This window comes from Ochotona curzoniae, unplaced genomic scaffold, assembly GCF_017591425.1.
Source record: "Ochotona curzoniae isolate NIBS_2020 unplaced genomic scaffold, NIBS_Ocur_1.0 contig_3622, whole genome shotgun sequence".
In the NCBI taxonomy this organism is placed as follows: domain Eukaryota; kingdom Metazoa; phylum Chordata; class Mammalia; order Lagomorpha; family Ochotonidae; genus Ochotona; species Ochotona curzoniae.
In genome coordinates this window covers 29,619,634-29,691,722 of record NW_024465926.1, presented here as the reverse complement: position 1 = coordinate 29,691,722, position 72,089 = coordinate 29,619,634, and the positions used below count along the sequence as shown (strand labels likewise).

General features: G+C 43.3%; 1 protein-coding gene and 1 non-coding gene across 2 annotated transcripts; one reads left to right on the top strand and one right to left on the bottom strand.

The window, feature by feature from the left end:
* Nucleotides 1-19,188: 19,188 nt before the first annotated feature.
* LOC121158127 lies at nt 19,189-19,293 on the top strand. The gene has a single exon (XR_005884148.1). It is a non-coding gene; the product is annotated as a U6 spliceosomal RNA (small nuclear RNA).
* Nucleotides 19,294-39,348: 20,055 nt separating this feature from the next.
* Nucleotides 39,349-68,819, bottom strand: SHCBP1 (SHC binding and spindle associated 1). Its single transcript, XM_040982768.1, has 13 exons — nt 68,758-68,819; nt 64,758-64,925; nt 64,485-64,600; nt 62,289-62,497; nt 60,751-60,843; nt 56,015-56,248; nt 55,758-55,926; nt 55,360-55,480; nt 52,067-52,198; nt 48,034-48,152; nt 43,010-43,096; nt 42,514-42,655; nt 39,349-40,523 (listed from the first exon to the last, which is right to left on the bottom strand). Exons 1-13 carry the CDS (start codon nt 68,813-68,815, stop codon nt 40,198-40,200), a joined length of 1,974 nt encoding a protein of 657 aa, XP_040838702.1. The 5' UTR covers nt 68,816-68,819; the 3' UTR covers nt 39,349-40,197.
* Between the last annotated feature and the right edge of the window lie 3,270 nt (nt 68,820-72,089).

The window sequence follows — 72,089 nt, the reverse complement described above, 5'->3', positions numbered from 1 at the left end:
GAAAGCTCTGGACTCAACTCTTCTCTAACTCTGTAACATTAAGGTGTTAGAATTGATTTGTCATTAAAAGGAAAGCTACAAGTACTTTATATGCCTAGAGTTTGGGGAGGGGATGAAATCAATATAAAAGCACATAATTGGAAAAACGGTGATGAAATAAAAAGGGGTAAATTCCTTATTGATTCAAAGGGGGGAAAATGTGATTTAAAAAAAGAATCAAAACACCCTCATTTAATGCTTCACTTATGTAGAAGGCAGGGTAATGACCCTGGAAATATGTGCGTGAAAGAAACATTAACTCATGAGACCCCAAATGAGCAGGCAGGCCCTGAACACAGCTCTCACCAGCCTCTTTGCTGCACACCTAAAATTCTCAAAGAGAAAGTGGGGGGCAGATAAGAAAAGTCCTCAGGTGAAACCCAGAAGACAAAGGACTCTCCAAACCAGGAGCTGTGTTCTCTCCACATCTGTAGGAAAGTTTTGAAGAATTAAAGTTACAGAGAAAGCATTTAGGGCATCACTGGGCACTCCCACATCCTGTTTCAGAGCTTGGGTTTGAGCACCTGCTTCCAGGCTCCTGCTGATGCGCGCTTAGAAGAGTAACAGGTGATGGCTCAATGCATGAGTCTCTGTCTTCCTCACAAAAAACCTGGATTGAGTTCCTAGCTTCTGCCTTCAGCTTGACCCAACTCCAGATGTTGGGGACATTTTAGGAACGAACCAGTGAATGGAGATCTCTCTCTCTCTTTCTGCGTGTGTGTGTGTGTGTGTGTGTGTGTGTGTGTGTGTGTGTGTGTGTGTCTATCTGTCCCTACCTCCCTCTGAGACTATCTTCCAAATAAATTAAATAAGGTTAATTGTTTTCTTTAAAACAAAGATAGGCTTACTAAGACGGATACAAAACAAGTGGCAAACAGTAACAGGTGCTGGAAGGCTATGGAAATATCAGAACACTTATACATTACTAATGGAAATGTAAAATGGTATAATTGCTTTGGGAAACAGTTTGGTTACTTCCTCAAAAACCTAACCCCAGAGTTAACATATGATGGGAGCAATTCCATTCCTAGGTGTGTACCCAAGAAAACTGAAAACACTTCCATGATCATTCACAGCAGCATTTAACAATTACCAAGTAGAAACAACACAAATAGCCATGAACTGACAAATGGAGTATCAATGCAGGGTAGATCCAAACAATGGAATATTCAGTTATTGAAGGAAATAAAGCAATTATACAGGCTGCAACATGGATGAGCCTTCAAAGTACAAGAACAAGTGACAGAAGCCAGACACAAGGGCCACACATGGGATTACTACATTCAACTGAAATGTCCAGAGCAGGCAAGTTTGTAGTCGCAAACTGTAGGTTACTCATTGCCAGGGCTTCAGGAAAGAGTGAGTTAAGGGAAAATGTCTGCTAAATTGTACAGACCTTTTTGGAATGATGAACATGTTTTGGCATTGTATCTACCTGATGTGTGCACAACTCTGTGAACATAACAAAGAGCCACTAAAGTGTGTGCTTTAAAAGACTGAAATTTGGGTCTAGTGTGGTAGTCTAGTGACTAAAGTTTTCACCTTGCATGTGCCAGGATCCCATATGGGCGGCCCCATTTCCTATCCAGCTCCTTGCTTGTGACCTGGGAAAGCAGTCAAGTACAGCCCAAAGCCTTGGGACCTTGCATACAGGTGGGAGACCCAGAAGAATCTCTGGGCTCCTGGCTTCAGATTAGCTCAGCACTGGCCGTTTTGGTCACTTGGGGAGTGAATCATCGGACAGAAGATCTTCCTGTCTCTTGTCCTATCTGTATATCTGCCTTTCCAAGAAAAAAAAATAATAAATTTTTTTTTAAAAAGTGAAATTCATGATTGGTAAATCACATTTCAATTTTTAAAAAGGCAGAATATATATGATACGAGGTAGTTACCTTCTTGACAAATTTATTTTCTCATTTCAAATATAAATATCGCAGCAACCAAAAATAAGATAATCTTTTAAATAATCAGTTTAGAAAGGCCTTGAAATAAAAGTTTAGAGTTCTGAAAGTAACAAAATGTGTTAGTTTTGGAATGTTTTGTAATGCATTCTGTCTGGCTTCCAATAACTATCGACATTAGGAAATTATTATAGACTGAATGACATTCCCCACCCCCTACCATCACGCTCTACACTTGCCTTAGCAGGGCCAAACCAGATGATTTTGCAGTTTATTCATTGTTGGCTCCCACCCCTGCCACAAATGAAGCAGCCATCACTTGAACCAGCGCTCAAATAACAGATGCTAGTGTCACAAGTGGTAGCTTAGCCTACTGTGTCAAAAGGCTGGCTCCAGAACTTAGAATACATTTTTAAGAAGATTGACAATTCCACTGATGTATCTATCAAAGCTGAGCATTGAAAACACAACTGCTCCTGATTCTGCCAATGTGAGAACTATAGGACATCTACTCTCCATGGTAACTTCAAGGGAAAAAAAAAAAAAACTTTTTAAAGATTTATTTGTTCGAATGGCAGAGGAGAGAGAGAAAGAGAGACAGAGAGAAAATGATGGGTGGGTGCTGGGGCCCTAGCATCCGGACCATCTTCTACTGCTTTCCCAGGCACATGAGCTGGAATTGAATGGAAAGTGGAGCAGTAAGATTTGAATCAGCACACTTGCAAAAACGCTGGCCCTGAAGGCAATGGCTTTAACCCACTATATACCCAAGACAACCCTGGAAGGAGTTTAATATTATTTTATTTATTTAAAAGGCAGAGTGATAAGAAGAAAGAAAAAGAGCCAGAGAGTTATCAAAATAGCTGGAGCTGGTCGAGGCCAAAGCCAGCAGCCTGGAGCTCCATCCTGCTCTCAGACAAGGATGGTTTCCCTGAACCTTAGCAGGAATTCAGAGCAAGAAATGAAGCAGCCGGGACTTGAACAGGCTCACAGATGATGCCAGCTTTGTGAGTGGTGGTTTTACTACACCACAATGCCAGATCTAAGGAAAGGCATTTGGTAGAACTTCAACTGCTATAATAACTTTTGAAGACATATTTAAAATTCAGAGGTAGATATTCAATCATCTCATTTAAAAATTTAACTCAGAATTCTTGCCCCAATACAAGTGGGAAAAAAATGCTCCCAGACTGGGCCAATGGCTGAGATAAAGAAATAAACAACTCCACTTTATGTTTCTTTTGAAAATCACACCAACCACAGCACTTAACACTGAATTAAACAAAAACACATGCAACATTTATTTCCGGATTCACAGGATGACAGCGAACATGAAATGGCCGCCATTTTCTGTATCAAGGAAACGAATATGCTCAGTGACATCTACACAAATAGCTAAAGTCATGACAATCAAAGAAATTCAAAATAGTGCATTGGTTTTCATTTTTGTCAATCTGAAATGTGGAAAATGTTAAAATTACACTTCCTATAACATCATGATTGGTAATCATCAAAAGATGGAAGCTGCCCAGTGTCTACCTCTGGATGGACTGATGAACAAATAATCAAAAAGTAGATCTGTAAACTAGAGTTCGTCTATATGATGGTTACTGAACACACCTTCAAAATAATCGCATTGGACAGTAGCCTAGTGGCTAAATCTTTGGCTTGCAACTGTCAGGATCCCCTAAGGGCACCAGCTCTCATTCAGGCTGCTCTATTTCCCATCCAGCACCCTGCTTGTGGCCTGGGAAAGCAGTGGAGGGTGGCCCAAAACCTTGGGACCCTACATCTGCATAGGAGACCCAGAAGAGGCTCCTGGCCCTGGCTTCAGATCGGCTCAGCTCTGGCCTTGATGGTCACTTAGGAAATGAACCAGTAGATAGACCTTTCTGTTTCTTCTTCTCACTGTAAATCTGCCTTTCCAATAAAAACAATTAATAAATTTAAAAAAAATAATAAAGACAATCACATCATCAACTTATTTGAAAGGCAACATGGCATAGAGGGAAAGGGAGAGAAAGAGATCTTCAATCTGTTGGAATACTTCTCCAAATACCTGCAACAACCCAGGCAGGGTCAAACCAAAAGCAGGAGCCAGGAACTCCCTCTGGGTCTCGCTTGTAAGGGGCTGTTAGACTCAACCAAGATGTTAAAAGGTCTATATATTAGAAGTGGGTTGAGTAAGTCAAAAGCAACTTGAATTTAAAGAAAAAAGAAGTTTCTACAAATAACTTGGGCCACACTCCCAGACTTAGGCTGTGAGGGTCAGTGGGTCTTTTGCAGGCACTGATAAGAGCAAGAGCCCATTGTCCCCCACCCCCAGGCTCAGGCTGAAAGTAAGGGCCAGTGGCCCTGATAAGGGTAAAATAGCCCCATGGTCTGTATTTCACAGATATGTTACCTATTGCTTTGCATCTGTAACCCCTTAGCTTAGAACAGTTTTGTCTTGGCATGATGAATAGAGACTTGAGGCATTTTGTGGGCTTTTAGTTGATAGGAATATTTCATATTTGCTTTAAAATGACTGGAGTGCTTCTTGCTGGCGTGGGCTTTGCTGTAACAGCCAAACTGGCCTATAAGAATCTGGCTTGTCCTTAGCTCAGGGTCTTGCTTCATCCACCGGTCCTGCATGTCCGTGTGAGGAGCTTGACCCTGGCTAGCCAGCTCAATAAACTCTGCTTGCTGATTGCATCCACGTCTGGTTCTTTGCTACTCAACGGAAGGGCGATTTTGGACCATAACAGGGGCATAAACCCAAATACTTGAATCATCATGTGTTGCCTTCCCAGAAACCTGGATTGTTAGAGGAGTAAACAGGACTCCAACTGGCATTCCAATATGAAATGCAGACATTGCAAGTGATGGCTTAATACACTTTACCACAATATTTGCCTCTTTAGGCCCCCGTTCTAATCAAGAAAAAAATTAAAAAGCAATGAAGCTATTTTCATTTCAAAAATAATTGCACTATGTTCTTTATAATTCTGTACTGAAGTCTGCTAACTGGACACACTAGACGCTCTCATTGAACAGCTTTTGTTGTTCTGCGGCTTTAAATCCTTTTAGCTTTTTAGCATAGAGGACTTATGATCCAAGGAAATCCAAACCCTCTTAGCAATTTGGAATACTAGTAACATTCATACATGACCACAGGTATCGGTCAACCACAGCTGGCCCAGTTACACAGAATCTGCCTGCTTTCAGGTACAATAAACAGCTTGCACATTCAGTATCTATCCAGTAATTCTCCTGCTGATTACATGGAGTATGCATCATCAGGAGAAGAAATGATCCAACCAGTCAATGATTAGAAAGTTATCAGAGGGATAATATAATCCATTGGCCTGCTATTCTCAAACCGCAGGAAGGTGGCTGTTCTCTTCAGGACTCTTGAAAACAACTCTGACAAAATTATTTCGCTTGATACACACCCGGGAAACAGAACACTAACCCCTACAAGTTTTCCATTTGACACAACAGAGTTCCATACCTACATTTGTGTTTTTCCATCCCTCCTGTTCTCCCTGATTACTTCTTTAGTAGCAATTAAACAAGGGATTTTCCCCAAAATTCCATTCCAAACCAATTATACATAAAATCTGTCTGGCAATACTAAGGTGGGCAGAAAGACCGTTGAAGTGGGAGTCTGATTCCAGCTCCCACCATTGACATTATCTCACACCTGGCTTTATCACTCGTAGAAGATACTGGTGGCCTGAGGAAACCCACAAAACTCAATCTCCCAGCTCCTGATATACTAGACACAGCCCATGCACCAACTCTTCCAAGCTTTAAAAAGACAATGAAAACTCTTTTATGTAAACTCATATTTATTTCTGGGTCCCTAATCAGATTTTTTTTTAATCATTCATTTTATTTGAAAGGCAGAAACAAAGAGAAAAAAAATCTGTCCACTGGCCCAACTACTAAATGCCTGTAACAGCCAGAGCTGGACTCTATCCAGATTTTCCATGTGGGTAATGGGGTCCCAAGCCCTCAAGTACTATCTCCCAGAGTGCACAATGGCAGGAAACCAGATTAAAAGTGGAGACCTGGGACTTGAACCAAGCACTCCAATATGAGAGACAAGCATCCCAAGCAGCAACTTAAGTGCTGTGTCAAACACCTGTCCCAGCTTTAGAAAATTAGATTTTCAAAAAACACTGAGTAGGCCAGACAACCATCCATGGACCACCAGTTTGCTACAAGTAAGCATTTTTCTGTGGAGTGTGACAATGGTTGCAAGTCCTTGTGTTCCTGGCGAATCACTTCAACAGAGGGACCAATCATCGCTCAAGGACCTTTTGAGTTTGGAGTCCTTTTCCATCTTCACCTCATGACTTTCCTAACACAACTCCAGGAGACAACTCCCTCTTCAAATCAACTCTGGGGGGAGGGGGAGTAGCCCCTTCTTCAGGTCAACTCCAGGGGGCAGCCCCCTCTTCAGGTCAAGTTGCTGCCTTCTCCACAGCACTTCTATTTGCAAGTCACATTAATCACGCCCCCAAACTCAATTTTCCCCTCTAGTCAACTGGATAATAAGATTGCCGTCCTTATTCCCAGAAAGGGTTCTTTACAAAATATTAAAAGATTATCTTGATCTGGATTTTTCTCACCCCATCTTACCCACCAAGGTGGGTGCCCAGAGCAGTTGAAACCAGGCCAACTGGAGTAAAAAACGAATGCCTTCCCAAGTGGCCTGGGAACTCTGCCTCTTACCCTTCCAGAACCCTTCAGGTCCCCTCCTAAATGTCTCCATTCAGCCATTCCAGTTTCCAGGGCCCTGGGAAGTAAACACAAACCTCTCTTTAGACTAACAGGATCAGGCATGATGTCAAACACCTGTACAGTGTTTGAGAAAATTCTCAAATACATACCATCTTTCTTTTCATCCTCACAAAAACTCTTAAGAGGTCATATGCCCTTTTAATAGAGCAGCAAATGGAAACTTAGTGGAAATTTTCAACAAAAAAGAAGGGAGGTAAGATTTTTTAGAGATGGTGAATTCCAGCCAGGAGCAGCAATAGCATGACACCAATAGCGTGAGAGTACATTGGGAGAACAGTGAATTGCCCAACCATGCCTTTCTCAAAGCACTCCTGTGTCAGCCAGCTTACTATTACTCTACTGAAATGCTATAGTATTTCCATTACTACAATGAAATATCTGAGACAGCTGCTTGATAAAGAAGTTTGCTTTGCATCATAGTTCAGAAGGCCCATAGTACTAGGTGGTTTAGCCCTCTGGAAATGGCCTTCTTGCACAGACATTACATGGTAGAGATAGGGAGTGCATATTCTGTCTAAAACTGTCTCTACCCTTATGAAATCACTCATGAGAGCTCCACCCTGAGGTCTAATTCAATCCAATCACTTCCCAAAGGCCTTACCTTCAAACACCATCAGTACTGTTAACACGGAGCTTTGGGGTGAAGCCGCCTCTATGAGTTCAGGGGGACAGATCATACTTAAGCTCTACCTCAGCAATTCCTTTAGGTCCCAGGAGGCCCCCAACACCCTAGCTGCCCAGGTCCACCATGCCTGGTTTGGAATAGCTATATTCCAGAAAATAAGTTCCTAACTTGGCATCCAAAGACTTTCAAATCTGATTGAAAGATCTTCAGAGAGTGCTTAGAGAATGCAAGCCAACTCAATCAGTCACTGCTTCCACCAGCCCCACCTCATGTTAATTGCAGGATACTTCACACACACACACACACACACACACACACACACACACACGCATGCACCGTATCTGGTCCCTAAGGGCTTTTGAATTTGTGTTACCTTGCCTAGCAGTGTAGAAACCAGGTAGGGAAGAGAGAGAAAGAGGCAAGACATAGAAGAGATGTCTGCAAGAAGTGATTCGATGGGCGTGGTGAGACAGGAAGCCAGGAGCAACTGAGGATGGGGAGGTTCATTCAGAGGAAGTGTGGGAGATTTCATCCTGGTTAAAAAACATCAAGTCATTTCAGAGCTCCCTCCTCTATGCTGTTTAGACACTTAGTTTTCCCTTCATGTAGCTCTCTGACCCTGGAATCGAGACTCCCACTTAACAATCTTTCTGCCCATCTAAATCCTGCCAGACAGATTTGATGTGTGACCGGTTCAGGAGGGAATTCTCATTTAAAGGGGACACTGAGGGGAAGAATCTGAGCTGGACATAGGCTCTATGAAAGTTCTCTCATCTCTCTCTCTCTCTCTCTCTCTCTCTCTCTCTCTCATTCTCATTCTCTCACTACAACTCTGCCTCACAAATATATAAATAAATATTTTGAAAAAGAAGGTCTCATTTATTTGGCATCTTCATTTCACCATCTTATAATTTATTTTTTTTGTTTCTAATGTGCACCTATATATCAAATTTAACAGCACATTCAGCCCAGTAAATTATGCCCACCATGAAGAATTTGGTCCAAATTAACAACCTTGAAATTGACATGGACCAACAGGTAGCCAGGGAAGAAGAAGCTGAGAACTTCCAGTAGCACCTGCATACATATACACCCAAAATGTCTTATCCAGCAGGACTACAGGTTTGCCCCACCATCTCCCATAATGCAGTTGAGCTTCACTTCCCATCATGCATGAGATGCTGTGACACTTCCCTAAAGATGTCCCTTGCGTGCTCCAACCCCACATGGAGATGTCACTGAGTTAGTAAACACTGAAGGCTCCCTCTGTTCTATCTTCTTTGAAGATACGATTCACTCCATATCCAGAAAAGCCACTTCCCCATGAAGGGAGGTTGCTGCACTCACATCTGAGGGCATACTACCCCTTTCAAGTACATTTTTATACCTCTTCCTTCAATTCTTCTCTCCCATGAACCAAGACACTGAACTCAATCCCTGTGGAGTTCCCCCACAGCAAAATGATTTCATATGTAGTGAAGAACCTAGATTTTGTCTGCTTTTGTGATTCTGCCTCAATTGCTTGGCTGGGGGCTGTGTGAACTCCAGGCCTGATAGTATACGTGACACCCAGCAGGACACCTGGCAGGTCACAAAGGCAGACCACTCCTCAGGAAGGAGGTACCTGGTGTTTGATAAGATTCACCGCCCTATAGCTCATCAATTTGCACTTTTTGAAAGTTGCTTGCTTCAAACCCACCAATAGAAGCCTGCTCAATCATGACTGTATAATTAATAGCCCGAAATGTATAAGAACCCTGTACTGTTCAAAGGGGGGGGGGGCTCTCTCTCCTTTTCTTTTGCCCTCCCTGCTGATCCTGCAGCAGCCTGGTCCACGGCTGCCTCTCCTCTGCCCAGCCCTACTGGGCTGGGGGAGATGGCTGGGATACCTAGGTTAACCTGAATAAACCACCTTTATGCCTTAGCACTGACTTCAGACTTCATTATTTTCTGGGGATTTCAAAATCAAGCACAACAGTAACAATAGCTTGTCTTTCAAAATAATAATAATGAATAAAAATATTTGAACCATGAAGGTTTAATAGCCCAGGCTCACATCACCTGTCCACTACTTGGCCAGAAAGGAACAGTACTCATCCTCTAAAGACCGCATAGCCAATGAGAAAGGGAGGGAATCTTTTCCTCAGCAAAATCAAAGGCTTCCCAGGTCCTGCAAACCACCCGCAGGCAACTACACTGATTCAGGGCAGCTCACAAACTGCTACTTATTCAAAAAGGCCTGCCCAGTGTGTGATGGCATGAAGCCCAGGCGACCTTGTCCCCATCCTCTGAAATCCTTGCAGAAACAACCCATACACCAAATGCAGAGCAAACACTTAGGTGGTAAATTTGGGGCAACACTCCAAGTTCAGCACTAGACTCAAACTCAGTGATTGCCAAGTTCACAGGCAAACGACCAGCCTTTAACTCAAAAAACATTATTGAACTTTTCATAATGCACCCTCTAGGAATGATGAATTTCAAAAACTCAAGAGGCAGCCTCGCTGCAGGCACCCCCTCCCCATTCACCAAAGCCAACGCCCCCAGTGATGAGGGCGCTCCCCACCTGCCATCTGCACTGCCTAAGGGTTGGCTCCCAGGAGAGTCACTTCCCACTGTTGACAAGAGCGTGGAGGCTTAATGAGTTAACGTTTTCAAAAGCTTTCTGAGCGCTTTGATGAGAGCAGCTGCGCCACTACAAAGCAGCCTTTCATCTCCAAAGCGGAAACAGGCTCTTTTTCCACCCCTCCAGTCCTGCTCAGCCCTGCCCAGACCTCTTCCAGAAGAGGTGGAGAAGAGAGGAGGCAGTTCCCCCAGAACACAGCCAGAGAGCCTCTGAACCCCTCTTCCTTAGCCTAATGCACCTTGGCTAATGTTGCCTAGACAGCATCAGTAGTCACGCAAATGGGCCTGCTGCACCACTCTGCACCATCTGAGGGAGCTGGAGAAATCCTTCTGCTGGAAAATAAATGCAAATAGATTCTAATCAACAGAAAGAGCTCAATTAGAGCCAAGTTCAGCATGCTTCAGAGGTGCCACTATTTTCTTCCTGACTTGCCCCCACGCAGCCGTTTTCAAGGGGCCTCTGACCTTGAGCAGGAGTTGGCAATAAGAGCTGTTCCCAGCAACACTGTAGCTGGACCAGCAGACTTCCCAGCCATCTTGGTCATCTTCCAAAGCCAGAAAAGGGAAGAGGCTCTGTCTTAGCAGAGATGCCTGGATTTAGAACCACTCCTCTCCTCTTTGTTGGGGTTCTAAAAAAGCTCTATGAATACCTATGCTTGGGCTCCGGGACTGAAGGAGTTGAGCTGTAATGGTCTCCAGGCCAGGGGGACCACCTGCAGGAAGTGCCCTTTGCTCTTTCAAGTGTAGAGTTGAGGGTGCAAGGCTGGGTGGCAGGGATTTACTCTTAACAACAGTAGTGTTATAAAGTTATTAGGGATAACTAGTAAATTAGTGTCTAGAGTTGAGACTAGTAGGAGTACAAGAGTGCCGAGTAGTGATAAGGAAGTTTCTTAACTGTTAGTATAACTGCTATATTTGGCTTTTGTAATTGTTGTTTGGCTTTGCTGCATAAAGAATAGGACCAATGCCATGCCTAAAGGCGGGGAGTAGGCCTAAGTTTCACTTCACTTCAAAGTCTCATTTTCCTCTGAGTGATGGAGTGGGCAGGGGGGAATGACCTTGGAGATGGGCCAGTCAGGGGCACCTGCATGTCCGCAATGGAATGTGGTCTGCCCTAGTATGGGTTGCACGGGAATGTGGCCTACACCAGTATGAATTATACGTGACCAAGATAAGGACTCCTTGCTGGAAATGTGTTATACGTGACTAGGAGGAAATAAAAACAGTCTGCAGGAGACAGGCGGGGTCCTTGTCAAGATCCCACTACACTGGATGAGACATGGACCCTAGCTCGAGCTAGCAATAAAGTTTCTTTGCTTTTGCACTGTTGCAGGTGAAACTTGTCTGTCTGTGGTTTGGGGATCTTTTGGACCTAACACAAGCTGCAAAGGACGAATTTCTGCCCAAAAAGACCTTAGAAAATGAGGAGCTAAGAGTATGATACTTGAAAAAGAAGGGTCGGCACAAGGCCAGCACTGTTTTCTGATATCAGATCTTGTTCCAAACTCCTTGCCAGCTCTGCCATCTCAGAAAGCTTCCCTAGCCATCCTGCAGGTAGCTACCATTCTTTCCTGTGGTTTGTAAAGGAAACAAATCCCAAAAACATCGCAAAGCCTTTGGGAGGAAATCCTTAGCATAGCTCCAGGTACATTGTAAGTGCCCAGGAAACACTGGATGAGTGGTACTGTGGCTTCTGCTGCTACAAGTAATACAGAAGGGCTGTAAAATAGTGGCAGGGACTCAGAGAGAGAGAACTAATGGCCAGAGATTGAAGGAAAATCTACCTATATCCCCCTGTGGGATTTGACAAGACACTGCTGTGGGACATCAAAACCTTTAATATGAGCAGGTAAATTTAACTTTGAGAAGCCCTGAGTGAGGTAATTTTACCCATATACTTTTGCTATCAAAACCTACTTATGGAACTGACACAATGACATACAGGATAATCTTCTGTCTATGGCACCAGCATCCCATATGGCACTAATTGGTGTCCCTGCTGCTCCACTTCTGAGCCAGCTCCCTGCTTATGGCCTGCTTACAGTAAAGTAGTGGAGGATGGCACAGGTTTTTGGGCTCCTGCACCTATGTTGGAGACCCAGAAGAAGTTCCTAGCTCCTCATTCCTGGCTTCTCACTCCTGGCTCAAATCAGCTCAGCTCCAGCAGTTGAGGCCATTTGGAAACTGAACCAGCAGATTCTCTTCTCTGTAACAAACTTTCTTTTTCTTTTTTATTCTTTTTTTTTTTTTTTTACTTTTTTTTTTTCTTTATTTTTGACAATCTTTACATAGTTAACTAGGGCAAAAAGATTAAAAGGCCACAGGAAAGTAGGTAAAACTATTATTTCCACATTTTTTTCTATATCTGAGGTGAACGGGGAGGTAAAGGGAGAAGCCCCACCCAGTCTCCCACCCACCTCAGGACGCTGATGTGGGGCACGCTCCAAGGGTCTTGCTCAAGTGGTTTTGATAGTTGAAAAGTTAGGAATTCATGCTAATCTCACCATTCCAAGCACGATGAGGTTGCTGAAGAATCCACTGATTGACATAGTCCATCTTAGAGTCTCTGTTAGTTATTTAAAACAGTGGTAGAGTTCTAGCTCTAGTTCATAAGATATTACGATATTATTACGTGCAGCTAATTCCCACAACCTGGTTCTGTACCGTGAGCTGAAAACACAAGACACAACGAGGTATCTTAGGAGATTTATTCCAGCGGGGCAGGAATGGGTTGGAGGTGGTGGAGAGGCGAAAAGAGGAAGGTGGGGGCGGGGAGCGGGAAGAGGCTGGAAGGAGGAGAGAGAGAAGAGCAGAGAGAGAGAGAGAGCCGCTCCTGGGGGCCTTTTTGTCTGCAAGGTGTGGGGGGGGGGGATTGGGAGGGATTGAGGACAGGCCCCAGGGGATTGGCAACTGCAGGTGAATGCCTAGAGATGATTGGTGAGTGGGCAGGGTAGGGAATGGGGCTGGAAGATTGGGGGTGGGATTTTCAGGTGGAATGCCAGGTTACATCTGATTGGTGGATGGCTGGACTGGCGTGAATTTCATGAGCTGTAAGGAAGAAGAAATGGCGCAGGGTCCAGGGTGGGATATTCGAATAACTCCTTACAGTCTCCATTTGCCCTGGTTTTCACTGCCAACATATGGCTGGGGTAGTTGATTGACTTGTTCTGTCCTCTGTCTTTTCATGGTTAGGGTTCTGAGTCAGGCAGTTCGATTGGGGAGATCCCCCAAAAAAACTTTGTCTGAAGTGATCTCAGACCAGATTCTTATGTGTACTTGGCAAGTATAGGGCCCAGTACAGTTCATCGCCCCAATCAGCTGGTGGTTGCAATTGCTGGGTCGGTTTCATTTCCAGCCATGTCTTCCACTGGAACCAATGGGTGTTGCAGTCCAATTTGATTATACCCACCACACACTCAGCCTTCACATAAGCCAGTGAGAACTGCAGCCTAGTCAGAGCGAACCACAATAACCTCACGAGGCCTGCCCTCTGTCCTGGTTCCCGTGCTTGCCAGTATGTGCCACAGACTTATCCAGTCTGTCCCACAACCCATTCAGCTCTCATACATGTCAATGGGCATTGAAGCCTAGTGCAATCTAACCAGCTCAACTATCTAGCCCACACAGATGTTTTTGGGTGCCTTTCTGTCAAGCCACCCCAGCACCTGTCCTGGTTTTCGTTCTCTCCAGTGGGAGTGGTAACCTTAGAGGGGGAAGCCCACTATTTCCCTTCTAGGTCACTCCCACTCCCAAATTATGCACTCTCCAGGTGGTTGTGGCATTCAATTTGACAGATTTAGCCTCCAGTGCCAGCCTCTGAGAGCTGACGCCATGGTAAAACCCAATCATCACTCACCCACTCCAATTTCTGCTTGCACCAGTCGAAACAGTCAGCCAAACCTGGCTTCTTCCTGATTTGGCTCACATGAGGCCCATGGGTGTTGTAACCTTGCCTGACCTGGTCTGCCCCCATCCCAACCCACACTCTCCAGTGGGAGCAGCTGTCCAGGAGGGGAGCCGGCTCCGCCCCCTCCTTTCCTGGTTCTGACCTGTTTTGGTTGGGTCTGTGGCCACATCCAGTACAGGTAACCTCACCTTGGCATTCCGTAATGAATACTGGTTTTTTGTCACGACCAAACCTGGCTCAACCCACACTGTTCTGGTGCTCAGATTCGCCAGTGGGTGATGCGAACTGGTTCAGCCTGGTCTGCTCCCAACCCATGCCAAATGTATGCTAGTGGATAACTTTCCACAGCCTGTTCTGGGCTGTTTCCTTTCATGCCTCTTGCGCTTACCTACAGGGACTGTGTCCTGCCAGAGGAGTTGCCCAGGCTCCTTCATCAGAACCTCTCCCAATGCCAGACTTCACACATACCAGTGGATCCATGAGCCAGCCCTATTCAGTTTACCTCCTGTCCTAGTAGGAACAGTGGCATTTCCTGACTGGCCTTCAACCCAATCTGGTTCTTATTGTTGGATATTTCAGCCCAGCCAAGGCTCGTCCATACCCAGGCACAGTTCACACATGACTCAGCAGCGGTTGAAACCTAGCCTAGTCCACCCTGCATCTGGTCCTCCAGAGCACCAGATGGTGTTGGAGTCTAGCCCGGCTTGGCGTGTCCAGTCCCAGTCCACACTTGTGCCAAGGGAGACTACAGCCATATCCAGATCAGAACACAGCCCCAATTCCAGCCCATGCGCTCCTCAGTGGGAACCTCAACCCAGCTACGGTATCCCATTAACTCTCCAACTGGGCCTGTTCCCAACCATTGATCATGCATGCCATTGGTTGCTCTGACTCAGCTTGGCATAGCCCCTCACCTGTCCTAGCCCTGCCTAGATGCTGTGGCTTAGTGTCCCTGGCTCATACAATATAGTGGGCTCAAGAGCCTAGCTCAGCATGACCTGTGCCCCATCCTGATTTCTAATTTTGCTTGTGAGCTAAGGTTTGCTCAGTCCCGCCTGGTCCACCCTGTCCCATTACCAATCCACACATTAGCCAGCCATTGGAATACTTTGCCCAGCTTGTCCCTCCCCCAGGTCTGGACCTTTCCCCCGCCTCCCATGGTGGATTACTCTACCTTGTTGCTGTATTACAGTTCAAATTCAGTCAAGATTCTTTCATTGCAAGCATATACCACGCATAGAATCCAGCATCTTATCATCCAGATAAATTCAACAGTTTCTTGGGGAGACCATCTCTAGTCTGAAGGCAGAGCCAGCAGAATATCATCCCGATCAATTTAAAGCCACAACATAACATCAACAACAATTTGCACAACATTATGGAATTAATTGACATAGTTTTGACTAAACAATATGTTAAAAAATGCAAGTTCTTAACCACATCCTGTGACTAATTCATTGACATTTCAATTTTAGTTTATATATGACCAGCTTCTATACACCTTAAAATGGCTATAGGGTACTATTGAATAAAACTTGTTTGCCTCAGCTTTCTCAGGGGAAAAAAAGTGTATTTATTTGAAAGGTGGAGTTACAGAGGGATGTGGGGGGAGAGAGAGAGAGAGAGAGAGAATGAGAGAGAGAGAAATTGGGAGAGAGAGCAAGAGAGACATAACTTATCTGAGGGTTGGTTCATGGTCCAACCTCTCCACTTCCAATCCAGCTTCCTACTAATGAACCTGGGAAAGTATTGGAAGATGGCCCAAGCACTTGGGCCCCTTCCATTCAGTTGGAAGAACCACCCTCCACAAAAAAGAAAGCTTTAGGGACCTGGTGAGTAGCCTAATGGCCAAAGCCCTTGCCTAGTACATGCCAGGATCCTATATGGGCAACAGTTCTAATCCGGCAGCCCCATTTCCCATCCAGCTCCCTGCTTGTGGCCTGGGAAAGCAATCGAGGAAGGCACAAAGCCTTGGGACCAGGCACTTGCGTGAGAGACCCAGAAGAGCTCCTGGTTCCTGGCTTTGGATCGGCACAGCTCCAGCCATTGTGGCCACTTACTGAATATTACTAAATAAATCTCTTATTAAAAAATTTACTTTAAAAAACAGTGCCCCCATGAGTTAGCGCACTTTGTCCCCAGCTCAAGATATAAATAGGGGCATTGTTAGTTTCTTCCAAACTTGAATTGCCTTTTTGCAGACATGCCTGATTCAAGTAGAAGACCAAAAAGGGGTTAAGAGTTCAATGCACTACAGGTTTTATCTCTAAGACTCACTGGCCCAATTTCATACACGAAGCGGCTAATAACTGACTCATAAGCCTTAGCTCTATATTTGCGTGAAAGAGCATAAATTAGGCTCTTAGCTCAGCTTCTGGAACATCATCAATGGCAGGCAACATTTACTGAGGACGTAACATCATCATCATTAGTAACTAACTAATGGACAATAATGGGGCAACTAATGCCCAGAAAGGGGAGGAGAAGAAACTGAATAGAATTAATCAAGAAGGGAGCCAATAATGTAACATTACAGGTTGCTCTGGATTGGAGAACACTGGCACCACGGCCTCCTCTATTGTGATCAACGCACAGAAGGGCACGCAGCCCCAGGATTTCTGTTCTCTGGTAGGCAGAGGTGAAGACATCTTCCCAAAATAATGCAGCCAAGCAGATCTTCTGCCCCAAATTCAGGAGGCCAACTGACTTCCTGCTAAGAATTGTGAGCTCCCTTCTTTGTAATCCGCCCTGAAAGTCAGCTTTGTAACCACCAGCCCTGAAAGCACACTCAGCAGGTGGCCACACTCGGAAAAGCTGACAGATTTACACAGGGGACCCTTATACTGGCCGCCAGCACTCTGCCACACTTTAAGTGTTAGACAGAGTGCCGAGACCTGCCTCACTTCCTCTAGTATCACATCCACTTTGCTACACTTGAAGCTGAGCGCTCTAGGACAAGGTCATGGGACCGTAGCATAAGAAAACTGATGATTTTTGAGGACGGGTTAAATGGTAATGAAGGAGCATGTCATCTTGCTGGATAATGGATTCTATTTTTAAAGCATTAGAACTGAGCAAACTGAGAGATGAGGGGAAAACAGTGAAGGAAAGATGAAAACTGTAAACAGCACAGAGAATCTGAAAGCCGGCAGAGAGGAACCAAGCAAGGCCACTGCTGCCATCCGCTACCACTGCTCACGGTTTCATCCTTGGCTTCACAGCAAGGGTACACCATCTTCGAAAAAGAGTTAAGCAGAAGATGCCACCCTCCTGCCACCATTAAAGTTGGGCAGGCCCATCTTCAGTTCTGCAGGCCTCACTGACTCTAAGTCAAATGTAGAGGGGCTAGCATTAGGAGTTGCACATAAAACCTCTGCCTGCAATGTCACCATCCCATACGAGCGGCAATTCACATCCCAGCTGCTCCTCTTTCCATCCAACTTCCTGCTAATATCCTGCCACCCACATGATGGACCACAATGAAGTTCCTGTCTTCAGGCTGGCCAGCACTTGCCATTGCAACCATCTGAGGAGAGAAAGATTGGATGGACAATTCTCTCTCTTTCTCCCTTTTTCCCTCTCACTGACTTTCAAATACATGAATAAATCTTTTTTTTAAAAGAATCAAGTCTAGAAGACTGACCAGGGTCAGAGCAACTATACTGCTCCAAGAAAGGAAGCCACGCTACTCTCTGAGACCCCAAAGCGTCCAGGCCATGAGGCTGTGAAACTGCTAAATGCCACCCGTCTTAGTGGGAAGCAAGTAGTCCCATTAGTACCAGATGCCCCCAGAAACATAACAAAGGTATGTCTGAGTTCTGCAGCTGTGGGAGTTCTGGCTCGGCCATGGGGATGTGCTCGCTCACCTGCCATCTAGCGAAGTTTTCCTTGACTTCTTGGGGCTATTTGCCAGCAGCAGCCCCTACATGATGTCAGCAAAACAGATCTGAGGACCAGCTCTTTGTTCAGGGTGCTGAGTCACCAGGGCACAAGCCCCAGTGTCAGCCATGGGTGCTCTGCAATCTCTGTGTCCAGCAATTCTGGAAATGAAATGTTACTTCTGGCGACTCAAACCCAACTCACATTCGCCTGCGGGATCTTGAGGCCACTAACTTCATTCTGCGTCAGGTTGATGGCTGCTGATCCACAAGTCCCAGCAGTGCTGCCACTCAGCCCGTGGGACCTGGGTAAGGACCTCCCGTGCATCCTGCAGCTTTAAGACTGTGATTACCCGTATCACCTTCCTCAGATTCATGGAAATAAACCCTACATGCCAGGGCACAATCCCCAATGTAACCCTTGCATTCACCTTGTGGAATGCGGACACATTTCCCTTAATTAACTTGCCCCAGTATTGACAATTAGGCTGCTGATGATATAAAGCCCAGCATTCATCATGCCCACACGACGGGACTTGGAGAATGCCCCATCCACTTCATACACTCCATGGGAATGGCTGTTGGGTCCAGCATCATGCAAACTTGCCTGGTGGGATGAGGGAGCCAGCCCCTTTTGTTTCATGGCGTCATAAACATGGCCACGCCATCACAAACCTAGTGTGATGACTACCCAACTCTCTCCAAGAACTGCTACAGACTATACAGCTGTGGGGCTTGCAGACACAGCTGAAACTGTAGCTGAAGACCTCACTCCGGTTAATACTATATGTTTTCTAATATCTGGCAGCTAATATTGAATACAAAGCATATGGGAATGATATGCTCACTTTGGGATATGATTATTGTTTTTCACCTGTGTTTATGCTCCCCTGGAACTGTGGTCTTTCCACTTTTTACTTGTTGACTATTGTGATGGATAATGAATTAAGCCTGCAAATGTAGAGTGTATTAAAATCATGTCTTTTCAGAAACTGATGGATAGACGGGAGAAAGGAGGGTGACGGCGGAGCAAGAGAACAAGGGAACTCTGACTACTACCTCTGCAATGCATAAAATCTGTTCTCTGTATTAATACAAACGAAATGAAAAGCAAAAGAAAGAAAAAACAAGACTCTTAATATCAAATATAAATAATACAATTGGGCATATAATTTCACAGTAATAAATTATTAATGTCACCACAAAAAATCAGAACTGAACCATGCAATGGAGCAAATAGACTAAATAGATGTTCGTAAAACATTCCACCCAACAGCTATTGAATATACATCCTTCTCATCAGTACATAGGATATTTTCCAAGACAAGACAATATATTAGGCTAGAAATCCAGTCTGAATCGATTTAGAAAGATTGAAATTATAACATGTATCTTCTCAGACCACAAAGAATAAAACTAGAGTGCTCACTTCAGCAGCACAATATTAAAATTGAAACAACACAGAGAGGAATAGCATGCCCCCTGCACGAGGATGACATGCAAATTCATGAAGCTTCCCATATATTAAACAAGAAGAAATAAAACTAGAGATCAAACAGTAAGGACAGTAAAAAATTTACATTGAAATCAAACATGCAAATGAGCAACCAATGGATCACTGAAGAAATTTCAAAGGCAATTTTAGAATTTCTTGAAGCAAATGAAAATGAAATATAATAAAACCTGTGGAATGACTTTTCCAAGAAATCTTCACCAATGCCTATGTCTTGTGGAGTGCTTCCTAGGTTTTCATCTGACAGAATGGTGGTTTCTGGATGCAAATTTGCATCCATAATTCATTTAGAGCTGATTTTTGTATAGGTGAAAGGTGAGGGTCTTGCTTCTTATTTCTGCAGGCTCTTAGCCAATTGTCCCAAAAGCTTTTGTTAAAAAGACTAACCGTTTTCCCTAGATTATTTCCAATTCTATTGTCAAAGGTTAGTTGGCTGTAACATGTGTGGGCTCACTTCTGGGTTTCTGTTCTGTTCCATTAATCTTCTATTTCTGGACCAGTACCAGACTGTTTTGATGACCAGTACCAGTATGTCTTGAGGTCTGGAATTGTGATTCCTATGGCTTTATTTTTATTCTTCAGGGTAGCTTTGACTATTCGTGGTCTCATGTTTCCAGGTGAATTTTTCTGTTATCTTCCTATTTATAAGAATACTATTGTTGGGAATTTGATTGATATTGTATCTCTATATTGCTTTCATTATTTCATTATTGCATTAATTCATTATTGCTTTCATTATTGCAACATGATGATTGCATTGATTTGGCTGCTCCAGAAACATGGCAAATTCCTCCATCTTTTAATGTCTTCTATTTATTTAATCCTTTGTAATTTTCATCATAGAGGTCTTGCCATCTTTGGCTAAGTTTATTTCAAAATATTTAAGATTATTCTCTACTTATAAGGAAGACTTAGGCCATGGGGTACCTGCTGTCACAGTGTGGCTATGGTCAAGGAGGAATGGACAGGTCACATCCTGCTTTGCTGGGAAGCATGCGTGAAGGCCCAGCGTGGTGGCCTAGTAACTGAAGTCCGTCTTGCACGTGCTGGGATCCCGTGTGGGCCCTGCTTCCCAGCCAGCTCTCTGCATATGGCCTGGGAAAACAGTAGAGGATGGCACAAAGCCTTGGCACTCTGCACCCAAGTGGGAGACCCAAAACAAGCTACTGGCTTCTGCCTTCAGATCAGAGCTCAGCTCCAGCTGTTTCGTCCATTTAGGTAGTGAACCAACAACAGATGGAAGATCTTCCTTTCTGTGTACCTGACTTTCCAAAAATAAAAAATAAAATAAAGGTGACTATACTTTACAAGTTTTTTCTCAGCCATAAAAGTCACCAAAAGCACAGGCATTTAAGGCCAACAACTGTACAGCAAAGGAAATGATCACAAAGTGAAGAAGCAACCAACAGAATGGGAGAAAATCATTGCACACCACACAACCAACAGGGGACTAATATCCAAGATTTACAAAGAGCTTCAGAAACTCAACAACAGCAAAACAAACACTGTGAAGAAATGGGTGAAAGAAATGAGCAGGCATTTTTCAAAAGAACAAACTCAGATGACTGATAGACATATGGAAAAATATTCAGGCTCCCTAAGCAGTCAGAGAAATTCACCTAACTATAGTAAGATCGGCCTACATTCAGAAATATGGTGTGGACATGGGGAGAAAGGTACCCTACACTGTTGGGTGCTTACTCCACTGTTGGTGGGAGTGAAGGTTAGTACAACCATTGTGGAAGTCAGGGTCAAGAGTGCTAAGACAACTGAAAATCAATCTACCATATGACCCAGGAACCCCACTCCTGGGAATATATCCAAAGGAAATGAAATCTGCACATGAGAAAGTAACCTCTAATCCTATATTTAGAGCAGCACAAGCTATAATAATGAAGATGTAGAAACAACACAGATGCCCATCAAAGGAGGAATGGATAAGGAAACTGTGGTCCATTTACCCTAGGGACTACTACTCAGCCATTTAAAAGAATGAAATTCTACCATTTGCAACAAAATGGCCCCAATTAAGGACCATTATGTTCAGTGAAATAAGCCAATCCGAAAAGGACAGATATCATATGTTCTCTCTGATATATGGCAGCCTTCATGAAAAATACATGATCAATAGCTATACAGGTAAACATACTCATATACTCATATATTCACCTAGAGGAACTGTGTAATGGAGACTAGCAAACCATGAAGTGAAGATACACTGCAGCATTCATCTCCGCTCCTGAATAAAAGATGGACTCCCAATGACACTGGTTACTGTATCTCGACAAAGGAGGCTAGACCTTCTATCAGCACCTGTACCTTCAATGTCAGGATCCACTTAAATAGCAGAATGATGGACTTGTGACTATTGCTGAAGGGCTATACAATTGTAATAATGAGGGGCAAGAGGGAATGGGAAGGATGGTTGGAAAATCCCAGAGCCTATGGAACTGTATCATGAAAAATTTAAAAAAAAAAAAACCTTGAATCTATGAGATATAGCAAAAGTACTATTAAGAGTGAATTTCATAGTAATAAGAGCCCACATTTAAAATATATTCCTCATGAAGCAATCAAAAATATGTATCTCAAAGATTTAAAAACAAAAACAACTCAAATCCAAAATTAGAAGGGGATGAAAAATAACTAGAATATGAACAGAATTTAGCTGTTGAAATGAAAAACTGGTATTCTGAGAGTAAAGTCGGCAAACCTTTAACCAGGCTAACAAAGGAAAATCTCAAAATTAGAGATGAAAAAGTGTACATTACACCAAATACCACTGAAATCATGCATCATAAGGAAATACTACAAACAACTATATGCTAACAAATTAGAAAGCCTAGAAGAAATGGATACATTCTTGGATTCAAATAACCCATGGATTAAATAAAGAACATTAAAGAAATCTAAGCAGACCTATAACAAGTAAAGAGATCAATGTAATAATTAAAAGTCTCCCATGAAAGAGAGGTGCAGACCTGATCGTTTCACAGCTAAATTCCACAAGACATTTAAAGAGGCACTAACTCCAATATTTTTCAGGCCAACCTGAAATATTAAAAAGGCTGGATCTATGCAAAAATATTTTTAATAGAGTCAGCATTAGTTTGATACCAAATCATACAGTGCACAAACCAAAAACCGGAGACCAATATACTTAATGAATATAGATGCAAAAATTCTTCAGAAAATATTAGCAAACCAAATCCAACACTACATCAAAAAGATCACAGATCACAGCCAAGCGGGATTTACCTCAAGGATGCAAAAGTAGTTCAACATTTGCAAATCAATAATCATCGTAAATCATATCCATAGAGTGAAGAACAAAAACATGCAACCCGTGAAAGCATTTGGTAAGATTCAACATCTTCTGGTGATTAAAACTATTCAATAAATTAGTATATAATGAATATATCTAAAAATAATGAATGACAAACCAACATTGTCATATTGAATGGCTCCTCAGTTCTGGAACAAGATGTTCACTTGCACCACTCTTAACATATAGTATTGGAAGCATTAGCAAGAGCAATTAAAGAAGAAAAAGGAAAGAGAAGAGAAAGAAGAGAAGAGAAGAGAAGAGAAGAGAAGAGAAGAGAAGAGAAGAGAAGAGAAGAGAAGAGAAGAGAGAGCATCAAAATTGGAAAGGATGTCAAAAGACCCATGTCTGCAGATGGCATGATGTTCTACATGGATAAACCTACATCTACCACCAGAAAGCAGTTAATTGATAAACCAATTTTCTAAAGTTTCATGTTAGAAAATCAACATATAACAAGAAAGCAGTTTACATACTAATAACCACCTAGCTAAAAAGAACTTATATTCACAATAACCACAAAAGTATCAACTATTTAGAAACAAATTTTACTAAAGAAATAAAATATCTCTACAATAAAATTATAAAATATTGATGCACTAAATCAGGATGCAAGTAAGTAGAAAGATATTCCTCATTCATGGATTGGAGTTATTGTCATTACAATGTCCTTACTAACTAAGGCAATCTTCAGTCAATGCAATCCCTATCAAAACACCAGTGATAGTCTCTTCATTTTAATTTATTTTTCATAATGTTTACATAGTTGATTAGAGTGGGAAGGGTCAAGGATTAGAGGAAAGTGGGTGAGACCATTGTTTCCAAATTTTCTTTTTCTTCTTCCTGTATCTGCAGGAAAGAGGAGATAAGGGGAGAAGGTATACCCAGCCTTCAATCTGCTTCACTACCTGGGAGTGGGGAATAGCCACTCCCTAATGTGGCACATGTTCTGAGAGTTCTGCTCAAGTGGTTTTGATAGTTACGAAATACCATTGATCTCATCACTCCAAGGATGATGAAATCCTTCCAAGGTCCACTGGCTGACATATTCCACCTTAGTTTCCAGTCACCCAGATGTTTGCTGTTAACGACTGTCTAGGGTAGTTGGCCAATTTGTTCTGCCCTCCTTCCTCTGCTATGGTACCAAATGTTCTCTGCAGACACCAATGGACTGCCATATCATTCATGCATGTCGGGGTATGCCATCCACTACTCTGTCTGAGCAGGTCCAGTTCTGACACATGCATTCCATGACCAAACCACAGCTCCTGCACTTCTCCCCATGGTTGGAGCTCTGAATCCAGAGGTTCAGTCGGGGGGACTCTCCATAGAAACCTCATCTAAGATGTGTGCTTGCCAGTACGGGGTCTGGCTTCTCTCTGTCACCCTCATCAGCCTATACCCACACTGGTAGTTGCAATTGCTGAGTCAATTCTGTTTCCAGCCCCACCTCTTATGTAAACCAATGGATGCTGCAACCTAGCCCAAACCTGCCCACCACACACTCAGCCCTCATCTACACCAGCAGGAGCTGAAGCCTAGTCAGAGCCACCCCCAATAACTCCCACTAGGCCTGCCCCCAGGCCCTGGCTCTTGTGCTTGCCAGTTCGTGTAGAAGACTGATCAGTTTGCCCCACATTCCATTTAGCTCTCCTACACAACAATGGACATTGAAGCCTAGCTCAACCCAACCAACCCCACTATTCAGCCTGACCCAGCCTGGTCTTCCCCAAGGTTCCAGCTCATGTTGGTGGGTGCTGCTGCCAAGCTGAGTCCAGCCAGCTTCCAGTGCAGCCCTAATGTGAATTGGCTGGGGTTGCTGCCAGACCGGGCCTGTCCTGCACCCTGTCCTGGTTCTCGCATCTGCCAGTGCATGTTATGAACTGGCCCAGCTTGTCCTGCCCACAAATCTGATCCTATATGTGCTGGTAGGAACCATAACATGGCCTGGTTTGGGCTGCTCCCAACCTTAGTTCTTGTGCTCACCTGCAGGAACTGCAACCTGACAAAGGAGTTCCTCAAGCTTTTTTTATCAGGTCTCTTCCCAGTGGCAGATTTCATGCACACTGGTGGGTCCTTGGCCCAGACTGACTTAGTCCACTTTCTGTCCTGGCAGGAAGAATGGTCTTGCCCAACCAGCCCACACCCATTCTGGTTCTTACCATTGGGTCCTATAACCTAGGCCACACCTGGTCCACACCTAGACACAACTCTTCTGTGTTTCAGCAGGTCCTCAATCTTAGCCCAATCCTTCCTATACCCACCCTGGCTCTCATGAGTACCAGTAGGTGCTGGAGTCTAGCCCAGTTTGGTGTTCCCAAGTTCCAGTTCTTATCCATGCTGAGGTACGCTGCAGTCATGTCCAGCCCAGATCTCTGCCCCCATTCCAGCTCTTGTGTTCACCAATGGGAACCACAATCTAGCCAGAGAGTTCCTTTAGCCTCCCCCCTCAACTAGCCCTATTCCCTGCCACAGATCTTGCACATTCCAGTGGTTGCTTTGACCCAGTTCAGTACAGCCTGTCCCCTATCTTGGCCTTTGCCATCTGATGTTGCAGCCTGGCCTGGTCCAGCAGATCCCAAGTTCCAACAGCCTGGCAGTACTGCAGGCTAGCCCTCCCCAGTCCAATCCCATCCCTGGCTCATGCAAACTGTTGTCACAGGATCCCATGGTCATGCTTTAGCTCAGTCCATCACCACTCCCAGCTCTTAAGCTAACCAGCAGAAATTGCAGTTCCACAGGGGTGAGCCTACATATTCCCCACAGAATCTGCCCCGAGACCTTGTTCTCTCACATACTGGTTCGTGTCATGGCCCAACTGAACATTACCCGTCCTCTGTTCTGACTCTCATTGGCAAGTACTGTGATCTAGTCTCTGCCAGGTAGGTCCCCAACCCTAACTTTAGTGTGCACCAGTGAGTAGTGGTCAACTGTGATACATGCTAACTAGCCCAGCTCAGGTCTCCTGTGTGGGCTGTTGCATCAGTCTGACCCATAAAGGTCTTCTAGCATCTCCTCTCCAAACCACTCATTTAGCCCTTTCTCTTACCTGCAAGTACAGTGGCCTTGTCCATGGAAGGCCCTCAGAAGTCATTTCTCTCCTGTGACATACTCCCTCAGCAGTCCTCCCTCTCACACATCCCCTTGTCCCCTTCCCTGGTCAATCCACAGCTGGAGCCCAGTGTTCCCTTGGGGTGGTGTGCTGGCCTGGAGCTCTGGCTCCCCACCGGAGTCCAAAGCTCCTGGCACATGTGTTGGCCTGGGACCTTACCCTTCCACACACCCAAGACCCAGGCCCATTCAAAGCTCCCAAGCCCAGTCTACCAGCACACCAGGTCAGCATCCTAACCTGGGGCTCTCCCCTCCTCACTACTCCACCCTGCCCGGGGACCAAGCACATGGGGAAATCCCCAGCCTCTCTCTACCTGCCTGGCAGGAGCCCACAGGTTGCCATGACATCCCCCAGGCTCCCTGCAAGCCCACACGCCAGACCCTCACAGGGTGCACCACCTGACCTCCTGATCCAGGTTGTTCCTCAGCACCAATGGTGGTGGGCCAGCCGAGTGCCCCAATGACAGTCTTTATAGAATTAGAAAAAAAAAAATACTAAAATTCCATATGGAACAAAAAAAGACCTAGAATAATCAAGGCAATTTGGAGCAAATAAAGAATGATTTGGAGACATCACAATGCCTGATTTCAAAGTAGACAACAAAGAAATAATAATTAGAATAGCACAGTACTGTCATAAAAATCAACATACAAATCAAATAGCATGGAATAATCCACATACCTATAACAAACTGAGTTTTGACAAAGGTGCCAAGAGCATACATTGAGAAAGGAGAGTCCTTCTGTAAATGGTGCTGGCAAAACTGGACATACATACAGAAAATAATAAAATTATTATAATTATTATTATTATTAGAATCCCTACATTCCACCATATACAAAAATCATCCTAGGGGTCTAGCATGGTAGCCTAATGGCCAAAGTCTTGACTTTGTATGTGTCAGGATCCCATATGGGCTCCAGTTCACGTCCTAGCTGTCCCACTTCCCATCCAGCTCCCTGCCTGTGGCCTGGGAAAGCAGTCAAGGATGGATCAAATGCTTAGGATCCTACTTTGATGTAGGAGCTCCAGAAGAAGCTCCTGGCTCCGGATCAACTCAGCACCAGCTGTTGCAACCACTTGGTGAGTGAACCAGTAAGTGGAAGATCTTTCTCTCTGTCTCTCTTCTCTCTGTGAATCTGACTTTTTAATAAATAAATAAATAAATAAATTTTTAAGAAATCACCCCAAAATATGGGTCAAAGACCTAAATGTAAAGCTTGAAAGTATAAAATTGCTGGAAGAAAACAGGGAAAGTACTTCAAAGCATTTGTACGGGTAGTGATTTCTTGCATAAGACCTCAAAAGTACAAGCAACAAAAAGCAGAGCCAGACAAATGGGATTACATGAAACAGAGTGACAGAAAGAGAAGGAGGGTCAGAGAAAGATATCTTCCATCTGCTGGTTCACTTCCCAAATTGCTGCGCAGGCCTAGGCCAGGCCAGGCCACTGCCAACAACCAATAACTCCATCCTGCTTTCCCACATGGGTGGCAGGGGCCCAAGCAATTGGGTCATCTTCTGCTGCTTTTCTAGGAGCATTAGTAGTGAGCTGGATTGGAAGTGGACTCAGGACTTGAGTCAACGTTAAGTGTTGATGATGCTTAATCATTTCCCTGCTGGCTCCCTGCCTGTGGCCTTGTCAAGCAGTTGAGGATGGTCCGAAGCCTTAGGACCCTCTTTGGTAGACCTAGAAGAAGCTTCTGGCTCCTGGCTTCAAATCGACTCAGCTCCAGTCATTGAGGCCACTTTGGGAGTGAATCAGTGGACAGAAAATCCTTTTCTCTGTCTCGCTTTCTCTCTGTAAATCTGACTTTCCAATAAAAATAAATAAATACATCTTTTTAAAAAATAATCCAAAATAAACAGCATAACTTCAGTATCATCATCCTATGTTCAGTGCTTTAAGCCTGGCATTCCAAACTGTCCATAACTCAATCACAAATCAACTTTCTCTTGCTGCTCTACTGCACCACCCACACCGCAGCCAGAAGTCCCTCCCAGTAAGCTCCCGTTTAAACAGCAGAACAGTGCTTCCAAAAGTCCTCTAACATTTTTCACTCATCTCCTTAGCTCCTAAAAAAAATGTGATTAAATTTAAAAAATATTGTTGAATTTCTTCCAACCTTTAAGGAGTCAACAATGTACCTCGTATATCAATCCTACAACAGCGGCCTAGCATCCCATCCCCCCCCCAGCTCCATCCCTCAGAACCCTAAATGGGTGGCTGAAACTCCAGATAGTCCTGAACACTGAGTTCATTACTTTCTCCTAATAAATACATACCTATGATAAAATCTAATTGATAAGGAAGGCATTATAATAAAATACAGGAGCTCCAATATAATACAATAAAAGTTACTTAAAACTTACGAATCATATTTCTGAAACTTTCCATTTTTTAACCATGGTTAACCTTAGGTAACAAACCACAGAGGAAAAAAAAACACTGCAGTTAGGAAAAACTGCTGTATATTTAGTGTTTCTAACGTTAACCACAAAGCCTCTTCACAGATAACATCTGAAGGAATACTGTTCCTTGAAATACTTTTTGAGAAATACTTGCACAATGATCAAGAGAAATCCCCTTACTTTTTCTGGCCTTCTCTATAAAGTGGCCCATCCCTAAGCCTCATAGGCTCATTGTGGGAATGATGATTCGCACAGTAGAGGGCACATGAGCTCAACCAATGTCAGCTTTAAAATGTTGTGGAGAAATGTTACATGCAATTTAGCGCACCAATGCTTAGTAAACAACTCAAGAGGGACCAGCGCTGGTCCCATATGGGCGCCACTTCATGTCCTGGTTCCCCTACTTCCAATCCAGCTTGGGAAAAATTTCAGAAGATGGCCCAAGTGCTTGGGTCCCCTGCCACCCACCTGGGAGATTTGGAAGAAGCTCCTGACACCTGGCTTCAGTCTGGACCAACACTGTCATTGAAGCCATCTGGAAAGTAAAGCAGCAAATGCAAGGTCTCTCTCTCACTTTCTCTCTCTCTCTCTGTAACTCTGAATTTAAAAATAAATAGGGCCCGGCACGATGGCGCGCAGTGGTTAAGGTCCTTGCCTTGCACGCCTGGGATCCCATATGGGTACCAGTTCTAATCCCAGCAGCTCCACTTCCCATCCAGCTCCCTGCCTGTGGCCTGGCAAAGCAGTCAAAGACAGCTCAAAGTTTTTGGGACCCTGCATCCGCGTGCGAGACCCGGAAGAGGCTCCTGGCTCCTGGCTTCAGATTGGCTCAGCTCCAGCCATTGCGGCCGCCTGGGGAGTGAATCATCAGACAGAAGATCTTCCTCCCTGTCTCTCCTCTCTGTATAGCTGCCTTTCCAATAAATAAAATAGTTCTTAAAAATAAATAAATAAGTCTGTAACATTAAACTAATCTATTTGTATATGTATGTATATGCAAATACATATAACTACACACATACCCTTGTAACTACCATTCCAAGGAACAGAGTCACTCCAGTACATCAGAAGTCTCTACCCAGCCTCTTTCACCGAGTAATCCCAAGTATTACCACTGTCATTTAAATTGTTTGCCTATTTTTTTGTAATTTTTTTCTTATTTGTGAGGCAGAGACACAGCTATAGAGAGCTCCCATGTGCTAGTTTACCCCCCAAATGCCCACAACCAGAGCCGGAAATTCAGTACAAGCCTCCCACACGGTCGGCTCAGACCAGTGGAGTGAGCCATCGCCTGCTGCCCCCAGGGAGTTAGCAGGAAGCCGGAATCTGGAGCTGGGACTTGAACCAAGGTCCTCCAATAAAGAACACAGGTATCTCAACCAGTGTCTTAACTGCTAGCCCAAATGCTACCTGGTTTGCCTAATTTTAACTTCCTATAAATGGAATCATATAGATTCTGATCTTTGATACACCTGGCTTCTTTCACTCAACCATTTGAGAAATTCATCCATATTGCTTTATTGAATAGTCCAGTCTGCCAATATGCTACAATGATATACACAATTACGTACGATCTATACACAAAATACACACAAATATGGGTCTGGCATGGTAGCCTAGTGGCTAAAGTCCTCTCCTCGCATGTTCCAGGATCCAATATGGGCGCTTGTTCACGTTCTGGCTGCTCCACTTTCCCATCCAGCTCCCTGCTTGCGGCCTGAGAAAGCAGTCAAGGACGGCCCAGAGTCTTGGGATCCCGCACCTGCATGGGAGATCTGAAAGAAGCTCCTGGCTTCAGATCGGCTCAGTTCTGGCCATTACAACCACTTGGGGAGTGAATCAGCAGACAGAAGACCTTTCTGTTTGTGTCTCCTTCTCTCTGTATAGCTGACTTTCCAATAAAAAGAAATAAATCTTGAAAATATACATGTACGCAAATATGTACCCATGCTGCTCTGAGGACATTTGTGTTGTAGAATAATCAAGAACGATGTTGCTAAAAACACATGCTTTTGTGATATAATTGAAGTGTAATTTCTGAGTCGTGGGTGGGTGTATGTTTAGTGGAGAGGCAATTATTTCTACCAATAGCTAGAATGAGCCTCCCTTACAGGCACACTCCAGTCACTGCCAACCCTTCCTCAGCCACTGTAACCTGAGAAATCTTACTGTTTGCCCAGGACGGGAGGGTTCCTGGACATGCTGCCTTCAGTGTTAACGTGAACAAAGGACCAGGATGCGTTCACTCTAACACTCAGCCCTCACTTCCTCGCTACAGCTTCATTGCTTATCTGACACCTAATGTAAGATACATGGACCCTGGGCCTGGCGGCGTGACCTAGCAGCTAAAGTCCTCGCCTTGAACGCGCCACTATTCCATATGGGCAACAGTTCTAATCCCAGCAGCTCCACTTCCCATCCAGCTCCCTGCTTGTGGCCTGGGAAAGCAGTGGAGGATGGCCCAATGCTTTGGGACCCTGAACCCGCGTGGGAGACCCAGAAGAGGTTCCTGGTTCCTGGCTTTGGATAGGTGCAGTACCGGCCGTTGCGCTCACTTGGGGAGTGAATCATCGGACAGGAAGATCTTCTTCTCTGTCTCTCCTCCTCTCTGTATATCTGACTTTGTAATAAAAATAAATAAATCTTTAAAAAAAAAAAGATATATGGACCCTTTCTGTAGGTGTCTCCCGCCTTGAAACAGGAGGTTCTTTTCAAGCAGCATGATCAAGCACATCTTTTACTTCCCATAATGCACAGGAGAACACCTTAAATATGTATTCTCCAAGTATGTCAAATACCCCAGCATTGCTAGAGGGGGATTTGATTAAGACTCAGACGTTAAAGAATCCAGCTGAAGTTATCCTAAGTATATATCAAAGCTGTATTATTTTCATTTTGTAAACAACAACAACAAAAATTCATAAACAGGTTATTCACATGTTCAAGGTCACCTGATTAAAAGGTGGTAGAAATCAGGAAAAAAAAAATATTTTCACACAGCTCTAGATATTCAGTTCTGAACTTTCCTCAACCACCACTGGATAATTAGGTGACAATTGTGAGGAAGTTAGAGCCTTGATAATAATCAGACGTCATTGCTTCCTGAAGAACACAGAAAGTACGGCTAAGAAATGATTCAGGGTAAAACCCGTTTTTTCGGCAGACAGTATTAAGGCACCCCTCCCACTGCAAACCCCTCTTTACCTCAGCGATCAGCACCAACAGTACATCAGGAACCCCTGGGTGGTTTCAAAAACTGTGTGTGCCTGGGCTGACTCCAAAGCAGAATCTTGGGTTGGGAAGGGAACGAGAACTAAGCTCAAGTGCATCGATTTCTAATGTTCAGACGAGTGCTGGAAAACATCATCTGCTATCCTAACCCAGCATGGCTTTTTACAACTCATGGGAAAGGAGACTAAAGCGGCAAAAATAAGGGCCCCATAAGGATGGTTTCCAAATGAGCGACTCTACCAGCAACCAATCCCATAAGTGATGAACTTCAGTAATTCTGTTCTAGGAAAATTATCCTTAGATTCTGGAAGAAAAACTGCTGGGGAAACAAGATATTCACACATTTCCAAGATTCTAAAATTGAATCTTTTTGAGAGCCTTTCTACACTCCTGCCATTTTCTACATCCTCTATTTCTTCACAAATTAGATGTGGAAAGAGACTCAATCTCGTTTCAAGCCTCCTCGGTGTAACAAATGTTATAGAAAAATACCTAGAGACCGACATTCAAATTTAGGGGAAAATAATTCAGCTTGATATTGTCAATATTGGCTTTAACGCCCTCAGATCTTTTCCATAGACATTATGCAGCTAATTTCACCATCTAAACCCTTGTCTCGCATTTCTAAGTCCCATCAGCTTCCTATCCAAACAAGCTCTTAGGAAACAGTGTTGTTCACGGTCCCAGCGTAACACCATCGAGCAAGGCAGTAATTGCATTCCACAGATCCTGGTGGAAGCCTCCCTGTCAATTGCTGAATAGTCAATTACATTCCAGATATACTTGTACACAGACTTTAAAAAAGAATTACAGCCACCAATTCTGCTTTCCAAATTAAAGGACAACATCTATGTAATATAGAATTACAGTGACTTGGCTTAACAAAGTGATTATTTAAAAAAAAAAAAAAAACAGAAAATTGGATTCACAAGAAAACTCTGGACCAAGAAAATGTGACTTTGCAAAAACAATGAGTGGGAAATCTTATTAGCCTTTATAAACCCGTAAGATTGAAAGACCCCGGGGAGCTCTGTAAGCTCTAACCTAATATCAATCCTACGTTGAAAAGCCAAAATGTTAATTTCCTCCAGCAGTGGAGAGGATTTGTCTCACTGGCAAATTTTAGATATAAACACTAAGTCGAAAATAATTCTCCAATGACTCTGAGCGTTTTGCCAATGACAACAGGTTTGAAATGCATTTTAGAAGTGATGACAGGGAATTACACAGATTTCTAGCACTGTAAAGCTTCATATGACTTCAGAACATGTTGAATGGTCTGCTCGTCTCCCGGCAGCTCCGAGAGCGCTGAAGGAAAGCTAAGTGCAGCAGGGCACTGGGAAGGCAGCAGTAGCTGCATCAACAGTGATATGCCTAACACCTTCGCAAAGGTTCTTAGGGATCTAAAATACACGAGTCTGTGAGTTCCTGACAGCCTTGATGGGAAATATCACCTGCTATTATCTGAGAAGCTCTGCCTCTAGCTTAGGGGCCAATTATAAATCGGTGTTACCTCATTTTGCAAGAACATTCGTGAGCAACTACAATGTATCCTGCTTCCCCCCTCAACACACAAAAATGCACAGATTCTAATTTGTTTTTAATTGCTTGCTAATTGCTCTGCTTCTATTCATGATGGCCTTTAAAGAGCGATTACATATCAAGATCACTGCCAGTATTTCAGTGAGAAAGTCACCAGCTCACCCGCTCTGAAAGCAGCACAAGCTGAACTCTAGCAGCTCGGCACATGCATAGCATGCTCACGCATGCTTTTTTTTTTTTTTTTTAAGATTTTTTTAAATTGGAAAGTCAGCTATACAGAGATGAGGAGAGAGAGAGAGAGAGGAAGATCTGTCCAATGATTCACTCCCCAAAAGACTGCAACAGCCGGAGCTGAGCTCCCATCCAAAGCCAAGAGCCAGCAGCTTCTGGGTCTCTCACGCGGGTGCAGGGACCCAAAGCTTTGGGCCATGTTCAGGCTGCTCTCCTAGGCTACAGAGAGCTGGCTGGGAAGCAGGGGCCCATATGGGATCCGGCACAAGCAAGGCGAGGGCTTCAGCCGCTAGGCCGCCACGCAGGGCCCTCACTCATGCTTCCTAGTAAAGCATTGTGATTTGCCTATCCCTCTTTGACCACACCTACACTGAGATGAGGTGCAGCCAGCAGATAACAAGCACCCCATGGCAGCAGGCAGGCTTGCGGGGTAAATAGACCGTGTGGACAGCAGTGCCCCACCCTTCCGACCTCCTCCCAACCCAGTCAAGTTCATTGGATGTGCTGAAAGGAGGTTCTGCTACCCCACGCTCCTTCCTCCTACTGTGCTACTGAAGTTAATTAACTAGGCGGAAACTTTGGGCTCCAGCAGCACCCTTCCTGTCCCCTGCCACTTAGTTTACTGAATGATTTGAACTGCTTCTGGAAACTTAGTACTGCAGGGCGCTCACGCTGACTGGAGGGTGAGAGCTTGAGAACCTCTGACTTCAGCCACGCAGAACAGTGGCTCCTGGAGCGCAGCAGGAATTGCTATGGCCAAGCTTGGACAATAAAGACTTCTCCTTACAACTCTACACTTGCACTGCCTGATCACTCTCTCAGCAACAGCACCAGATATAATTCTTTTTTAAATATAGATTTATTTATTTAAACCTTAGAGTTACAAAGAGACAGACTCACAAAGAGAAATCTTCCATCTGCTGGTTCACTCTCCCATGGCTGCAACAGCAGGGCAGGACTAGGCCAGGCTGAAGGCAAATGTCAGGAACTTCTTCTGGGTCTCCCACATGAGTGCCAGGGTCCCAAACATCTGGACCATCTTTCACTGCTTTTCCCAAGCCATTAGCAGGGACCTGGATTGGAAGTGGAGCAGCCTTGACACAAACTAGCACTCACACGAAAACAGCTTGTAGGAAGCAGCTGAGCTGATTGGAAGCCAGGAGCCCCGAGGTCCTTCTGTGGGAGGAATTAGAGGAGGGTAGTAGGTAGTTAGGGCATTCTGGGTCCCCAAGTCATTTTTTTCTCAAATATAAAGGGGTGTTTTCCCCCACCATGTCTTGGATTCACCAGAGCATGTCTCTCCCAAGACAAGAGCATATCTTATCAGGAACATACTTCCCCAAAAGACAAGGGCAACATTAACATATCTATTCCCCTCCAGAAGCCTCAGCCCAATTCTGTCTCCAGCCTTTGCCAAGGGGGAGGACTTCAGACTGGCCTCTTTATCATTAGAAAGGGACAGAGGAAGTTGGCCTTTTGTCCCAGGGCCAGGTACCATGGAAACCAGGAATTTTCTTTGTTTATGGAGAAACATCTTTGAGGGGAACCTTTCAAAAATGCATTCCCCACCATTAATATGGGTCTTTATTACTTTTCCTCTTGCCACAATGGCAGAGGACTAGGGTCTCTTTTTCCACATTTCCTCCTGCCACTACGGCAGGGGGTAAAGGTCCTTCCTGTCTCAGAGCCCCCTCCTGTCACTAGGATGGGAGCCTCTCTTCTCAACTGTTCTAATGAATCTTGCTTTAAAACTGTGTCAGCACAAAAATTCTTTCCTGCGAGACAAGAATTGAGGTTGCTGCCGTACTCTGGGTCAAAAACCCTGCAACACTTCTGAGACTACACATGGTGAACAGACCCAAGGACTTAAACCATCCTCTGCTGCTTTCCCAGGCCATAAGCAGGGAGGTATTCAGAAGTAGAGCAAGTAGAAATCAAACCAGTGCTCATATGGAATCCCAATTTTACAGATGGTGGCTTAACCTGATATGCCGTGACACCAGCCCCTAAAATTCTTTAAAATAAGGGAGAGGAGTCTAAATTAGCCCTAAACTAAAATTGCTCTGGATATACCCAAAGTGTAAAAGCAAGCATTGAAAGGATTCTACTAACTCCAAATAATTGCATTCCATTAAAAAAAAAATACCTCTTAAAGGAATGAAACGAATTACTGCAGTAAAATAAAATTCATAATGTCTAGAGATAATTCTAATAATAAAATACAACACAGCCAACCAAAGAAAGAGATGGTGGCTAGTGCTGTGGCATAGCATGCTAAGCCTCCACCTGCAGTATTGGCATCCCATATGGGCGCCTGATTGCTCCACTTCCAATCTAGCTCGCTGCTTATGTTCTGGAAAGGTGATGTAGGATGGTCCAAGTGCTTGGGCCCTACATGGGAGACCTGGAAAAAGCTCCTGGATTTGGATTGGCCAAGCTCTAGAAATTGTAGCCATTTGCAGAGTAAATAAATGAATGGAAGACCTTTCTCTTTCTCTCTTCTTTCTGTAACTCAACCTTTCAAATAAATAAATATTAAAAAAAAAACATGGATCTGTGTTTCAAATATAGTTTCCACAACATTTAAGGGAAAATAACAACAGCAACTCTCAGAGCATCAGAGCATCATACTCTGCCTTTTGTGTTGCTGTGAAAGACATCATTTTTCTTTAATAGCAAAAACTGAAGAGAGAATGTTCACTTTAACACAAGAATTTCTTAAATGTATATATTCAAATAGGTTTTTTTTCAATCAGAGCACTATAAAATGCTGTGAAATTAAATACTGTGCCTAAAACTTACATCAAGCACTAATCAACAAATTGATCTACAAAAGCCTGTGGGATATATTTTCTTAAAACATAAATAGCAAATTGAATTATAAACGTAAGTGTGTTTACTCCCAGGTGCTCATCAGTGTTGTATAGATAACTTCCTTCAGTCTCTTTCCAGAAAACCAAGTCTACAAAGTAGGTATTACACCATCCTCCTACAACTCCAACAAAACTCTGGGTGGTTTTTAAAATACACTGTGGAAGAAAGATACGCATTTAAGACATATATAAATAAATTCATTTGAGAGGCGGAGGAGAGGAGTGAGCGCCCTCCCATCTGTGAGTTCACCTTCCAAATACCCACAATGGCCAGGGCCGGGTTGGGGTCAGGGCTGAAATTTGGGAACTCAATCTGCATCTCCGACATCATCCCATAATCACCACCTGCTGCCTCACAGAATCTACACTGGCAGGAGCCACAGCTGGATATCAAGTCCAGGTGCAGAGAAGTGATGCAGAGTCTTAAACATCATGCTAAACAGCTGCCCAGGAAGATGCTTCGAAATTAACTAAAAATAGAAAAAAAAAAATCAAGACATAGAATTTTGCTACCTACCATAAATTCAAGGTCACACCAAGGACAGAACACTTGGTAACAATAAAGGGAAAACTGGGGTGAGAGGGAAGGAAGGACCGAAGGAAGGGAGGGAGAAAAAATGTGGAAGACTGTCCTTTCCCACGTGAGTGTCTGGATCTTATATGACAATTAATACCTCTACAGGGCTCTCTCTATAACTCCATATACTGTCAGCTAAGGTATATCAATCTTCATGACTGACGTAAACATGAACTTTAAACATATCTAAATCAGACAAAAACATTTTAGTCCCCAGTTGTAGGCAACTGTCCAGGTTGCCTTGGACCTAGGCAAGTGTTACACTGCTGGGAGAAAAAAGCAGGCAACAGCTGGCAGGCACTCTGGTCCTGATTAATGCCAAGTCTGTGTTAACTATGCCAGTGTGCCAGTGCAGTTGAAGTGGCTGGTGCCACTGTAGGTGCACACCAGCCAGGGCCACCTCATCACCATCACTGTGAACACATGTGAGTAGACGAATGGGGACACTGAGGGCCTGGTTGGCAAATATCAGATAGTTTCTAGGGGGTTCCATATACTGGGCCACTGAATTTGCAGGTGGTCCAGGAGGCTGAGATGGGGTGGATCAGAAGTAGGAATCCAGTGGGCCTCCTGGGTCAGGCCAAGGCAACCATCCACGCACATAAGAGCTGGACTGTGGGCAGACCAGGCCAGGACACACAACCAGCACATGTGACAGCCATGTTTGGGGGGCAGTATCAGTAAGTTCTTGGGGGTTACACCTGGAGGCAGGCCACAACACTGGGCTGGGCCACATCACTCATTGGCATGTTCAAGAACTGGGGCTGAGAGCAAGCCTGCTAGATCTTTGGCAACACCCCTGTTAGACCACATCATCCACCAGTACACATGAGAACCAGGTCTGGGGAAGACTGTGCTGGGCTGCAGCATCTGCAGGTACATACAAGAACTTGGGGCAGGAGCAAACAAAACAGGGACAGTCCCAACTAAGCCAAAATACACAATGGTGCACACGAAAACCAGGGCTGGAGGTAAATGGGCCAGGCTAGGCCACAATACCTGCCAGTACACATGAAAAATCAGAGCTGAGGGTGGGCCAGGTAGGGATTCTTCAGGTCACTCTGACTAGACCACAGCACTCACCAATGAGTACAAGAGCTGAGCCTAGGGTTGGGCTGGGCTGGGCTGGGCTGGGCTGCAGCCCCCACCAGTTCACCTGAGAGCCAGGGCTGGGGTAGGGCTGAGCAGGCAGTTACATCTACTGGCACATGTGTTGGCTGGTGCAGGGGACAGCCTGAGTCTGACCATGCACCAGATAACTCACAAGAGCAAGATTTGAGGACCTCACAAGATGATACTTCTTAGGGGGCTCCCCAGCCTGAGCACTGCAACTGGATCCCTAACCTCAGGGAAGATCGCAGACATGTGTTCCTAACCTGGAGCATATGTTGCAGAGTGGGACACCTCAGTTACTGACCTTCATGCAAGAATGGAGACCATACCCAGATGAACACGAAGGATAGGAGAGCCAGCTCATCTAAGCCAGTAGGAGACTCCATCAAAAGATGGAAAGGAAGACAGGTTGAACAACACTCCAGGCCAGGATCTACAGCAAGCACCTCGATCTGCAGGCTCACGGAGGTGGCCCAGGGGCCTTAGAATTTCTCACCTCAGATGTTAACTCTCAGAATCATCAAGACCACTCAAATAACATCCTTGAACATTCTTCCCTACATTGGGGCCTCAAATGATCCTCTCCATCCATGCGGGTGGTATAACAGCAGAGAATGCTATACTTTCTCCTCTTTCTCATAGGTGGGAAAACTGAAACGTTTATCTCACTCACCTTTGCCACCGCCCCCACCCCATCCTAATAGAAATCAGAGACCCACATGGGTCTGTAACTCCCATAAGCCTTGTAATATTTTTACAAAATAATAAATAAAAAAGCACATTAGGCCTAGTCACTAAAAATTGACCATATGAATAAAATTCTAAGCTTAGATTTAAACTAAAACAGAAATACAGTGAAATCTGAAAAAAAAATCTACAAAAAGAAGCAATTTTATTATTCCATAAACACTAGAAAATTATAAAATCTAAATAGTAGGATAAAGTGGGAATTTATTCAGAAAATAATTTGATAAGAATATTTTACAATCAGTATTTGAAATTTTTGGAGAATTAATCACCATTATTTTTTAAACCTTTTCATAACAAAATCAAAAGAAAAAATGTAAAAGAAAAATATCTTCCAAGGTCAAACAATAAACCTAACATAAATTCTCCATATGTAGTATTGTCTGAAAAAACAAGCAATTAGTTATTAAAATTAAGAGACAAATATAGCACCTGGCACAGTAGCCTAGAGGCTAAAGTCCTTGCCTTACATGTGCCGGGATCCCATATGGGCACCAGTTCTAATCCTGGCCCCTCCACTTCCCATCCAGCTCCCTGCTTGTGGCCTTGGAAAGCAGTTGAGGACAGCCCAAGGCTTTGGGACCCTGCACCCACGTGGGAGACTCGAAAGAAGCTCCTGGCTGCTGGATTCAGATCAGCCCCATTTCAGCTGTTGCAGGTGCTTGGGAAGTGAATCATCGGACAGCAGATCTTCCTCTCTGTCTCTCCTCCTCTCTGTATATCTGACTTTCCAATAAAAATAAATAAATCTTTCAAAATATACATACAGAATGAAACTTAGGGAAGAAATGTAGCATCCTTTCAAAAACACTACGAGGATGCGAAAAATTTATATGCTATATATCTTCCACCAGCACCCTGTCCCAAGTAAGCGTGAAAAAAAACAAGATTCAATGTTATTTTATCATCATAATTTTTAATCAGTAGGCACATTAATACATACATATTTTTAAATAAATATTTTTAAAAGCTGTGCTTTAAAATACACAAGTGATACAAAGAACATGTAGGCAATGCAGGCTGTATAGGCAATCATTCTATCTAAGAAATACGATCAGAATACTGTTATGGTGAATAAAAAAACTTTCTTTTTAATCATTCACAATCAGCAATAGTGAAAACACTCTCCATACATACGGGTCCTCAACAGCACTTCACTTTGGTTTCAAACCTGTTATGCTATCTGTTACGGTTTGGATGATTGCATAGTTCAACATAAAATGCACCCTACTCAGATTCTCAATAATAAGTCTGATTAGGTAGATAACTTCCCAATCATAAAAGCTTTTATTTTAAGACAAGTATTATGCAAATACAGAATGGAAATCAGATCTGCAGTAATTGGGATTGGAGAAAAAAACAGTTCTAAGAACACTGACACGGGACAGCTATTGCACTTCCGTGTACCTGGCTGTATTCCCTGCTTTTCTTCCTGCTCTATGGAGTGCTGGGGTGAAGCATATACACACCAGAAAGTTACTACCAGTCTTCATATGAGAGAACCGTATTTTAAGAAAGCAAGACTTTCTAGATGAGAAATCACCAAGTATTTTTCAATTTTATGTTTTTACAACTTTTCCTTTAAAGAGGGAGTATTTTACGTACAATATTTGCAGACAGAAATCAATCTACATTCCACTAAAATCCAAAACATATCAGTATAAAATACAGACACAAAGCAAACTACAAGAGCAGCAGTGATCATTAGGGCGGTTGTGCAAATTCAGTATTTTGCTATATATTATTTCATTGCAGTCAAAAAAGAAATGTGCCAAAACTCCCCTTCCCATTCCATCTGAACTGGTTCCCCATAATTCCAACAAACATCTCCTGCGACATTAAGTTGTCATCAGCTTGTGTGATCCCTAGTTCACTCAACCTCTTTTTCTTCATCTGGCCCTTCTGTGTGGAGGCAGCTACCAGTTCATTTACAATTTCATAGTTCCCTTCGACTTGCTCAGAGAGGTCAGATCTTGCACTATGCTCCATCTTACCACTTGCACATTCAATCAACTCTTCCAGATCCACTCCTTCAGCTGCATCTGCCTCTCCACTTGTCTGAATTTTAAGTACTTTACACTCTGAGGAAAAAGACAGATTACATTAAATATACAAGCTAACCCAAGTAAAACAAGTGTATGTCTACATAACTGTTAGAGCTCTTTCAGTTTGTTCTGTTAAGAATTTTTGTTGTTCTTTTAAGATTTATTTTGCTTTTTTTAAAAACAGAATTGCAGAGAGGGAGGGAGGGACAGAGAGAAAGAGAGATCTTCCATATGTTCATTTATTCCTCAAATGGACACAGTGCCAGGACCGGGCCAGGGTGAAGCCAGGAGCTTGAATCTATAGAGCTCTCCTATGTGTGCAGGAGGTGCCCAAGCACTTGGACCATCTTACGTCGCTTTCCCAGGTGCCTTAGCAGGGAGCTGGATCAGAAGTGGGGCAATCAGGGCTAGAATTGGCACTCATACGGGATGTCAACATCCCAGACAGCATAACCCACTGTGTGCCAACACCAGTCCCACATGTTAACTTCTTCCCGTCAACTGACTGGCTTGTACAAACTCTTTGCCATGAGCATTTTCAACTGACTCTTTGTGCCAAGGTCTTCTGATCCTCATATACATCATTGATCTTGGATTTTTTTTCTCTTCCCTCTTCTTAAAATTTCACTCAACAGATATTTCCTGGATATTTAATAGCTGCTAAGCACTACTGTCATAGGAGCTAGGATTCAAGGATTAACTGAAATCAACAGTGTTACTTTCTTAAAGAAACTCCCAATCGTCCAGCAAACTCAGCATAGCCCTCATGATCCCCTCCACCCTTGCCCTGTCTTATGTCAATGGTTGATAAATGGCAAAAGAATCTTACACGGTAATTTTGTAATGTAATTAACATTTCTCAAGTTGGTTGCAGGTGAGGAAGTTAGAAACATTCAAAGCATGGGAGACTGGCCTTGAAGAAGGTATTCTTTGCTGAGAAGGGATGTAGGGGCAAAGACCAGAGGGACTTCTGGTAGCTGGACACACTCTCCAGCCAAGAGCCAGCAAGACCCCAGTCCTACATGAATGACCTGGATGACCTAGTAAGTGGAAGTATGTCCGCACAAAAGCTTTCAGATAAGAACCCTGCCTCCATTTCACCCGTGTGAGAGCTGTCAGAAGAATTCATAGAGGTATAACTGGAGTGACCCTGAAGGAAGACAAAGACTGCTCTTTAACCTGTTTTAGAAATCAGCATTGCGGCACAGTGGGTTAAACCATGCCATGTTCAACACCAGGATCCCATGAGTGCAAATCACAACTGTTCTACTTTCAATCCAGCTCCCCGCTAATGAATCTGGGAAGTCAGCAGAGAATGTCCCAGGTGCTTGAACCCTCCAACAACATGGGAGATACAGCTGGAGTTCCCAGATCCCTAGCCTCAGCTGGTGCAGCCACTGTAAACCAGCAGATGGAAGATAAGTAAATATATACTTACACTTATATTTGCATATCATATACACACACACATTCTCAGTAACCCTACCTTAAAAAAAGAAAAAAAAAAAACAGCAAAACTGCTTTAAACTTTCCTCAGCCACGTTAATCCTTCTCTGCCACTAAAACTTAACAGTGACTTGCATCATGTCTTGAAATTCATGAATTTCCATTGGCTATCACCTTTGTTGACAAGAAAGGTAGGTGTCAGGGAAGTACTTCTACCAATGCAAAACAGAGGCAAACTCCACTGTCCCTTCCGTAAACGCAGCCTCCCACCTGGCACTGCCTCCATCTTTCCCCAGTGCTACCGAGAGCCACCACCGCTACCATACACTCATCCTTACTCTACTGATTTATGAAGGCCAAGCAGAAGGACGCCACAGAACAGAAACCAAGCATCAAGGTTCTGAATGAATAGTTGAACTAATTGACCTTGAAATGGCTCACCATTACCTCCATACCCAGGTATATGGTGGTCACCTTTTTTTTTTTAAGGAGAAGAGGAAGAGTCAGATCTTAATCAGAGTTTAATTCTGGAATAAATTAAGCCTATTGTTATATCTTAAAACTATTAAACACAGCATACCTTCAGTTCCATCCTCAGCTTCTTCTTGCAGGTCAGAGAAAATAGTAGGTTTCACCAAGACTACACCATAACCTTCATTATTATGTATGACATTATTTACCATGGATATTTTAGGAATGTCATAATGTTCATCCAAGAAGTCCTGTAACATTGAAAACTAATGTTTTAAGGAATGTCACATTCAACACTGTCGGCTTTTCAGATTCCCTTTTTCACACTACTCTATACACAAGGTAGAAAGTTATGCCTCTTAATACTTTGCAGCATATTCGGAGCCTGCGTGACACAGCATGCCCGTCATTTCTGCAGATCTAAAGGCAGCAAAACATTCTTCCAGGAGGCTTTCAAACATCAACTACTGACATTGTTAAAACTTATATACTGATTTTGCTCTTCAAAATGAGAAAACAAATTAGAACAATATAAGATTTACCAGAACATAGTTTTTTGAGGAACCAATCTAACCTTCAGAAGGCACGTGTGAGTCAGTTCTCACCTTAATGAGGATCCCTTCCTTGCAATGATGGATCCCATTGTCACTCAGAGTACACTTACTCCCAGGATATATTTCTATACCAGCACCCTGTAAGTTAGAATTTGAGGTGATGAGAAACAGCTTTTGAAAGGCAAATCTAAGAGGTTTATTACAATCATTTCATAGCTTTGACACAGTATAATCATAAAGTACAAAGTTACACAGGTTATCTTTCTTAGCTATTTATAATCCACATTTCCATTTGCTCCATTTTCAACAGGTTCAAAAGTCACACACTGCAGGACAGGGTGCAAGTTGTGTCAGATTGGAATGCAACACTCCCTGAAAAGTACAAGATCTGAGACTAGGACTGGGTCTAGTAGGGAAACTGGGGGCACTCTTCTGTGGGCTGCAGTTCCTGCTGGTGGGTTTGAGAGCATAGCTGGGAGCATTCCAGGCTGGACAAGGCAGCAGTACCCATCGCTATTCATGTGGATGGGATCATGGGGTGGGGTAAGCTGAGCTAAGCTGCAACACCCATAGTTGTATATGAAAGCCTGACTAGGATACGACACAGACCAATCTGGTGCACATAGTGGCACGTGTAGGAACCAGCGCTGGGGGCAGGACTGGAGGGAGCTATTAGGGGGTCTCTCAAACTAGGTTACAGTTCCCGCTGGTGTACACAAAGGCCAGGTCTGTGGCACACTGGGTTGGGCTGAGCCGCAGCACCCAGCAATTTGCACAGAACAAGGGGCTGGGGATGGAAATGACCAGGCAACTATAACCACCAGTGTGTGCACAGGTTGATGCAGGTGATGGACTTCACAGGACCCTGCTCTAGCTGGTACATGCAAGAGTCAGATCTGAGGTCACCCCAGATGAGTCTTCTTAGGGGACTCCCCAGCTGAATCACTGGACTCAAAACTCTAGCCACAGGGAAGATCATAGGATTTGTGGTAAAACCTTGGAATGCATGTGTTGGGACTGGGCCTCCTTGATTATTCATGCTTGTGCATAAGAAGGGCACGATGGCCAGCCCAGGTAGGCCTGCAGAGGGTGTCAAGTGCTATGTAGGAACAGATTGGACAACTCTCCTGGCCACGCTTTGGCAGCAAGTGTCTGGGTAAGTAGATGAACTAGCATGGACTCTGTCAGCCAATGGACCTAGGGAGGATTTTCTCAATCTCAGAGTAACAAAACCAACAGCATCCTGAAACTATCAAAACCACTCAAGCAATGTCCTTGGAACATTCTTCTCCATGCCGGCTTTCTAAGATGACATCAAGTAGACTGACGTAGTTTGGCGACTGGGAGCAGCATCCTCCTCCTCCTTTCCTCCCCCTTCCCACAGATACAGGAGAAAAGGAAAATTGGAAACATTTGCCCCACCCACCTTCCTCCATACCTCGACCCTCCCCACCCTAATTCATGGTTTTCATGGGTGCATGACAAGATGGCTGAATCCTTATCAATATATGTAAACATCAAAAATTAAAAATTAAACACATACACATGCCTGTGCATGCATTCCCCAACTATGTAAACAACATAAATCTAAAAAAAAGAAATTTGTCTTTACGTGATTCTTTTAGGAAAATAACATAGCATTCTTATACAAACCTAGATGTTATGAGCCTACTACACTTCCAAGCTTGGGACACCTACAGCCCACAGATCCTAGTGTCTGGGTTCAAGTCTCAACTCTGCTTCTCATTCCAGCTTCCTAAGAATGTGCACCCTGGGTGCAATGGTGATGGCTCACATACTTGGGTCCTAGCCACAAACATATGAGACCAAGAGTTCCAGGCTCCTGGTTGACCATTTGGAGAATAAAACAGATGGAAAATATCACCTCATTTCTCTCTGTCTCTTCCTCTCTCCATCTCTCCCTCTCTCTCTTTTTGGCTCTCCTCTCTTTGCACTCTGCCTTTCAAATAATCTTGTGAAACAAAAGCAAAGAACTTATAAAAAATACAAATAACTGTAAAAACAAAACATATAGAAACAAATTTAACAAAGGATATTAAAGAAAAAGCTCATTCACAAGAACCGTAAAAACAAAATACCTAGAAATAAATTTAACCAAAGATCTTTACAATGAAAATCACACACAAAAAAAAATCTGCAATAAACTAAATAAGACACAAAGGAGAGAATTCCATGTTCACAAATTATAAGATTATTAAAAATGTCCATACTATGCAAAACAATTTGCAGATTGAACACAAGCCCCATTAGATATGAATGACTGTAGCATGTGGCAGGCATTTGGTCTAGCATTTGAGACATCACTTAGAATGCCCACATCTTACACAATAGTACCTAGATTCAATTCCCAGCTCCACTTCCACTTTCTGCTCCTGTAGCTCCAACTTCCTGCTAGTGAACACCCAGGGAGAAAGCAGTGGTGGCCCAAGCACTCGGGTTGCTACAATCCAAATGGGAGACTGAGTTTCTGATTTCCAGGCTGGCTCTGGCCCAGCCCCAACCTTTATATGAATTTGGTGAGTAAGCCAGAAAGTAGTAGTTCTCCCAGTAAGGCAGTCTCTCTCTTTTTGTCTAAGGTTTTAAAAAAATGAATACTATTCTCCACAGAAGAAAAACCAACCAAAAACTTATATGAAAACCCCAAAGATCTGAAATAGTCAAAGCAATCTTGAATAAACTGGAAAAATCACAATATCAGATTTCAAGATATACTACAGAGCAACTATAACCAAAACAGCAATGGTACTGACATAAAAACAGACACATAGAACAAAATCAAAACTCTAGAAATAAACCTATGAATCAACAGCCAAATTATCTTTCACAAAAATGCTAAAATCACAGCTTACAGAAAGGATAGTCTCTTCAATAAATGGTGCTAAAAAACAAATGAAATCTAGCTAATCATAAGCAAAAGACTTCTACTTTTTTCTACCTCTCACCCTACATAAAAATAAACTCAAATGGATCATGGGTCTAAATCTCAGGCTGAAACTATACAATTACAATAATAAATAATGAAGTGGAAACACTTCAAGACATTGGTACAGAAAAAGATTCTCTCTTTTTTGTTGTTTTAAAGATTTATTTATTTTTATTGGAAAGGAAGATTTACAGAGAGTAGGAAAAACAGAGATTTTCAATCCACTGGTTCACTCCCCAGATGGCTGCAACTGCTAGAGCTGAGCCAGTCTGAAGCCAGGAACCAGGAGCTTCTTCTGTCTCCCATACGGGTGCAAGGTCACAAAGCACCAGGCCGTAAGCAGGGAGCTGGATGGGAAGTGGAGCAGCCAGGACATGAACCCATATGGAGTGCCAGCACTTGCAGACAAAGGATTAACCAATTGACCCACTGCACTGGCCCATAGGCAACAGCTTCTTTGCTAAGATCCCAAAAGTAAAGGAAACAAAAACAAAAAGAAGTAGAATTGTGTCGAACTAAGAAGCTTCTGTGCAAGAAAACAAGCAAGAATAAAAGACATAATCAACAAAATGGGAGAAAATATTTGCAAACTCTTCATCTGAGGAAGGATTAATATCCATAATATATAAGGAATTTCACCATAAAGAAAAAAATCCTATCAAGAAATGCACAGAGGGGCCTGGCATGGTAGCCTAGAGACTGAACGCCTCACCTTAAACACTCCAGGATCTCATATGGGCGCTGGTTCTAATTCCAGCAGCCCCATTTCCCATCCAGCTCCCTGCTTGTGGCCTGGGAAAGCAGTTGAGGACGGCCCAAAACCTTGGGACCCTGCACCCATGTGGGAGACCCAGAAGAAGCTCCAAGCTCCTGGCTTCAGACTGGCTCAGCTCCAGCTGTTGTGGCCACTTGAGAAATGAATCAACAGATGAAAGATCTTCCTCTCTGTCTCTCCTCTTCTCTGCGTATCTGACTTTCCAATAAAAATTAAATAAATCTTAAAAAAAAAAGACACGTACAAAGGGTCTGAATAGACACTTTGCTAAAGAAGAACTATAAATGGCCAACCAATACATTAAAAATGCTCACTGGCCACCAGGGAAATGCAAACGAAAACCTCAGTGAGACATCACTTCAGTCCAGTTAGGATAGCTGTTAAAACAGCAACAACAACAACAAAAAACAAATGCTGATGGGGACCGGCAGAAAAGGAAATCCTTCTAAACTGTTGCCAGCCATTACAGAGAACAGTTTTGGAGGTTCCTCAAAAAAATTAAAAACAGATCTACTACATGGCCCAGCTGTGCTTTTGAACATATATATACCAGGCAAATGAAATCGCCATTTGAAAGAGATATCTGTCTTCTCATGTTTGCCGCAGCACTGTTCACAATAATTATGATACAGAAAAGGAAAAAAGAAAGAAAATGTAGTGCATGTATACTATGGAATATTCTGCCATAAAAATGAATGGAATCTTGCAGAAAACGGATGGAATTGATGATCATTATATTAAGGAAAATAAGTCAGGCACAGAAAGACAAATATAGCATATTCTCTTTCAAATGCGAATTCATTGTATAATTATTACACAGTTAGTGCACACACATCTGATCTGAAATTAAAACACTGATTGCTAAAGGTTGGAAAGGGTAGGAAAGAAGGAGGTTGGATAATGCATACCAAAACAAAATAGGATAAACATCTGGGGTCTGGTGTGTGGCAGCACAGTGGCATGACAATACATTATATTCTGAATAAAGAACTGGAAAAGCAGAGCCGGTGGGCTCCAAACAGCAAGAAAAGGTAAGAAATTGAACAAGAAAATGACATGGTATGACCGATCCATGCTGTATAAGCGTGTGGAACATTTCACAGTACCCCTTGGAAATGTATAAGTATTACATGTTAAACCAGATTTTAAGAAGTTCACCAAAGAGTTAACTGTGAGATTTATAACTCTTCTTTCTCAGATCTACTTTGTAAATGTTACAATGCTCTTACGTTTAATCGCTAAATAAAAGAACCCAGTACAACTGACAGACCTAGTAGTCTGAACTCCTTTCAAGAAACAGGAGCACACCTTCAGATTTTTTTCCCATGTGCATCCCCCAAAACAACATCACCATACCTTTGCACCATATAAATCTGAATTCTTCATTAAAAGTTCTGCTGATGTTCGCACTGTGACTCCTGTAGTTTCACATTGCAGTACACAGTTTTCCAAAGTAGTCTTGCCACGGTGAATAACTGATGAAAACATTCAAACTGCTTTAAGAGGTATTGTGCCTTTTCCAGTATTAGTGCTAGCTTAAAACTGACGTTAGACAGTCTGTTTCTCAAAAGATACCATTTAAACTTTGTTACCTGATATGGAAATAATAGTCTTATCCACTTTCCTATAGCCCTTGAACCTTTTTACCCTAATTAACTATGTAACGATTATCAACAATATAATAAAAAAAGAAAAAGAAAATAAATAAACTTTGTTACCTGGATTACAAATTCATAAAATATGGAGCAATGACTATTTTCAATTATTTTATAAAATCTAAAAACAGCAGTCTTGGGGCAGGCATTTGGGATAGCAGCTAAGACATCAGTGGAGAGGCTGGCATTGTGGCATAGCAAGTTAAACCTCTATCTGTAACACCAACATCCCATACAGGTGGCAGTTTGAGTCCTAGCTGTTCCACTTTCTATCCAGACCCCTGCACACCTGTGGGAGATTCAGAAGCTCTAGGCTCCTGGCTTCAGCCTGGCCCAGTTCTAGTCACTGCAGCCATTTGAGGAATTAAACAGCAGCTGGAAGCTCTCTCTCTAATTCTTCGTTTCAAATAAATTTTTTAAAAATCATTACACAGAGAAGAATCAAGATGGCGAAATAGGGTAAGAACACATTTAAATGGACGGAGAAACATTTAATCAGGATGAAGCAGAGAGGACACATTCCAGGAAATAGGAGAGGATAGAACAACAGCAGAGGGGTACCTGGAGACTGACAGACACAGGAAAGCAGCAGACACAACAGTGTGGTGTTGCAGTGACTGATACTACAGTGGCATTCAGCTAATGGCCATCTGAACTCCACCAGCAACCGGAACTCCACCAGCAACCAGGTGGGAAGGGACTTTCACTGGAGCTTGGGAGGTGAACCCAAAGAACTGTCCATCCTGCTTGTCCGTTTGATTTGACCAGGAGCGGAGAAAGAGCAGCAGATCCCAGATGGGCAATGCGGGAACAAGGTAGATTTCACAGCCCAGTCAGCCCCCTAGTGCCAAATTGGGCGCCATTTTGTATAAGCAGGCAAAGGCGAAGGAAAGGACTGAGCATACACTGAGCTGGGAGTGAACTCATTTCTGACTCAGTGAACTGCATCAATGTGGCATTCGACAGCTTCCACCCAAGACAGGTGTGGGTAGCCCTCAGACCTGATGGCCAGCAGATCAAGAATTCTAGCAATGATACATCAGGTGCCATTTTGTACAACGTGGCAAGGACTTTTAGGACTGCAGGGGACAGCAGTGAACCGCACATGTGTTGAGCTCGCGAGAACTCACTGAGTTCTGTGACTTGTACTGGTCCCGCAGCAAAAAAAATACCAACTGTATGGCATCATGCGTGTCAAAATAGGTCCGTGTAGCACCCAGAACTAATGCCCAACAGGTTCTGGTAAGACCAGCACCACCAACAACCTAGCTACATAGGACACTTGGTGTCTCCCTCATCCTGGGACCTGCTCCAACTGGAAGTGGGAGAAAGGTTGCAGAGACAACTGTGCAGCCTCAGCACAGTATCACAGGAAGTGGAGAGTGGTGAGCCAGGAGTTGGGGCTACAGAGTTCTTTGAGGAAATCTAACATAAGAACCCAGACGTCAAACTCACTGGAGGTAGTGGCACAATTGCCTGCAAGCAAAGAATTGTGTTCCAACTGCAATAAGTAAAATCGAACTGTAGACCTGTAGGTGACAGAGCTTAGAAGCCTGCCCCAAGGAGAAGACCCTGCTAACCAGAAATACAATGGCCAAGAGCAAAAGAAGAGACAAAGGCACAAAGAATATTACTGACACTCCCCTGCAAAGGAGCAAAACTCTTTGCCAACCTCAGAGTTAACTGAGGAAGACATCAAGAAAATGGGGGACACAGAATTCAGAAAACTCATTTTAAAGCTTCTGATCAACAATGAGAAGCACATACAAGAATTCAAAGAATTTAAGGAATATTTTACACAAGCAATAGCAGCAATAAAATAAATCAAAGCTGATATATCAGAAATTAAGAACACAGTAGAACAAATTAAAAGTACAGTGAAGAGTCTCCAAAATAGAATGAAGCAAGCAGAGGAAAGAATCTCAGACTTGGCAGATATTTCCTGTCATCAGGGGGAAGTAAACAGAAAGCTGGAAGCAGAGCTGGATCAGGCCAGAAAAGTATTCAAGAATTGAAAGAGGCCAAATATAAGAGTTATGGGAGTTCCAGAAGGTGAAGAAAGAGAAACTGATTTTACAAACATATTTAATGAAATAATCAAGGAAAATTTCCCTATTCTAGAGAAAGAATTGGGAAACAACATCCAGGAGGGGCACAGAACTCCCAACAGGTTTGATCAAAAGCAATCTTCACCACGACTTATGATCATCAAGCTCTCTTCAATTGAACATAAGGAAAAGATCCTTAAATATGCACATGAAAAAAATCAATTGACATCGAAAGGAATGCCAATTAAACTCACAAGAGATCTCTCACGGGAAATTCTACAAGCAAGAAGAGAATGGAGTGACATATTCCAGATTCTAGAAGAAAAAAATTGTCAGCCTAGGATAACATACCCAGCAAAGCTTTCTTTAGTCTTCGAAAATGAAATAAAATTCTTCCACAGTAAAGAAAAGCTAAAAGAATTTGCCTCTTCCAAACCTCCCCTACAAAGGATACTTCAAGATGTTCTCTTGACAGAGAAGAGGAATAGCACCAATCAAAACCAAAGGCAAACAGGAAGAACATCCCAGTAAAATGACACAGAAGACTAAACAAATGAACAATCCATTCCTAAAATGACAGGACCAAATTACCACCCATATATATTAACCCTAAATGTAAATGGCTTAAGCTCAAACATCATAGATTAGTAGACTGGATTAAAAAACAAAACCCATCTATTTGTTGTCTAGAAGAGACACAATTCATCCACAAAAATCAGCAGAAACTATACCGCATGAGTTTCAATGTTTTCTGTTAGTTTCATCTCTTCAAAACACTTTCTTCAGATTAAATTAATCAATGACTCAGATCATACAGTAGCATCATTTTCTGCAAGAAGGTTAATTTCATTTCTTCAGCTACATGTTACTCATTTAAGTAGCATGTTATTTAACTTCATGGTGTTGTTAATTTCTTTTTTCTTCCTAATGTTGATTTTGTTTTGTGGCTTTTCATTTAAGGGGATGTTTTGTAGACTGTCATATCTAGTAACATGTTATTTAACTTCATGGCATTGTAAATTTCTACTTTTCTTTCTATTTTTGACTTTGTATTATGACTTTTCATTTGAGGGGATGTACAGTAGCTGTGAAATGGAGACTAACATATCTAGATGTGAGGATACAATGTAGTATGCATTTCTACTTCCAGACAAAGATGGACTTACAATGAAACTGTGTACTATATCTTGACAATAGGATGCTGGACTCTACCATTGTCCATGCCTGCAATGATGGACATATGACTGTGTGTATGAAGAATTATACTTTAGAAATGATATAAATGATATAGAGGAACTAGTTGGGCGAGGGAATTGGGCTGCAATAAGGGAAACAGCAGTAACCTATGGAACTGTATCAAAAAATGATAATAATAAATCAAAACTAAAAAAAGAAAAAGTCATTATGCATAGAAAAACTACAAATATGTATCAGTGTATAATCAGAATAATAATTCTGTCATTCAAGATACTCAGTGAGGTTCACATATATGCATATATGTACATTAACACGTTTTCAAGAGACTAAACTATTTTTCACTTTGAGCTAAGCTTCCCAAATCATTACATTGTATACACTAATAACCAGCCTTCCATATATTCAAGTGTTGATTTCATTAAATTCTGTCTTCCATACAAAGCAAAGTTTTCCCTCAAAGCCCAGAATACCCCACACTCAGATACTTACTTAGGATTCCTTCTACAGCATCATGCTGAACAAATTTTATGTTTGAGATTTTAATATCTACACCTGTACAATCCACAAAAGTATCTCCTTTGCCTCTATTTTCTATCACAATTTCATCTGGTAGACCATAACCTAAGGAAAAGAGCAAGAACACTTAACATGGGCCAAAGACAAGGCATAAACAAAAACGCTATAACACTTTTCTCTAGTTCAAGTGATTCAAATGATAATTTGAGAGGAATCAATCCAGTTGCAATTAAATTAAAGTGGCTTTTCATACATCTTGTTTAACTTAATTTACCCAGCTTTAATAACTCGCCAGTGTTAGGTCTTTGACCCACATCTCCTACCACAGTAGCTGGCTTTGAGCCCTGGCAACAGCTCCAGGTTCCAAGTCCCTGCCAGCGCAGACCCTGAAAGCTTAGAGCTCCAGTAGCTGAGTCCCTGCCGCCCACATGGGAGACCTACATCAAGTTTCTGGCTCTGGTCCCATCCCTGCTGCGGCCGTTTTAGGCATTTGGGAAATGAATTAGTAAACAGGAACTCCATCTCTCAATGTCCCTCTACCTTCCTCAAAAATATGTTTTTTCAAAAGCACAACTCACAGGGCTGCTCTTGTGGCACACATGAAGCTGACACCTGTGGCGCCAGCATCCCATTTGAGGGTATTGATTTAAGACCCAGCCGCTGTGCTTCCAATCCAGTTCCTTGCTAATGTGACTGGGAAGGTAGCAGAAGATAGCCCAAGAACTTTGGTTCCTGCAATTCATGTAGGAAACCTGGACGGAGTGAACTTTCTATCTCCCTCTCTGCCTTTCAAATAAATACAATAAATCTTTAACAAAAATAACATTTCCCTAGCTGGTTCTTATATCAGGAAACAGCCTATCAACCATCCCAGACCAGCTCAGTACTAAATCAACCTACAAAACTCCTAAAAAAAGACGTAAATCATCCTAAGGACCTAGTTTAAAAGGCATGAAACAGAAGCCGGTTCAAGTCCTTGCCTTGCACACATCAGTATCCCATGTGGGTGCTGGTTCTAATGCCTGCAGCCCCGCTTCCCAGCCTGCTCCCTGCTTGTGGCCTGGGAAATCAGTCGAGGATTCTGCACCGCATGGGAGACCCGAAGGAAGCTCCTGGTTTCAGATCAGCTCAGTTCTGGCCGTTGCAGCCACTTAGGGAGTAAATCAGTGGACAGAAGATCTTCCTCTTTGCCTCTCATTCTCTCTGTGTATTTGACTTTCCAATAAAAATAAAATAAATCTTAAAAAAAAAAAAAGGCTTGAAATTTTCTTCTTCTAGAATTCTATGACTTTAGCGTAAATTACATTTGAGTAAACCTAAGCATTTCTCAAGATTATCTACTTTTAGTATCACCTTAAGTGACACACTAATTTCAAAGAGTTTCAGCTACTGGAAGAAACAATCCACCTTGTTAACCAAAGAAAAACAATGGGTTTCTGATCATCCTAATAACAACAATAACGCTAGCTGAGAGTCTCAGGGCTTATCAAAAACAATTGGATATTCCAATTGGAATATAGGAAACTTGCCTAACTTCTTCATACAATAGGAACTGCACAGATCAATTTATAAGAAATAACTCTCATTGTCTCAAGAGAGTAAATGTGTAAACAAAAGAAGTAACTGAACTAAACAGGCAGAGTCACTGAGTACAGACAAACATTGGGAAGCACTAGCGAATGGACTAAACCAGGAATGGACTCTAGCTTATTAAATCACAGACAAGATGAGTGCTTTAGCATCCAGTTCTTTGTATGTGTCTGATATGTGTCTGCTTCTACTTGACAGATTTTACTTTATCACTGAATTTTCTTAGCAGAAAAGTTTTTTTAAAACTTTAAATAACTGCATCCTGAGGAAAAGAACTAAGGTTGTTACATAAACATATTACATACTCTTAGCAGTTTAAAACATAAAACCATCGTTAAAATAAATGTATTTTTAAAACACAAAATACCTGCTGCATATACTGGTAATATCATGTAAACTGCAGGTACTCACTATGTGTTAAGTGTTTGCTATAGATCAGTATCAGATAAGCTTTAATTTTACTCCATAGATTTACACTAGAGACATCATTTGATTCCAATTCTCAGAAATGCCCTGTTAGTAAATTTATAGTCACTTTTACACATAACTCTCAGAATTCTGTGTGGTTATTTATAATACCCTGGCAATTACACTATAATTTCCTCTCCAATCTAGGAAGAATTCTTATCAACTATACAATCTACAATATCAATGTTATTTTCACTATGCCAAAAAATAAAATGTTTTTATTGCAGTAATTTATATCACAGATGTGTTATTTATATACATCTATCCATTATAAATCAAATATGGAGGAAGAATAAGAGCAAAAATTACACGCATAAAACATAAAAGGGGGTAAGACAATGTACTGGCGAACAGCAGGAAATTAAACTCCCAGCCTTGCTTCCATTAAGAAGTTTTGACAAGATAAAGATAAAGAACGCAGCTTCAGCAGTCTGTGAACAGCTGCACAAGTCCCCAAACGATATACAATTTTTTGCATTACAACTTTTATTGCTAACTTAAAGCTGTTCTGACAAACAGTTGAACAGGTGCATCTAAATTTGACATATTATGGAAATACACAGGACCAAGATTAACAATTGTAAGGTAAATTACATTCAGACATTACTCCAAAGGAAGAATAAGCTTATAACTACTAAAAAGTTACTTTAGTAGAATTCTACTTTTAGTAGAATTTTTAAATACTGATGTCATCAAAACCATACTTTGGTCAAGATATAAAGTGCAGCATTTGTGGCATTCAGCAAGCTTTCAAAGAATTGAAACAATTTCTAGTATGGTTTTTAATTTGAACATTTTACTCTATTTCTTACAAGAACGTGCTAAATTTGAAATGAAACAAGTTACATTCCCACAGTTATACAATAAAGTAAGCATTAAACAGAAAAACACTAAACCATGAAAAAGTATTGCTAGAAATCATTTTGTCATAGTAACTGGATTTCCTTTTCATAAACCACCAATAGTCCAGAGGTATGAGTCTTCATAATGATCTTTTTTTTTTGCGTGTGCCTGTGAGCACTTCTCCAACAAATATACTGTCATAAACAGCCACAACTCAAGTGGCTCAACAAAGGGTCAAATGGGTCAACCCCCGGCATGCTCCAGGCAATTTATTGGAAATAATTCGTGAAGTGTCAACAGAATCCAAGATTTACTGGTTACAGGTACCATGGATGAGATTTTGGTGTGAGCTCTTCCGTACTCACCTTCCAACTCAATGGAGTCAGCAATGCAGAACGTGCCATGTACCACGTAATGACCAGGACACACAATAACAGTGTCGCCTTCATAGCAGGCATTTATAGCAGACAGTGGATCACTATGGAACTAGAAAACAACAACATATGGCAAATGTATAGCCCCCTCAAAGCAACTTGAGTGTTACCCCAAGCGCCTTCGTGTCTCACTTTGAAAACAGAGCCCTAACTACAGAATTAAGTATCCCCTTTGTTGGTGCACTGAGGCAATTCCTGACATGTAACACTCTCCCTGCTCCCCACACAGAAAACCAGCAGTAGGAAGCTTCTAGAAACAACTGTGCTGTTCATGAGAACATGCAGGGAATCCAGAGAAGTCACCTGGAGAGTAAGAAACTTTTTTTTACCTGAATTTCTGTTTCTTCCTTAGAAGGTTCCTCACCGAACCTGTCCCTGAGCAGGGACCGTAACAGACCAATCATCATGGTGGAAGAGACCACGTGGGTGACCTTCTGACCACTGGAACGGAAGCCCTTGGCTTGGATGTTAGATCTCTTCTGATAACCAAACACATATCTTAAAAAAACCAAACACACCTTTCAGTTCTCGCTAAGAGAGTGGCGAAGCCGAGGCCAACCGCTAAGAGCAACAAAGACACACATACCTCAACAAGGGATTCTCAATAAGCTTTAGCTTCTGTTTCAACTGTTCGATCTCTGAATACAATTTTAACCCCTCCACGATGGAGATATTTTCCTGCTCCGAATCAGAGTTACAGTTTGACAAACTGCTTCTCAGATTCAAAAACGTCCTGTAGCTCTCCTCACACTGAGACAACAGATTCCGGTAGTCAACTATGAGTCCTGAAGGAACTCGATCTTCAAGAATGTCATAATACCTGAAAGTTGAAAAGCCAAGTGAAATCCACTGCCTTCCGGGCACATTTCCCGTGGAGTCTTCAACAGAGTCAGGCAGCGTGTTACAGCAGATAACCCAAGACGCTGAGTCTTTCTGAACAGCACTCAGCTCTAAGTTTGGAGCACCACTTCATTGAGTTCACTAATTCTTCTCCTTATGAAGAGTTCAAATCCCGGCTGTTCCACTTGCAATCCAGCTCTCTGTTAACAAGCCTGGAAGAAGAGGGGAGGAAGGCCCAAGTGTTTGGGCTCCTGCACCCAGAAGAAGCTCCAGGCACTTGACTTAGGACTAGCAAAAGAATAACTGTTGCAGCCATTTCGGAGTGAACCAGTGGGTAGAAGATCTCTCTCTGTCTCTCCTTCTCTTTCTGAAAAAGGTGCTTTTTAAATAAAACTTAACGAATTAATTAATTGGTTTAAAAATATTGACTAATCATACTGACTTGCCTTGGGCCAGAGTTTTGGAATGCTGGCTGGAGAGCTTTTAACTACAAATACTTAGGTTCTTCATCCAGACCAATTAAACTGCTCTCTGGAAGTAAATAGATTTTTTAAGTCCCCTGGAGATGCTTATATGTATGAATAAAAGTTAAGAATAATTGCCTGAAGGGGCCTGGCACAATGGCTCAGTGGCTAATCCTTGCAAGCGCTAGGATCCCATATGGGTGGTTTGTGTCCTGGCTGCTCCACTTCCCAGCCAGCTCCCTGCTTGTAGCCTGACAAAGCAGCAGAGCACAGCCCAAAGTCCTGGGACTCTGAACCCACGTAGGAGACCCAGAAGAGGCTGCAGGTTCCTGGCTCCTGGCTTCGGATCAGCTTAGCTCTGGCTGTTGTAGCCCTTTGGGGAGTAAACCAGCAGATGGTAGATTTTTCTCTCTGTTTCTCATTCTCTCTGTAAATCAGCCTTTCCAATAAAAACAAAAAAAATATTAAAAAAAAAAAAAAAAAGAACAATTGCCTGGGTGGGCACTGTGGCACACTAGGGTAGGTGACCACTTGGGATCCCCACATATCTTATCATGGTGCTGGTTCAAGTCCCAGCTACTCCACTTCCAATGTAGCTTCCTGCTAATGTACCTGGGAGGGCAGCAGGTAATGGTTGAAGGATTTGGGCCACTCACACGGGAGACCTGGATGGAGTGCCAGGCTCCTGGCTTCAGCCTGGTCCAGCCCTGGCTATTGCAAACTAGGAAACAGAAGTTTTCTTTCTCTCTGCCTATCTCTCTTTCTCTCTCTCATTATCTCTTCTTCCCGCCTTCCCTCATTCTATCTTTCAAGTACATGAAAAATAAATAAGCATTAAAAAAACCTTGCCCTCAATGTCTTTTCCTGATCATCTGAAGAAAATGGAAGGAGACAAAAAAAAAAAAAAAGAGTAATATCCTAAACAAATTTACATCAAATTATGGTGGACACTCAAAATGCTATTTAAAACTATTTTTAAAAAATAAGATTTTTCTGCTTTTCAAATAAATGAACTGGATGAAGCTTACAGAATAAGAATTTCATCTGCTTTGCTTAATCCACAGTCATTGAAAGATATTCTGGAAATCCATTTTGCAAATAAGAAACTGAAGACCAAACCACTGACTTTGTGATTGGATCTAATGAGTTACAAACATTAAGAAAGTTATTTCTCAATGCTTCCTAGCATTTCAGATACCCAAGCCTACCAGCTGCTTCTTTTCACTGTATCCTGGAGTGGCCTGGAATCCATGAGTAAATATCCGCATTTCAGATCCCTAAACTCTGAAGCAATAGATTTTGAATTAGAAAACACTCACCACTTAGTGCAAAGTTAAAAGTTTGATTTGATCCCTTTTAAATCCTGCCTGTGGGCCCAGCGCGATAACATAGTGCTTAAAGTCCTCACCTTGCAGGCGCCGGGATCCCACATGGTCGTCAGTTCTAATCCTGGTGGCCCCACTTCCCATTCCAGCTCCCTGATAGTGGCCTGGGAAAGCAGCTGAACATGACTCAAAGCCTTGGGACCCTGCTCCCACGTGGGAGACCCGGAAGTGCTCCTGGCTTCGGTTTGGCTCAGCTCCAGCCATTACGCTCACTTGGGGAGTGAACCATTGGACGGATGGAAGATCTTCCTCTCTGTCTCTCCTCCTCTCTGTATAGCCGCCTTTCCAATAAAATAAATCTTTAAAAAAAAAAATTCTGCCTGTGAAAAAATCTACTCCTAGCTTTTTAGCATCAGGATTTTTCTTTGCCTACAGTTGATAACACCCAGTTTCCCCACCAAGTACCATGATTTCCTCTCCACAACTGAAAGCAGACCCTCCCTTACGCCTTCCCATCTGTGCGAGGTAAGTATGTAAATCACTTCCTCTTCCGAGGACATGTCAAATCAGAACTATCAAATCAGAACATAATTTTTCTCCAGGTAAAGACCAAAATCTGCCAGATACAAGACACTTACGTATCACTGCATTTCACTTAAATAAAACCAAAGACTGCTGTAAAAAGCAAATATATCAAACATAAAAAAAAAAAAAATTCAGGCTTTTTGAAATCTGGCATTTTATTGAATATGGGAAAATAGGATATACACTAAATAGGAATGAACTAAATAGGAAAGACTAAATAAGAATTACAGCCAAATTTAATAAGAGTTGAAATAAGATATGTATAATTCTGAACCAGACAGAGCCATTCATCAGGCTTTCACATTTTTACTATTTACTATTGAAACCAAGAGAAACTTCCTAAATCAGCCCTAGTTCCACAAAAATGCAAAGCTGTACTCTCTTCAATAATCAAACAAACGTCCTTCACAAGGGAAAAAGAATAGCTTCTACACTTTTTTGGTGTACAAGTTCTAATTTTATTCTTCTGCCTATTAAATTACTGTGCATGAATATAAGAAACAATTGCTAGTCTTAGAGCACCATCTAGTGGACAAATATTACCTATACTAAGAATGGTAGAGATTATTGGGATGGCACAGTTAATTTTACTATTTTTGTATGGTTTTTCCCTGTCAAGATATGATAAGTTAAGAGAATGTACTTTTGTACCGTGAAAACTGCAATTTACCACCAATACTAACTATTTAGTCTTTTCCATCTATTTGTCAAATAAGACTTAAGGCAGGATACCCTGTGATAAATCCATCAGTCTAGTGTATTTTACTACAGAAACTGAGTTAAAACATATTCTTTGAAAAGTACTCCTCAAAAATAGAAAGCAAGAAAAGCTGATAATAGGCCCAGAGCATGGCTCAGTGGCTACATCCTCGCCTTGCAGCCACCAGGATCCTGTATGGGCGCCGGTTCGCATGCCGGCTGCTTCACTTCCCATCCAGCTCCCTGCTGGGTGTAGAGGGATGGCCCAAAGGCTTGGGCCCCTGCACCCATGTGGGAGACCCCAGAAGAAGCTTCTGGCTTCAGACTGGCTCTGCTCCGAACATTCCAGCCACTTTTGGAGTGATCCACCAGACAGAAGATCTTTCTCTCTCTCTCCTCCATAAATCTACCTTTTTTTAAAAAAAAAGATTTATTTATTCTTATTGGAAAGTCAGATATACAGAGAGGAGAAGAGACAGAGAGGAAGATCTTCTGTCCAATGATTCAATCCCCAAGTGACCAAAACGGCCAGTACAGCACCGATCCATAGCCAGGAGCCAGGAACTTCTTCCAGGTCTCCCACAGAGGTGCAGGGTCCCAAGGCTTTGGGCCGTCCTGGACTGCTTTCCCAGACCACAAGCAGGAAACTGCATGGGAAATGGAGCTGCTGGGATTAGAACTGGTGCCTATATGGGATCCCAGTGCATGCAAGGCATGGACTTTAGCTGCTAGGCCACTGCACTGGGCCCAAAAATAAATCTTAACAAAAAATAAAGTCTTCTGTAATTCAAATAATTTCAACGTTTAAAAAAAAATTGTTTGGGACCCAGGGTGGTAGCTTGGCGGCTAAAGTTCTCACCTTGCAAGTGCTTCCTGCTTGTGGCCTGGGAAAGCAGTACAGTATGACTCAAACCTTTAGGACCCTGAACCCACACGAGAGACCCAGAACACGTTCCTGGCTTTGGATCGGCACAGCTCCAGTTGTGGTCACTTGGGGAGTGAATCATCAGACAAAGATCTCTGTCTGTCTCTCCTCCTCTCTGCATATCTAACTTTCCAATAAAAATAAAATAAATCTTAAAAAAAAGAAAAAAAACAACTGTTTGAGTTTAACAAAGAACTTTAAAACACATTAGCTCTACCGAATTTCATTCAGATTTATAGAACATTGAGCTATTAACTTGGCTGTCCTTCAACTCCCAGGTATTAAATTCAGTTTATAAATACTAAACTCGGGCTTTCTTGTACTTTGACAAGTTTCATTTAATAATATGTCAAGGGGTTGTACTGTTTGCAAATCATTCTGCTTCTGTGGGCTCCGGAAATGCGCACATACATACATCACACAGGTGAAATTAAAAGCAAGTTTAACTTTTTCCAACATGTGCAAGGCTGGCAATAATACTTACAATCTCAATCGAGGTTCGACGCATCTAACAAAATAGTCATACTCATCTTCCTCTTCTTCATCCCAACTCCTCCAAATGTTTTGGTAGAAAAACCTGGAAAGGAGTTCAGTGTCATTCAAAGGCAACCACTGGCCCAGAGCACTGGAGTTCTGAAGAGGGTAAGGTGTGAATCGAAGCAATTCTATCAACTATAGCAAACAGTGGTTATTTCATGGGAGTTCAGCTCCCACCTTTAGCGCTCCCCAAAGACTGTGTCTACTGTGCGCACCAGTCATAACCCACATTCCACTGAGCACCTGGTCCTCCAATACTTATTAAGCCAGCAAGCAACGCCAACTCTCCTAGTTTGCCCTTCTCTGAGCACTGACCAGAAGCTGAGCCCTCAAAGCCAAGAGCAAATTCAGCCAGGCCCCTCTAATATTGGCAACCCCAGACACAGTTGTCTTTCCACCACACCCATAACGTCAGACTCCTAATTTCCTAAACATATGAGTCACTCCTTCACCTTCAAACGCTTCAACTGATGGGCTTCTTTAAAATCAAAGAACATAAAGGGGTTATTGTGGTTCTGGACAGGCACAGGTAAGCATGCTTGCAAACAGTTAGCAATTGTCCACAAGAAGTCTGAAGGGGGGTTTGATGTATCCTGCTTCTTTGGAGAATATTCAAATTCACCTCAGCAAAACCAGGTTAGCTAGTGGTAAAGAAACTGAAAGTACTGCTAAAACTACACCACGTCCAGCAACATCAAGATGATGCTCATGACATTATCCGTGTTTCCAGTTCCCAGGTGAATAGAAGATGATTATTAAATAGCTAACACCAAGCCTCCTTTAGGGTGGAAACTTATATGAAAAAAGAAGACCCAAAAGCACTATCTATAGCAGCAGCTATCTGATAAAAATGATTTATTGGAAAATATTTTAAAATCTATATATGTAGTAATCTAGGTCTGATGTACTTTGCTTCTGATGTTAGGGACAAAACATAAACCTGTGCAAGGGGAAATCAACTAGGCCCCCAAAAGGCTGAAAGCAAGAAGACACTCCCTGAGGATCCAAGCAGACTGGAAGTCATCTTCTTTGACCAGACACATCTTTGAAAAAGTATCTATTATTCTTATAAGTGCATGAAGCATGATCCACAACTCTCTTCTTTTTCTTTCCCTTCCTCTTTTCTTCTGCCCCCTTACATTTAAATATGTCAATCCAGCATCCACAACTTTTAAGGCAGTTGCTAAATATATACAAACCAAGCTAAGAATTGCAATCTTTCTTTCAACACTGGGGAACTGGATGAAGAATAAAACAGAATTCTCTGCACTATTTTTCCAACTCTCCTGCAAAAGTGGAATTATCACAAATAAGCATTTTTAAAAGTTTTCCCCCACTTAAAAATATTCTTTGAATATTCTAAAGTCCTGCGGTAATCAAGTTCACAGTTTCAAGTTTCAATCCAGGTATGACTCGGAACAGAATCACTTCATTTCATCCAGAATTTCTGACCATGAGGTTATTTTTATCAGCTCTTCTTCCTACCTGACATGTTCAATTGCAAGTGCTGTCTGGTCAAATACTCCAGAATCATCGAATACGACCCAGAGCTCCTGCAGGGGCAGCCGGTGCTCCTTGAGGTCAAGCAGTTCCCTCATGCACTCCGAGGTGAAGGTGTTCATGTGAGAGTCGCAGAGATACGGCTCGGCAAGCTTCACCACCGCCTTCAAGGCTACGAAGTCCACAGCTGTGACCTGAAGTTGTTCAATGGAAGTTACCACGTGGAAATCAAAATAAATACATAGATACACAATACCATTGGGAGCCTGTGGTTTTTTTAAAGTTTGAAATGAGGACAGTGAGTCTTCCTCCAGAATATAAAGAATAAAAGAAGCCTGACACTAACACTGTAAATAAGAAGACAGGATGCGGCAGAGAATAACGAGCAGGAGGGGAAGGGTGACCATGTTTTGCTGGGTTGGCCAAGAAAAGTCACGCCCTGAGCTGAGCAGGATAATAAAACGAAAGCTCCAGGGGCAGAAGGAAGAAGGTGCTGGAGCAGAAAGCCAGGGCTCCTGGCTGGACCGGAAACGAGAACAGGGAAAGGGGAGGGGCAGGGTGGGAGGACGGGGAGGAGCAGGGAGGAGCAAGAGAGGTGAGGAGGCGGGACAGGATATTGGATGGATATTGGATGTTACATGTTCTTGAACAGTCAGAGGCCACAAGGCCAACATTTAAGACCACTGGTAAATGGAATATATTAGAAAATCAAGCAGAAAATTGGCACACTTCTATTTCTCTTTCCAGGTTTACTTATTTTGTTTTTAAGATTTATTTCTTTATTTGAAAGTCAGAGCAAGCAAGTAGTAGAAACAAAAGAAGGGCTGAAGCCAGGAGGTAGAAACTACATCCTGGTCACTGACTTCTGCCAATGGAGTTTGAAGTTCCTGCCTGCAGTCTGGCCCAGTTCTGGCTGTTGTAGCCATTTGGATAGTAAACCAGCAAATGAAAGACCTCTCTCGGTGTGTCTCTCATTCTCGCACTCACTCATCTACCTCTGTTGAAATAAATCTCAAAAAAATAAAGTAAGTTCAGGACCAGCACTGTGCCGTGACATGTTAAGCCACAGCTTGCAATGCTAACACCGCATATGAGCCCTAGTCTGAGTCCCAGTTGCTCCATTTCCAACCCAGCTCCCTGTTACAGCACCTAAGAAGGCAGCAGAGGATAGTCCAAGGACCCTAATGCTTTCCCCGCTGCATCTCAGGAAAGACCTAGAAGAAACTCCTGGCTCCTGGCTGTCATCTGGTCAGCCCAGGACATTGGAGTTCTCTGGGGAGTGAACTGGTGTATGGATAGTCATGATCTCTCTCTCTCTCCACTTCTCTCTGTAACTCTGCCTTTCAGATAAACAAATAAATCTTAAAAAAAAAAAAAAAAAAAAAAAAAGACTTACATTGTTTTTAGAGGACTAGTTGGGGACAGGCAGCACTAGCTGCACCAGATAGACTTGAACTTCAACCAAAGACTCACATATCCAAAATTGTAAAAACCCACAAGGAGCAGTTGCAACCGCAGCCCTGCGCGCCATAACCAGCCCGGAACATGTGATGTCATTTTCTAAAGGAGCTGCAACAACAACTTCATTCACACTCCCTGGTTTAAGGTGCTAGCTTAACGGGGCTTTTTGTGGTCCAGTTAACAAACACTGACAAAAACTCACAGCTGTAATTACAGTTTAAATGCAATGAAAAGAACCCAGCCAGTTGAAAAATAAGATTGTTTTTACTTTCTGCAATGGAGCATGCTACCAAGAGATTACTGCATATCTACAAGTTTGCTAGGCAAAAAAAAAAAAAAAACATCGGCTAGTTGTAAAAGTGCCTGTTTGGTTTAAACCATGCAATGGACTACAGCTAAGAAGGTAAAAACTTAATTGAAACTCCAGGGACTTCGTAATTAGGACCCTATGTTTCAACTGATATAAAATATCGCCTCCACTTAACAGGCTTATAATGTGCCCCCCCTTTTCAAAGGACACTGACACCCCACTGTAATGTGGGTTTCTTCTCCTCGCTTGTCTTTAGCATTTGCAGAATACCACAGCAATCAGATGTGAAAAACATGCTCTTTTTAATCAGCTCATAAACTTGAGTTAAAAATAAGCACTTTGGCTATAGCAGTCTGAAGCTAAGTGCTTATAGCTAGAGACAAATGTCTTAACAACAGACTTAAATTTACCTCCACAAGCACCTTGAACACATTCGTGTGCCAGATTGCTCTCCATCCAGATGGTTCCAGGGCCTTCTCCAAGAACTCGGCTGTGAATTCCCTCACCTCCGAGGCCTTGCAGTCAGCTACAAATGAACACAACGAGAGCTGAGACGCACAGAGAGGAGTTCATGTGTCCATTTAAATGGACGTTCTCAGAAGGAAAAACTGGCAAGCCGAGAGCCTGAGGCAGTCTTCATGTGAAATTAAAAAGACAAAACGAGCAAAAAAGAACCTACTTACCCAAAATGTAATCTTGGTAGGCACTGAATCGCTCATAGAACAAAAGCTGAGCTGTTTGGAAAATTTCTGGGAAAATAGTTTTTCCTTCTGGTACAAAACTTTTTAAACGAGAGCATGGCTTCTCCTGACAGCTATAGCTACTGCATGAATCTTCAGCCGGAAACAAACCTAAAAGAAAAACAAGGATGAGCAGGCCCGATCACCCCAGAACCTGCAGTGGAGGTGAAGTGCAGGCCCGACCACCCCAGGACCTGCAGTGGAGGTGGAGTGCAGGCCCGACCACCCCAGGACCTGCAGTGGAGGTGGAGTGCAGGCCCGACCACCCCAGGACCTGCAGTGAAGTGCTGCTATTTGGACATCCTTGCCTTGAAACTCCAAACAAAACACACACAAGGTTTGGGCTGTGAATGCTCTACTTAGCTCTACCACTGTCACAAAAAAACAGCTTTTCAAACATAAAAATATCTCAAAATCCCAGTTATTTTTTAAGATAATTTTCCATGAATACAAAGAGAACAGATTACATGCAACTCATAGATACAGTTCTAAGAATAAAATATTTCTGTCCCTTCCTCCTTCCTTCTTTTAATTTCTGTGACATTTTTGACTTACTTTCTAATTATGAACTTAATCCTCCAAGAAATAGTTACATTTGATCATAGCCAAAAGGCCAAGAATCCATTTTTGGTTTTTTGCTCCATATATTGGCCACCATCAATCAGAGAAAAACATGATATTTATCTTTTTTGGATCTGGTTTCATTCACTAAGCAAAATGATCCCTAGTTGCATCCCATTTTGCTGCAAAAGACAGGATTTTAATTTCTTTAATGGTTGAGTAGTATTCCATCATCCATATGTACCAGCTTTTCTTTAGAGTCATCAGCTGATGAACGTCTAAGGTAATTCCATATACCTTAGACGTCTAAGGTAATACCATATACTATAAAATGTGAGAGTATAACATCTAACTTCTACCTCAAAACACAGTTTAAGATCTTTCTCGGGTTAGGCTTTGTAGTTCTGTGAGGTTTTTTGACGGACTGTTTTAAATAGAAACCACTGAATTTTCCTTAAAGAAAACAGCTATGGCTTTTGCTATTAAGCAAGTGGCTAAAATCATTCCCCTACACAGTGCCTTTGATGTAGATCCTGGGTACCATCAGATCCTGGTCTCCCAGGGTCTCCGAGCCTTCCTCACTCAAATTTTCTGATTTTACTACCATGAGTTCAGGAAACTGAGGCTGTGAGACAGTCAGCAGACTCATGAAGTCATCTCCTGAGAGATACCATCTTGATGTCTATCTTGTCCTGAGGGAGTTCTCTTCCAGGAACTCCAGGCTCTGAGGAAAAAGTAACTACGACCCAGAACCCACTTTGCCATCATCAAAACTCCCTATGGGATGGGGCAGGTGTTGTAGCACAGTGGGTTAAGTCACTGTTTGTGACCGTGGCACCCCACACCAGAGAACAAAATCAAGTACTGCTCCATTTTCAATCCGGCTTCCTGCTAATACGTGAACCGCCCGAGCATCTAAGTCCCTGCCATCACCAGGGCAGAGGTGAAAGGAGTTTCTGACTTCAGCCCGACTCAGTGCTAGCAGTTTCAGGCAGCAGAGGAGTGAACCAGCAAACTGATGAGCTCTCTCTTTTCCTTTCCCTGCCTGTCACTCTGCCTTCCAAATAATGTTTTAATCCCCTAAAGCACTCATTATTGCTGACCAATCGAAGGAGAATAAAGAACTCTGTGGGTCAACCAGACATTTGAACATGAGCGAAACACGCACCTCTCAACCCCAACCTGCACCCACGTTTACTCCTGCTCCTCGGGGAGTGCAGACACCAGGCAATAGCTCCCAGCCCCTTGCTCTGTGCTTTTCAGCAGCTACTTTCTTCCCCTAGCCTGATGTCAGTAGCTGGCTTGTTGTGGGGAATTCTGTAGCAACTGTTCCAACCATCACCTGTAACAATCTATCTTTCGGGGATTGTTTTCCATAATAATGTCACAGGGCGGCCATTGTGCAGCAGTCATGATGCCCCAGGGGATGCCAGCATCCAATCAGAATCCCAGCTCTGCTCCAGGTCCCAGCCTCCCGCCAGGGCAGCAAGTACTGGCTCCAGTGATCCTGTCAACCAAGCGAGTGACCAGGGTTAAGTTCCTGGCTCCCGGCTTTGAGATGGCTCAGTCCCGGCCACCGTGGGCATGTAGGGAACCAACCGGTGGATGGAACACAGATATTTCTTTCTCTTTCCTGGCTGTCCCTTTCCAATGAATTTTTTAAAAATTTAAAATTAATAATTCTGCATTGCTGTATTTCCTATTCCCTCTGTCAAATGACTTTCTAGTCTTAAACAACTTCATTTTCTGCGGTATCAGTACGTTGATGACGCCTCAATAAACAAGGATGGGAGGCTCTTAATAATGCATAAGGCTTACTTCACTAAAGCTACCAAGTCCCTCCTCATTAAGTTCAATAACTGTGTTTAAGAAAAGATCAGAACATGCAAATCACACCAGGTTTGAGTGTAATTATGTCTCCTAAGGCATGATTTGGCCAGTGGCCTAATTCTGAATAACAAGACATTTTAAACACACAGAATGACTACTAAAGAAACAATACTAAGGGCAGCATTGAGAGCGGTTTCAGGGAAAACACCAGAGACTATTATTAACAACTGTCTCCCCCCACACACACCCACTCCTTCCACGTCTTGCCTCTGTTCAGGCCACGGAGATTATTTAACCCTCAAGGGGAACGAACTGCCCTCCAGGGTCTACCGCTCACAAACACGGGGTGCGCAGGAGTCACAGAGGGAACTGATACTTCCCTCGCTGTGTTTCTTCACCAATACAGAAATGGGTAAAAAAAAAAAAAAGTAGTCTTCCCACTTCAATAACAAGCATGTTTATTAAAGAAATGATACTTCGGGTCTGGCACTGTGGCAGAGCGGGTGACCCCATTGGCTCCGCTTCCAATCCAGCTTCCTATCCAGCTTCCTGGTATTGTGGCTGGCAGGAAGCAGATGAAGCCCCTGAAACCCGGCAGGGAGAACAGGACGGAGCTCCTGGCTCCTGGCTTGGGCCTGCGAGTCTTTCTGTTTCGTTTTTCTGTTTTATGAGGTTTAACTGACAAATAAAAGCGGTTGTAATTAAGCTGCACAACATGTTCTGAGATACATCTCACTATGAAATCACTGCCACAAGAAAACGAATCAGCGTTTCCGTAATCTCACATGGTGTGTGTGTGTGTGTGTGTGTGTGTGTGTGTGTGGACGTGTGACATCTATTCTCTGAGCAAATTTTGAGGCTACACCATGCACTAGGTCTCCAGATCTCATCCCGGGTGCCACTCAAAGTCTGTGGTCTTTGACCAGCAGCTTCCCACCTCCCGTCCGGGTTTTCTGGACTCACAAGTCAACATTCTCATGCAGTATGTGTCTTTCTTTACAGCCACTTGGAAAAAGGCTCGTCACACCTCATCTCCTCCCTCTTCATCCCAAAGTGAAGCCGCTGGCTCTGGAATCCTAATAGGAATACCGAGACTAGGCAACTTGGGCCAGGTTTACAAGGGGTGTGAGTAGCAGAATTAAGTTAAGCTCTACCAGACTCTATTGGAAATGTTAAAGAAAAAAAAAAGAAAAATGTCAGGAAAGAGTTATCAGTGCAATGTCCACGTTCTATTTCCAGCCTGTCAGCATCCTTAACTCGGGGCAGGACACTGGGCAGGATTCGCTAGCCAAGGAAAGGGCTCAAGCTTTGCTTCTGTCCTAAAACAAGTGGTTCTGATGTCTGAGACGCCCACAAAAGAAAGGAAAGAAAGAAAAGGGAAGGAAGGAAGAACGAGCCTGCCCCACGGAAAGGCGCAGGGCCCACCAAGTCCCCCGGGCAGGGCTTTTCCAGCTCCGGAGGCCGAAGAGGGCAGGCGCGGCCGGCGCTGTCCCCGGGGGCTGGGCGTGGGTCCCTCCCGCCGGGCGCGCCGGGCAGCCCGGTGGACACTCACCTTCCTCCGGGGCCGCGCGCTCCTCCCCGACCTCCCCGCCGCCGAGCACCCGCTCCATGGCCTCCGACGCCACTCGGCCGCCCGCACGCAGGGTCCCGGCCTTTTCAAATTTCCGCGGGAGGCCGCCCCGGGGCCAGGACGTGATGACGTAGGCACCGCTGAGTGGACAGCCGGCGAGGTCCTTGGACCAATGAGAGCAAGCCTGCGCTCCCCGCCCCCCGGCCTCGGGCAGCCGCGCCGGCAGCGCCTCGGCGCCACCTGCTGGCGGGAGGGCTGCTGACCCGGTCGGCTCCCTTGCTGGGACCGAATTGGGGCGAAGGCTGCGAAGGGACGTCCTTTGGCATGACCTCCAAAAACCTAATAGGTAAATGGGGTGTAGAAAGAGAATCAACGTAATACTTAGGCTTACTTGGGCGCTACATCAGACAAGTGACCTCTCAGAACACTCACCACGGAAGAATCAGTCGTCCCCCCTTCTCTCTGCATCGACACACCACATACGGTACTTCCAAAGATGTCAAATCAGGTGCTGTTTTTATTAACCAAAGGCAACTAACGTTCAGCAAGTACCTGCCCATATGCTTAAAAAAAAAAAAAAAGATGTATTTATTATTTTTCTTGAAAAGTCAGATTTACAGAGAAGGATTTTCCATTCCCTGGTTCACTGAGTGACTGCAGCTGAGCCGATCCGAAACCAGGCGCCTTCTTCCACTAGGCTATTGCACCAGGCCGCTGCCCATGCGCTTTTACCTGCATTATCAACAACGCATTTAATCCTATGAGACAGGCATTTTAAAGACAGGGAAATAGAGTCACCAATGAGCTAACTTGTCCACCCCAACCAACCTAGCAAGATTCAGGATTTGAAACCAACCAAACTCGAGCAACTACCCTGAATGCCTCATCCAGGCAGCGGCAGCCTGAGCCTGTGAGCTGCCACCACACCAGGCGGGTACGGCCCCACACCACAGCTGGCCTGCAAGGCTGATCTGGGGACCCATTGCACGGACTCCGTGGGGCAAAACCTTGGACTGATGCTTCCCAGGTTCCTCACTACTGAAGCCAGGAGAGGTGGCTGTGGGCGCCTGCCCCTAACTCGGCCAACTCTCCCAGGAAACATTTCCCTGCTCTTGTGTGCAGACTCTGACCTTGCCTTTATTGGTTTACTGCCCGAATGTTTGTTGAATACTACTAGTGAAAACACAGAAAACAATACTATCAAGACTAGCAGGGCCCAGCATGATAGCCTAGCGGCTAAAGTCCTTGCCTTGAACGTGCCGGGATCCCATTTGGGTGGTGCCTGTTCTACTCCCGATGGCTCCACTTCCCATCCAGCTCCCTGCTTGTGGCTCGAGATCCGGCTGTTCCAAACCCAATCCAGAGGCACCTGCAAAACAACAGCAGATGACCCAAGTGCTTGGACTGCTGTACCCATCTGGGACACAAAGATAAAGTTTGGCCTGGCCCACCCCTGTTGTTACAATCATCTGGGGAGCGAACAAGAGAATGGAAGATTCTCTTCTCTCTCTCTCTCTCTCTCTCCACCTTTCAAATAAATTTAAGAAGTAAATTAAGAAAAAAAAAAAAGATATTATCTAAAACAGTACTTTTGGAAAAGGTCTGTGAAGGAACTGAGGCAACCAAATCAAAGACAAAATATGGATGCTGGGGCCCGGCGGTGTGGCCTAGTGGTTAAAAGTCCTTGCCTTGAACGAGCCAAGATCCCATATGGGCACCGGTTCTAATCCCAGCAGCTCCACCTCCCATCCAGCTCCCTGCTTGTGACCTGGGAAAGCAGTTGAGGACGGCCCAAAGCCTTGGGACCCTGCACCTGCGTGGGAGACTTGGAAGAGGTTCCTGGTTCCCAGCTTCGGATCGGGGCAGCACCGGCCGTTGCGGCTCACTTGGGGAGTGAACCATTGGACAGAAGATCTTCCTCTCTGTCTCTCCTCCTCTCTGTATATCTGACTTTGTAATAAAAAATAAATAAATCTTTAAAAAAAAAAATATAGGGATGCTGTTGCAAAGTCTTAAAGGCCAAAGTATTTACTTAACTAGGTACATTTGCTATACACAGCCTGTGTCCTTTACAAACCTGTGTCATCAGGCCCAGCGCTGTGGCCTAGCAGTTAAAGTCCTTGCCTTAAACATGCTGGGATCCCATATGGGTTCCAGTTCTAATGCCGGCAGCTCCACTTCCCATCCAGCTCCCTGCTTGTGGCCTGGGAAAGCAGTCGAGGACAGCCCAAAGCCTTGGGACCCTGCACCCATGTGAGAGACCTGGAGGAGGTTCCTGGCTCCTGGCTTTGAATTGGCGCAGTACCGGCCATTGCACTCACTTGGGGAGTGAATCATCGGATGGAAGATCTTCCTCTCTGTCTCTCCTCTCTCCTGTATATCTGACTTTGTAATAAAAATAAATAAATCTTTTTAAAAAAACTGTCATCATTTATTCATTACTTGCTCAGATTACTGCTGTGTGTCACATGACAGGAAATAGCCCAGATAACTTCACTGCTACCTGACGTCATCATTATGCAAATTCTAAGTGTACTTAGGTTGAGGGCAAGGGGCCTCCTATCCCCAACAATCCTCGCCCTGCTGGACTTACTCCAGGAGCACCATCCAGGTGTGAAGCATAAAGGTATACAGGCAAGCAGGATTCAGTCAAACATGATCAAGAAATAAGTGGTGGCATGGTCAAGAGAAAGAAAGAATGAACAAAAAGCCAAAACACACTCAAAAAAATCAATGAATAAACTGGCGAGATTTGGGCCATCTGTTTATGCAAAGAGAGGCATCGGGAGTGGTATCTGGAGTGAGGTTTAACCGAATATTTAAAAGGGGTGACGTTTGGGCCAGAAAACCACCCATTTCCATGACCAGAAAACCACCCATTTCCATGACCATTTTGGGAAAGAACAGAAGTACTATGGAGTCAAGTGCCTTGTAGGATGAAGGCTTTCCTAGGAAAGCGGTTGCAACAAAGGCATGCTTCCACAGTCACCTCTCCTGGCATCTGGCAACCCTTCTCCTCTCGTTATTTTATTATAACATTAGAATGACTTAAAGGTCGTTGAGAGAACATTGCCTACAACCATATGGCCTATTTCCAGCTGGTGCTGGTTCTGCATTTGCAACATCATGGAACCTGCAGCTTCTGCTACATGCAAGGGCAAGAACTGGGGCATGGTGGTGCACAGAGGGAAGGCCGGTTGGATGGGGCACTGAAAAGGGTTTGTGCAGTACAGCCAGGACTGTGACACAGGCTGGCCAGAACTGTCCCAGGACAAGAACAAGTTCCACAATGTTGCACCTGATGCCAAACCACA

Bases quoted from the DNA above. Each gene is read 5' to 3' on its own strand.
- SHCBP1 (XM_040982768.1), bottom strand. From the start codon at position 68,815: ATGGAGCGGGTGCTCGGCGGCGGGGAGGTCGGGGAGGAGCGCGCGGCC. The intron at 64,601-64,757 runs GTAAGTAGGTTC...GTTCATTTGTAG, and splicing joins CTACCAAGATTACATTTTGG to CTGACTGCAAGGCCTCGGAG. The intron at 60,844-62,288 runs GTAGGAAGAAGA...ACTCCTTTCCAG, and splicing joins CTTGCAATTGAACATGTCAG to GTTTTTCTACCAAAACATTT.